We start from the raw sequence: 72089 nt of genomic DNA, 5'->3' as shown, positions 1-72089 counted from the left end.
TTACACTACTGGCAATTTAACATAGTTCAGACCCATGCTCTTTCCTCCTCACTATGTGGGGATGCACATATGGACACCACTCAGCAATAAGAACTAGGAAGTAATTACACTATTTCTATACCAAGGATTTAAATAAAGAAAAACTGGAATAGGTTTGCCACCCTCTCCAATCCACAGACCCTAATAACATCAATAACTTGAACCCACAAGCCATAACTATTCCAGCTTTCCACTTTACATTTCAGGGAATCAAGGAGTAGAAAGGAGAGGAGACTGAAGAGAGAGGAAAATAAAGGGAGTGGAAGACAAGAGGGCTCTGAGAAATCTGCAAGATTAACTTTATGAATGGTAAAACCAGAGTTTTATACTCTCATTCTTTCTCCTGCCAGTCCTGTTGACTATTAACCAGTCTTAATTGTAAGCCATTTACTTCTTAAGAAGAGATATTTAGGAAAATAAAATAACAGGGCCTGCTGTTTTCAGGTGTAGCATATTTTATAGCATAGTCCTTAAGAGATGGGCTCTGGAGTTTGAGCCCTAACCTTATTCCTTTGTAGGTATGTGACTTTTAACCTCTCTGTACCTGACTCCTCACCTATGAAATGAATGTGATAATACTACCTACCTCATTGTGTGGCTGTAGGTATCAAATAAATAATTCATGTGTAGCTTTAAGCCAAGACCTGGCATTGAGTAATGTTCAATAGATGTTAATAGTGATGATGATGGTGGTGGTGGTGATATGTGGGACAGTTCTGCCCAGGGGATTCCAGGGAGGTTTTGTAAATGAGTGACATTTGAGCTTGGCATTAAGCAATAAGAAGTTTGCCAGCTGAAGGAGAGGATAAAGAATATTTAGGCAGCTCAAGCAGCATGTGAGAAAAAATTATAGGTCAGTAAAAGAGCCTACCTATAAAGAACAAGCACTTCTGTGCAGCTAAATTCACTGCATTTTAATTGTTTTAGGAATTTCTTAAGGGGGGATAGTAACTTGAGAATCACCTTCATGGAGGAGGCTTTTGAAAACACAAAGTTATATCTTTATACAGAAGCTCCTTGACTTATGATGGGTTTCAGCCTACAATAAACCCATTGTAGGCTGAAAACATTGTAAATGGAAAATGCATTTAATACACCTAACCTATCAAACATCATTGCTTAGTCTAGCCTACCTGAAACGTGCTCAGAACATTAACATTAGCCTACAGTTGGGCAAAATCATCTAACACAAAGCCTATTTTATAATCAAGTGTTGAATATCTCATGTAATGTATTGAATACTGTACTGAAAGTGAAAAACAGAATGGTTGTATGGATGGGTACTTGAAGCATGGTTTCTACTGAATGCATATCACTTTTGCACAATGGTAACATCAAAAAATTGTTAAGTTGAACTGTCATAAGTTGGAGACCACCTGTACTGAGAGATCTCACATGTAAGAAAGACAAGAGAGAGAAGCAAAGACATTGCTCAAATGATTGGCCTCTAAATTTGATTATCCTCCACTTTCAATGTTAGAAGTATCAACAAAGTAGATTTGGTTCCTGTGGCAGGTCCCTGGAAAGCAGAAATTGAAACAGAATTAGGTGAGAAAAAGATATGTTGCACAGGTAATGCCTATGAAAAATGAAAGGGAGATGAAACAGCATTGGCTAGGGAGAGACTTGGACCACGAAACAGCTCTGACAAAGTCTCCACCAACCCAATGGGAAGCTCTGGAGCAAAGATTGCCCGTTAGAAGAGTCTCCCATTGGGCAGAAATGACCAAGTCCTAGTGCTCCTGCTGTGGTGAGTCTTTGGCTATAATGGCTGCCTCAGCCAGAAAGTTAAGTGGCCTCAGCTAGAAAGTTAAGGTGGATCTTGAAGGCATTGAACAACTGGAGATTCTAAGCTAACTGTGCTCTTTGCAGCTGAACAGTATGTTTTGTCTTGATGGAAGATCTGAGTGGTGCATCTGTGTGGACACCATCATTCCTCTGATGAAATGTCTACTGAGAAAGCATCATGGATGGGGGTGTGGAAGAAGAGATACACATAAGCTCACAGGAGACCTGATTTCTCCTTCTTCTCCTCCTCCTCTATCTATCTATCTATCTATCTATCTATCTATCTATCTATCTATCTTTTAATGGCTTGAAACAGCAATCATTTATTTAGTTTCTAATTCTGTGAGTCAACAATTTGGGTTGGACTTAGGTGATGGTTCTTCTCAGGGAGTCTCAGCTGGACCCATTCACACATCTATAGTTGGTGATTGGCATAGCTGAGAGATGTCTGATGTTTATAGCCTCACATGTGATAGCTTGGCCTTACTTCATGTGGTCTTTTATCCTCCAGCTGTCTGGCCTGTGTTTATCCAGAAGGCAGTGGCAAAATTTAAGCATGTTAGGATTCTTGAGACCTAGGTTATAGCAGGCACAAGGCCACCTCTACCGCATTTTGCTGGGGGAAAATATCACAAAGGAAGGGCAAAATAAATAGAGAGATGGCCTCTACATTTTAATGGGAAGAGCTTCAAAGTCTCATTTCAAAGAAGTGTGGATACAGAGCTGGAATAGCATGTGGACATTTTTGCAATTTGTCACACTCTATAAGAGAAGTATTAAAATTAGGTTTATGTGATGGCAAATAAGACATGGTCTTTGCATTCCAGAAGCTCCACAATATGATTAGAAAATGGTGCATGCTGTAGAAACTGGATGACAAAAACCCAATAAGAATGTAGATAAAAATAAATATTGTACTGTGACAGTCTCTTAACCTCTCTGGGTCTCAGTTTTCTCAGCTATGAAGGGGATCTATTTGAGAGCTAAAAAATATCTGATTCTAGATAGAAAGAATTTTTATCCAGAAATCCGATGAAACTAGAATGGTGTTAAGAGCATGAAATCTTGGTCAGATTGCTTGAGTTTGAAACCAGGCTTTAGCATTGACTAATTGTGTCATCTTGAGTTAATTATAAAACCTCTCTGGACCTCAGTTTCCTCATCTTTAAAATGGGACTAATAATAGTACCTTCCTAATAAAGTTTCAAATCCAAAGAGATATAAAGCATTTAAAATAGTGCCTGGCACATAGAAAATACTCAGCAAATGCTAATTCTACCTCCTACCCTACTGCATATACATGTTCCTGCATACAAATATTCTTGAATAGACCTGGAGATAAGAGTGAGAATTTAATGGGTGAATGTGCCCAGGTTAGGCTTGGCAGTAGCTATATCTAAGGAAAAACTTTAGTACTACTTTTCATGAATCCTAGTTTCTGGGAAAAGGTAAAAAGAATTTTTCATCCAGAATACAATTTGTGTTGCTTAGTAACAAAAACCTCTCCTCATTCTTTTTCTGCTCTGATTGTTTTTAATTGAAAGTTTTAAAAAAGTTATTGAGTTCTGCTTCCCTAACCATTTGAAGTCACTGAGTCTCAAACAAAATGCCTCAGAAGCCTATACACATCATCATCTACTATAACCTGCTCAGAGTTATTAACTTTCTACTTTAAACAAAAATTTTGTATGCTTGGCAACCAGGCTTTCTTTGCTGGAGACATAAGGAGGTCTCACCCTTAAGTTAGCCTCACAGCCTGGGGGGTCTGGCCAATCTTTTCTCAAAGGCAGAGTTCCTGCATTTTCAGGCCTTTGATTAAAGAAAGAAAATATACTTTGGTAATTGATTCTAATGGTATAAAACCCCAAAAGGAAGACTATTGGCAATCATAATTGTCTGAAGGCGAATTTTTACAAATGAAGGAAGAGTAGTAGATGTTCTCCGATGACTATAGTGAGGTTTCTCTAATCCCAACAGAGCAGGTTAGCTGTTCATTTTGAAAGGCGGAATCTCACTGTTGACAAAGGGATGCAGAAGTGGGGTTAGGACAGGGAGTGGGGTGTGCTAGAGGGGGATGAGAAACAATGTTTCAAGCCTTGCTGTAATCCTAGGAGAAGCCTCTTTGCCATGTGATCAAGAAATGGAGACATGTTCATTGTTGCTAAGAGTCATCCTGAAGCTTAGCAGTGTTTTCAGCAAAATGTCGCATAATTTGTTTCATGTTTCCACAAGGATGTTTCATGTTGTTTATTGAAAAAGGAAGCACAGTTGAGGTGCACTGTTATCGTTAGGAGCCTGTGAGTCTCTGCTTCTCTCTACTCCACATCTTAAATTACTTTGACATTAAAGAAATGTTACTGGAGACATGAGACAGGAAGTGAGCATCCTGTTTATTTCCCTAGAGGCAAAAAAACCCAAAAAACAAAAAACACAAGATACCATTGCCGAGGTAGAAATAGAAGCCACAGCTGCTGAACTCTTCATGTTGGGTTTTTTCCACAAGCCTTTCAGCTCTCTAATTCTTTATCCCTACTTTCTACTTACTCTTACTTTTTTTCCTTTTTCTTATATGTCCATTTTACCTCCCAGAAGAACTCTGAGGTGCAGCTGTCTCTCTAGTTTACCCCTCATTGCTTGAGAGGAAGTGTTGCCTAGTGGTTAAGCACCCAAGTATGAGAACACACTTATTAGCCTGTAACTGCAGGCAAGCTGATTACCCTCCCTGTGCCTCATTTCCTCATCTATAAAAGGGATAGAAACAGTCCTGTATCATAGGGGGGTTGTAAGGACTCCATGAAGCAACACACGTTAAGCATCTGGAATCAACATTGGCTCTATTATTATATCCACTGTCCTTACCCCTTTCCACGGATCCTGTACTACGCATCGTCTATTTGGCTATCTATTTTCCTTCTGTGGGATACAAGCAGAATTTAAAATACACTAACATGTCCATGGGGAGGAATGAGGAAGGATGGGGGGGGGCAGTAAAAAGAGCAAATTGGTCCATTTTCCCACTGCATCTAAGAGGCATTTTCCCCTAGGCTGACAACCCACTGGCCACTCTGAAGCCAGTTCCATCCCAAATCATGGGCACTCCATGGCGCTTCAGTCTTGGACCTCGGGATTGATTGATGTAGGACAAAGGAAATACATATCTGAATGGCCAGAATGGTGATACCACCATACCTTTGGGGAAGCTTCACTTTAAACCACACAGCCAAGACCTCCAAGACATGTTCAGTAGTTACAGGGTTGGCATTTAACCATGTTAATAATAAATCACATTTTTCACATTGTAAAACTTTATATAGTGGGAAATTTGAAACAGATAGAGAAATAGATGCATAACATGGACCCCCACATACTCTTCACCTATCTTCAACAATTATCAACTCAGGGCCAATTCTGTTTCATTTTTGTCCCCACCCACTTCTCCACTTTCCATATAATTTTGAAGCAAATCCTGGCTACCAGACCATTTCATCCGTAAACATTTCAGCAAGTTTCTCTGAAACAGAATCAGCAAACTCTGGCCTGTGGGCCAACCCCTGTTTTATAAATAAAGTTTATTGGAACAAAGTAACACCCATTCATTTACCTACTATCTATTGGCTGCTTTCCCAGCCAGGGACCCTATGGTCTGCAAAGCCTAAAATATTGACTATTTGGCCACTAAAGAAAAAGTGTGCTCACCTCTGCTTTAAAAGATAAGGAATTTTATAAACATCACTACAATACTGTTATCACACCAAAAAAATTTGTAATAATTTACTACAGTCACTTAAAATTGTTTAGGACTTTACATCTTTTCAAATGCCTTCATATTTGTTATCTCATTTGAATTTTCCAACAATCTCTGTGAGATAGAGAAGGAAAACTTTAGTGTCACTTAAATCCTTTTTTTATGAAAAAAATGGAAGCATACAGAGTTTAAAAGTGACTTCGTTAAAGGCAGACAGCTAATAAGCAATCTGAAAAAAATTGTGCCTCTGATATCTTGTAGTGGGGCAAGGGGAAGCTTGAATTCTACAGCATGTGAATGATAAATTCTCTGTATATTTCTCAGCTGTTGCATTTTGAGAGTATTTGACTTGAAGAACTTGGTATGGGATATATATTTCAGACATGACTTGGAGTTAATTTAAGGTGGGCCTCATTCAAGTAGTAAAAATAGCAGGGTTTTTATATTGAGTAAGAGTTCCCATGGAACCACTCTGAGTTTGAAGTGCTATAGTGGTGTTTGGACAAAAATCTACAGATAAGCCCGTTTTCTAGCATCTTCCTCAGAGAAGAACAAGGTGTGTTATTTTACAGGCCAAAGACAAAAGGTGAAATGTGAGGTTTGGATTCACTTTAGTTACATGAGCACCCAGAATCTGAGGGTGCATCCCGGCTATTTTGTCCCATAAAGCTGGCTGAGAAACCTGATGGCATTTTTATTGGCTTGCCCAAGAGATGATAATACACCTCTGAGAAAAGAATCCAAGAGAGCATATAAAAGTGGAAAATAGTCACAGAAAGTCCAATCATACTTCAGAAACTATAAGAACATGAGTTTCCATTCTTATATAACCTGAAACCCACTATCCAATCAAAGGCATTGCTGAAGCAGCTTCCAGATTATTTAAAAGGAGTGCTTGTTTGTATGTTTACAAAATAGCTTTCTTTAAAGAAATTGAAAATGTTGTCCTAGTTAGGCAATTAGCTCCTTAAGCGCAGGGACCATTGCTCACTAATTTTTGTATTTCCAGGACCTAGAACTGGGTCTGGCAGGGAGAAGAACTTAATATAAGTGGTGTTGAATGGCTATAAAATGTCAACATCATTACTTATTTAGGTGTGAGTAAAATCATATTTCTAGTAATTAAAAGGAATCTATCACCTCAAATATAACTTTGCAGTGGAGAATCCTAGCAGATACCACCTTAACCAAGTGACCAAGGTTAATATCCCCACTGATAAATCATGTGGATAATCATGTACCTTGTGGTAGGCTGAATAATGGCTCCCAAAGATATCCAGGTCCCAATCCCTGAACCTTATAAATATGTTCCCTTACATGGCAAAAGGGACTTTGCAGACACAATTAAATTAAGGATCTTGAGATGGAGAGGTTATCCTGGATTATCTGGGTGGGCCCAATGTTTCACAAGGGTCCTTACAAGTGAGAGGCAGAGAGAGATTTGACTACAGATGAAAAGAAGACAATGATGACGGAAGCAGAGATTGTAGTGACGTGGCCACAAGCCAAGGAAGGCTGGGAACCACCAGAAGCTGGAAGAAGCAAGGAACAATTCTCCCTAAAGCCTCCAGAAGGAACCTGCTCTGCCAACACCTTGAATTTAGCCCTGTAGGGCTCTTTTCCAATTTCTGGCCTCCAGAATTGTAAAAGAATACATTCCTGTTCTCTTAAGCCACGAAATTTGTAGTCATTGTTACAATAGCAGCTAATATATACTCCCTGAGAGGAAGTGATGAGAAAGGTGCCTTACTCCTATGGTTCTTCTTCCCCAAATGTATATCTCCAGTCAAATCATGGAAAGATATCAGGCAAACCTAAATGGAGGGACACTCTACAAAATACCTGACCAGTACTCTTCGAAAGTGTCAAGATCAGAAAAAACAGGAAAGTCTGAGAAATGGTCACAGATCGAAGGAGCCTAAGGAATCATGTTGATTACATGCAATGTGGCATCTTACATTGAACCCTGGAACAGAAAATGACAGTAGTGGAAAGACTGGGGAAGTCGGAATAAAGTCTGTAGTTTAGATAATAGTATTGTATCAATGCTAATGTTTTCATTTTGGAAGATGTTAACAACAGAGGAAGCTGGGTGAAGGGTACACAGGAACTCTTTGTACTATCTTTGCAACTTTTCTATAAGCCTACATTTTTAAAAAATACAATGTTTAAAAAGAAATCCATCCCAGCAACATGTTGTCTTGTCAAATATCTGTTATTGGAGGTAGAAATAATACAGGGAGTATTTCAGGAAGTCTGGGGCTGCACTGATAGGACCTTCCCAGGAAAGAAGAGGAAGCTGGGCAGAAATGGCTGATGGTAGAGGGATGGTGCCACTCTCGTTTGCCTTCGGTGCTACTGGGTGATACTAATTCATCAAGTAGTCCTGGGTGTAGGCATGGGGAAAATGTCCCTGTACTTTATGAATGGAGAATCTACAGCACAGAACAGTTCAGTGACAAATAATGTTCATCAAATTGATTTGACTTGTCCAAGCTCACTGAGCAGAGGTGGAAATGGAATATAAATTGTCTAATTTCCAGGTACATGGTGGCTGAGCAAGAAAGTTCAGCTCATTTATAATATGTTTTAAAATATATATATTTTATCCAGATAAGAAACTTTGGCATTACTGGATGACAAGTGAATTTCAGTCTGCACAACTTTTCTAGATTTAACCATACTTTCCTTCCCTCTTACCCTGTCTGACCACTCAAGGTTCAACTCGGGTTTCTGGCACTTTCCTTTTCTGGTCATTCTTTTCTGTTTTCTTTTGTCTTTTTTGTGGTTTTCTTTCTTCCTCTTTTCCATCCTTTTTACTGACCAGGTGTTATCTATTGTTGCATAACAAATGAGCATGAAACAGTGGATTAAAATAACAAGGATTTATTAACTCACTGTCTCTGGGTGTCAGGAATTCAGGAGCAGCTTCCCTGGGTGGTTCTGGTTCAGGGTCTCTCATGAGGCTGCAGTTGGGATGTCAACTGGGGCCACAGTCATCTGAAGGCTTGACTGGGGCTGGAGGATCCACGTCCAAAATGAGTCGCTCACATAGCTGTGGCCAGGAGGTATCAGTTCCTCACATATGGACCTGTCCATGGGGTGGCAGTTGACTTCCTGCAGAGCAGGTGATATGAGAGAGTGCAAGGAGAAACCCGCAATACCTGTCATCTTCTAGTCTTGGAACATACACACTGTCCCTGCCACCTCATTCTATTTGTCAGGAACGAGTCACTAAATATAGCTCACATGCAAGGGGGATGGGTAGGATTTGATCTTCATCTCTTGAAGGAAGAGATTTTAAAACCACCATACCAGGTGCTCTCTGAGTCTCAGATCTGATTGAGAATTTGATCTTCCTCTTTAGGCTTTCTCTGGGCACATTTACTTTTGCAGTTTCCTGTGGCTCAAAATGAAACTTGTCTCTTTCTTCCAGAAGACTCTCCCCATCTTTCTCTGAAGTTTCCAAGCCCCATGAAAAGTCACAGAATGTTGAAAAAACAAAAGGGAACTTGAAATGGTGCCAGCATTACAGGATCTGGATATAGTCATCTGCCTCTTTTGTTCCTGCTGCAGCACTAAAATTTGACATCTCTGATTCTTCTCAAGCAAGAGTTGCAGCAATCTTTGGAGCAGCTTCTCCACAGTGCTGTCACAAGTCCAATGTTGAACTGATGCTCAGTCCACACTGACTTACACCAAATGACCTCCTCAAAGCCTAGCTTCACTTGATTCTCTGTGACTCTTTCACTATACATTTAAACTATTTGGCATTCAGCGCCCTAGTTCTCAGCCAGTCCTCTTAATTATTTACCTCTCTGCCTCCAGATGTCAACTCTCATTTCTGTTGACTTTCTTACATTGCCTTGTTCATATAGCAAACTCAATATACCTAAAACCAAATTCAGTCTCTCCCTCCAGAGTGGCTTCTCTCTTGCCTTTGCTCTTTATTTTGAGTCATGAACTTGAAAAATAATAAACATAAAAATAAATCACCATCTTGGACATCTCCGTGGCCTGTATTCCCTACATTTCTTGCCCTGTATTGTGGCAAAATCAGCTTACCTAGCATGGAGTCTGGGACAAGTCTCAGCCATTATCAGGGATATTAAAAAGTACCAATTCAGTGCTTCTTAGTTCAGCTTTGAGTCAGTCCAGTTGCTGGCTTCATTCTGAACTTTTGATTCCAGTCTCCCATCTGTTCCCAGTTCATGTCCTGATGTCTTGACGTTTGCCTAATGCCTAGATCAGCGCGTCTCACATTTTAACGTGCACATGAATGCCCTGGGGATCTTGTTAAAATGCAGATTATCAGGAGGTCTGGGGTAGTACCTGAGATTCTGCATTTCTAACCTGCTCTCAGGCCATGTTCATGCTGCTGGCTAAAGGAAGGGTACATTTTGGGTAGCAAGGGCCCATAGCAATATTCTCCCAAATGTGCTTCCTTCCTTACTCTCTCCCTCAGCAGAAGGGAAAGAACAAGTACTGTCATGTTGTGATCTCCGGATTACACACTGTCTGCATCACCAGTCCCCCGCATAGCAGAGTGCTGAGATCCCCTGGGGACCTCATGAAAAATTACTGATTCTTAGGTTCTATCCCTGGAGATTTCAGTTCAGTAGGTCTGGGTAGGGCCTCAGAATCTGTAGTTTTATGAAGCATCCCAGGCAATATTGATGATTTCTTAAGAACCAGTGTCTTATAGGCTAAAGTCCAACCTGAAACCTTAAATGCCTTTCCCAGCAGATCCAATATCCTTTATTTCTCATTTTTCATTCCACTCCAAACTTTTGTTTCAGGTAGACTATCTCTCAGACAGACCCAGATAATCCCCTTCTCTTTACTCTGGTTCCACCTACAAATTCTACCCACTCTATAATTAAGTTATCTTCTTGTATATATGCATTGCCGTGCTACCAAGAATGCCAGCTACCAGAAGACACAGCCATGCACATAGCCGGTGGGAAGAGGCTTTGTCTCCACTCTCTTTGGTCCCATTGAATTCACTCATCCTCCCAAATTGTACCAAGTCACTGCTCCCCTCATATTAAAGTCCCACAGAAAATCCACTTTTCTGAAAGAATAGAAAATGTGATTATATTGACTGAGATAGAAGTAGAAGTGACGCCCCTGCCCCAACACATAAGAAAGGATGCTTGCTGAGTCACACTCCACTTCTATTCAGAAACTGGAGTCTCTAAGGACAAGGACTTTGTATTATATTTGTTCCATGTCATTTTCGTAAGTCAAAGGTGTCTCATGCTCACAACTAAATAAAAAGCTAAGCAAATGTCTGAGTATGTTTGGTGCTCTGCCGGAAGGTGACACATAATGGTAGGGATGGAAAGAGTCATTATAGCTAATTAGTTGAAATGACACCAAAATTCTCTAATTAGCTTTTTAAAGAATGCTTGATCCCAGAAAACATTAGGTGTCAAGCCTCAATATACCTTTGCTTCTAAAATACCATCAGAACATTCTATAGTGCTGTGGAACACATAATGCTAACACCAGCTGTGAGAAATCAATATCTATCAGCATCCTCTTAACTTACATGGAAAGGAACACCAGTCGCCCAATTGGATTTAAGAAAGTGAGGCTGACTCAGCACACGGGGGTGTCTAAAGAAATAAAAGGAAGCGACATCCAGAAGTCCTCTTCGTGAACCAAAAATATGCCCTCTAGACCAAACTTCCTAGCAAGAATATAAGATATATCTCAATCACACCCAAACCTGCCTCTTTCTAGCTGCATTTCACACTGTTCTTTCCCCGCCCTCTGTCTTCCAATCTGATAACCTTTCTGGAGTCATAGCTGTCCCCTGCTCAATGCCATGCTTTTTCCTTTATGCCTCTATTCTAGGCACATACTATTTTCTCCATTCAAAAGGCCCTGCCAAACACTCGACCTTGAAGATCAGATATCACTTTTTCTGGAGAAAAGGTAGTTGCTTCATTTTAGAGAGGGCGAGGGGATCTAAAGAGCTGTGAGAGTGCATATCTTCATGTTACTCTTCTCAGCCTCTTGCACAGTGCCTGGCTACTGGTAGATATTTGATAAATTTCTTCCAAGTGGATAGAGGAGTTGCTGATTCACTCAAATGAGTGGAACCCCTTGCCTATCCATCTGAGGTCAATCGCTCTTCTGAGCTTATTAGGCTTTCCAAAGTAAGTTTTTCCTTCTCAATCTCAATATTAATAATAATGTGTAATATTAATTGAGCACTTACTATGTGCTAAATACTATAAAGTCTTAACATGAATCATTTCATTTAACTTCACAAATTATCCCCACTTTAAAGATGAGGAACTTGAAGCTTAAGACACTAAGTAACTCACCAAGGTAATAAATGATGGAGCCAGGATTAAAGCACAGAGTCCATGTGCTGTGTTATTAAGCTACACTGCTAGCAACTATGCAATATCAGTAGGCTCATGGCTGTTTACTCTCTACTAGTGATACAGATCTTCACTGAGAAGCTCTTCCACCTCTAGCCATGCTGCATTAGTCTCCCTACTGCTGGCTGAGAGGAGCACTGAGCCTTTCATATTTACGGAAGGAGCATGGCAGCAGCCTCGTTGTAAGCTGCCACTGCAAATGTCCATGACAACACACTTGGAGGCTTTCTTGGTGGGCTCTGGAATGGTGATAAGTGCAAGTTTCTTTATTCCTTATGGGTCCTGAGAAAGGAGACCTTCAATAGCAATGCCTGTTAGTTAGTTACTGGCTTCCTGTCATGGACTGAAAGAGCTGGCTCCATTATAAATCTTGAACATACATCCTTATAATGTATTTATTAGTTGTTGGCTAAAGGTCTAAGCCTAATTCTAATAGTGCTTCCTCAATTAAGCCTTTCCTCACACTTCAACTATAACATTTCTTTCCACTGCCCAATTCCTCAGTATTGTATCTATAACTCTTTTATAGTTCTTTATTTCCCATTCAGGGCTTAAGAGGAAATTTGCTATAAAATGTGGCAAGCATTCAATAAAAAATTGCAAATAGCTGCATCAAAATGCCAATTCATGTAATTTTTGGATCAGATGAGAAAAGAACATCATAAAAGAAAAAAAGAAAAGACTCATTTTTCTGGAAGACTATTGATCTTTGAGAGTTCAAAATACAGCCAGCTCCCGATTTAATTTCTCCCTGGTAAAGGGAACAGGAATAGCTTGGCAAATCTACAGGAAAGAGCATGTGTGCTTTGTGCTTCTGGTTTTCCAGATGTCAGTTGCTGAAGGTTTAAGGTGTGAGTCCTGTGCATGTGTTTCTCAGGAGCAGTCCCTGTTTAAAGAGGCAGTGGGAAGACTGAGCAAGACAGCTCACATGCAGACATGCTGTGCATTTACATGCATTTAATTCAAAGACAGACCTCATTTTATGACAACCTTAACACGTCAGTCTGATGTATTAGAAAAGATGAGAAAATCGGATATGAGTCCCATCTGGATTCATGGGGATAGTATCAGAAAGATTTCCAGGGCCTTTGCAGAGTGCTGGCAACATTTATTAAATACCTACCCCAGGTGCTGCGTGCTTACACGAGAAGCCAAAGGTATCTGTTCAGCCACGTAGGTACTGTGGTCCGTCTGCTGCTTGATTCTCGTTTGGAGAAAGCAGGCGCCTGGACAGTGACTGAAGCATCCAGCAGGGGGCTGGCATTCTCTGTCTATAAGTAACTTAGTTCCTCTTTAGAGCCTCAGCTCAGGAGAGCTGCCGTTTGCTGGTGAAGCTGGTGACGTGCAAAGCATCCTGCCTATAGGATTTGAGGATTTCTCAGTGCAGTTTTTTTTCTACCCACTTTAAACCTTCAGGTTCAAAATATCAGGAAAGACAGGAAATGCTGTGTGAAAATAGCAGACCAAAAGTTCTTAGTTAACTGCAGCCAGGGAGACTCAGACTGTGATGGAAATAGAAAGAGCTGATACAGACTGGGTTTAATTCTAAGCTTTTTTGTGGCTGAGTTTTTGTTGTTGTTAATTTATTGAATTTAGAGTTCTATTGCACTGGTCATGTGAAGGACCAGCATTAAAATACGGACAGTTTTGAATACTATAGCATATATGTACTCAGAGTATTTTTATTAAAGAAGATAAAGAGCCCACCATAGATCTCGTCTTCATCTTCACCCAATTACAAAATCAAAAGTTAAGGAACAGCATCTAAAGACACTTTTAGGTGGGGAAAAGAAAACCTCTAGAGATGGCTCTAAATGATTGTTTCCTTCTGAACTTGGAAATGGACCATTTCGTGCACTGCAACATCTCCAATCACAGTGTGGATTTCCCCATGAACGACGACTCGTTCCACCCGGGAATCTTCTATGTCATCCCTGCAATTTATGGGGTTATCATTCTGATAGGCCTCGTTGGCAACATCACTTTGATCAAGATCTTCTGCACGGTCAAGTCCATGCGAAATGTTCCAAACCTGTTCATTTCCAGTCTGGCTTTGGGAGACCTGCTCCTCCTGGTAACGTGTGTTCCCGTGGATGCCAGCAGGTACCTGGCCGACAGATGGCTGTTTGGCAGGATTGGCTGCAAACTAATCCCCTTTATACAGCTTACCTCTGTGGGGGTGTCTGTCTTCACACTCACGGCACTCTCGGCGGACAGGTAAGTGCTGGCTAAAAGTTACATGCTCTCTGAGGGTGGTAGATGCCTCGGTAAATGACCTGCCATGTCAGGACAGGGACAGATGGAGCTGTTTGTACAAAGGGAAGTTTTACTCAAACTCAGATTCCCTTCTAGGCATGTTTTTGTTCTGGGGATTATTTCTTGAGTTTGACATATTGGTTTAAGGAAAAAAAGTGAGTGAATGGTGGGGATGGAAGGAAACAAATGAGAACAAAAATACCTGTAAGCATAAGACCGAGGTGTGTTTTCTGGAGACAATTGATTTAACATTGCCTTTTCCTAACTTCTCCCTCCCTGCAAAATTAATTGACTGGTGAGGAAGATAATCACACCCAAAAGAATTTAAACCTCAGGTAAATGTTTTTTTAGGGGCAATTCAAAACCGTCAGAGAACAGGAAAGTCCTACCGAATTTCTTCTTCAAAATATTCTTTCAGAAATAACCAAGAGGAGAAAATAAGCCCCATTTCTCTGAAATTTATTTTCCTCAGACAGTTTAACTTTTCTCACAGCTGATTTTGTATTTGATGCTCTGTGACTGAACAAGTTGTGTACTGGTTTTTCTAAGTCTTTCTTAAAGGAAACCAAGCATTATTTGGATTTTTTTTCCTGAAGAAAGCTCCATTCAAGGTTGACTTCTAATTTTAATATCTTTATTCATGTACTTCCGTATACCATGCCTTTGGAGGCATTTTTGTGGGGAGGGAGAGGGAGTTCAGTACAGTGTTTTATGTTGGGAAATATACATATTTGTGAACTGCATTTCTTGCGTGAGCACATTTCATAAAAGTTTACATTTACTCATTTTTAAAATTTCATGCTCATTCTTTGAACATTTATCAAGCATCTGTCATGTAAAAAACACTTGCTTGAATGAACAAGTCAGGAAATATCTGCAGGTTGTTCACAAAAATCATTGAACATATCTTATGTTCTTCTGTGCTCTGGAAACTGGACACAGTAATGAATAGACTTTCAAAGACAGCATAGACTATATGGCCAAATTAAGAAAAATTGGTGTAATGGACCAGAGACTATAAATTTTTATCTTAAAATTAACTTTATGTTATATGTTAAAGATATCTAAGGATTTAAGAGGGTGCCAGAAAAGACAGAGAAGCAGCTCTTGAAAGTTTATACTCCAAACAAAATGTCCCACATTTTAACATGTGTAGTGCTGGCTTCTCATTTTGTAGAGGAGCACACAGTCCTCAGGTGATCTGGCTTTGTCGAGTAATGGACAAATAAAGATAGTGTTATCAATATTTGTAGATGTGTGTTTATACTTAGCTGCCTGAAGTACACAGTTCAGCACATATGACATTTTCAAAGATTGACAAGTAATGTCCCAGAAACAAGGCTTACACATTGCACCAGCCGAACAGGGTTTCTCCATTCCCTCCATGAACCTTCAGCTTGCTCCTACCTTGCACATTTGCCCACTGGATACTAAATGGCCACAGACAGTTGCATGTGTTGATCTGGGGCTGGCAAACTTTGGAGCTGGCAGAAGGTCTATGGCTCATTACCAATGGCCCAGGGCACTTCAGGATGAGGTGATTTTCTTGATGGGAAGGAGAGATTTTGATTTCTGGGTTGGTGAGTGCAGTGGTACAGATGGTGTTTACTGTCTTGTTGGGGAGGAAAACAGAAAGGAAAGTGAGGGCATGGAATATAAAGATACAGCTGCAGGGAACTCTTCTCTGGAGTTTTAAAAGCAGATCAAGTTCACCAGCAGCAGAAAGGGAAAGCTCTTTCAAAAGCCGAATAGCACCCTTTGGCAGCTCCAGTGTGTTCTCAGTAAGTTTATAGTTACTGCTTGTCCTTCTCAAGTTCAGAATTTACTAGAAGATCCCATATAACTAAGCTTTTGTGTTCTACTAAGACTTAAAAAAGCTGATGGATCACCTGTCTCACAGGTAATGCATCTAACTAATTTCAACAGGAAGGATGGGCACTGAGCTAGTTAAACAATATAAGACTGCACTTTTCTATTTATCTCATTTTTAAAAGCTATGGGATTCTTAAAACAATTCTATGAGGTTGGCAGAGCAAATATATATTCTGTATTTTTTCCTCTCTATCAGGTGTAATCTATATACACAGTAACCTCAACAAGTAAGGGCTCAATGTATTTTTGCATGTCTATGTAACTGCATAAGCACTACCTAGATGGAAATATGGAACAGTTCCAGCAACCCCTAGAGTTTCTCTTATACCCCCTCCTTGTTCCTATCCCCCATACACAGGCAATCACTATTCTGATTTCATTCACCATAGATTATTTTTGTCAGTTCTTCAATCTCATATAAATGGCATCATATAGGAAGTACTCCTTTGTGTCTGTCTTCTTATGCTTGTCATTATTTTTGTGATATTCATCCATGCTGGTGCACAGAACAGTGGTTTGTTCTTTTTAATTGTATGTAATGTTCTGTTATATGAAATATACCTCAGTTTATTTATCCATTCTAATACTGATGCACATTAGGTTGTTCCCAGTTTGGGGTTGAGAATAGCCTGCTCTGGACAGGTTATTCACGTCTTTGGGGGAACATAAGTGTGTATTTCTCTTTATTTTTTAATTTTTTCTTTTATCCTCATGTCTAAGTATTTATTTCTCTTGAGTATATGTCTGGGAGTGAATTGCTGGGTCACAGGGGCATATATTTAGTAAATATAGTAAATATTGTCAGTTTGCCAAGGTGGCAGTCTGTATTAGAAAAGTTGGTAAAAGGGTGAACCAGAAAAGAAATGGATGATCATCAGAATCATAGGGAAGCTTTAAAAACATACAGATTGCTAGGCCCCATCCTGAATCTATTGCATCATGGTTTCTGAGTTATGAGTGAGACACATAACAATGATAATCCATCCCTATCCCCTACAGCCTGACCGGCAATACCAGTCCTCGTCCCAACCTCCCTTCGGTATAGTTCTCTCCTCCCCAGGTGAAGTTGAGTCTTTGTCAATATGAAAATAATAAGAATTTTCTAGAAAAGTTTATACTGGTGTCATCATTTGAAAGGGAGACTTCAAGGCAGTCCCAGAAACCAGAATTCTAGGGATTTGCTTGGCTGACCAATTGCAGGTTTGCATTCAAGCACCTTGAATATTGGTCCTTATTTTCCCTCTCCTCCATGCTTTCTGTCCTTACACGCACTGATGTACTCATACACGGTGGTTGCGCTGATGTGTGACTCTGCTTCCTTGCTCATGCCATGTTCTACCCACTCTCCTGAATGCTTTCTCCCTTCCTACATATAAGATTGTACTCCTCATCCCGTGTGGTGTATAGGCTTGGAATGGGCACCAACAAACTTGCATTTTAGATATTTTCCTGCCATTATTACCCATGTAAGGAAGTTGGACCAAGTCATTTAACTCTCTGATCTTGGTTTAATCATTTATAGAATGATGGAGCTGAGTTAGGTGATTTCTATGGTCCCTCCAAGTTCTAAAATCTTGTGATTTTTATCTGTCATCTTGCTTGTCATTTAGAATCTGGCTTAAGCCTCCTCCTGAAAGCCCTAGGTTGGTCCATTCTAGCCCAAATTTCCTGACCCTCTTGTAAACATGAGATTTATTATCTGAGGCATGAATTATCTTGTGACATCTTTCATCTTGCTATTTGGAAGTGTTTCACTTTTCATTTTTTTAGCCTCTCCTATATTCATTGCTTTTAATTTTTAGGTTGATTATTAAGAATGTTGAGGGCAGAATTTCTTATATATTTTTGTGTCTTCCACAGTGCCCCACAGGTTCCTTGTGCTAAATGGATGATCAAAAAATATTGACTAATTATGTTTAGTTAATGCATACTATTCTCATGATTATTATTACTATTCTGCCTTTTGGGGATTCATGTGAAAATGTACTCTTAAATTTGTATCACGTAAGTCACCTGCTTCTTATCTGTTCCTCTCTATTAAGCTCTCATTACCTGGGTAAATGAGAGAAAAGCTATTTTTTATGAGTCAGTAAATAGACTTCAGGGATAAATAGATGAGTGGATGGATAGGTAGATGGAAAGATAGGTGGGTGGATGGGTATATAGCTGGCTTGGTGGGTGGTGGATTGGGTGGATGGATGGGTAGATGGGTGGATGGGTGAACAGATGGGTGAGTAGATGGGTGAATGGTTGGATAGATGTATATATTTTTTACATACTGGTCATTCCTACTAGATGTCTACCTCTGTGGTAGGTGCCTCAGTTTATGTAAATGGAATTTAAGACCTAAATTGAACTCTCAATAGAAAAGGGTGAGGATAGTTGTGTTTTCTTTTCCAGTAAGTATAAAGTTTAGGGCTGAATTTAATGTTGCCAGCATGTGATGGCCAAGTTATATCACGCCCACTTCAGTGTTATCATTCAGTGTTATTTCTGCTAGAATGGAGCTGGCAGAATGGATCCCTAAGGACAGGTGGATATGGCAGTTCCACTGTAACGTGATTCTTCTTTGATTCTATGGAAAGGCTGGTTATAAGTTTCCTTGTGATTTGGAATGTGGAAAGAAATAGGAAAGTATTATATGTGTGCAAACTTTTTGAAGTACAGATTCTTGGAATTTGTTGCAAGGAATTTCTGAGATAATGTGGTTTTCAGCCTTTCCAGACATCTAGAGCTTCATGATCCAACATGGTAGCCACTAACCACATGTGGCTATTTACATTTAAATTTAACTTAAATAAAATTGAAAATTCAATTCCTTGGTCAGACCAGCCACATGTTAAGTGCTCAGTAGCCATATGTGGCTAGTGGCTACTCTATTGGACAGCAAAGATACAGAATATTCCCATCATTGCAGGGTTCTATTGGACAGGGCAGAAAAGAGTTTGTTCTGTGCCTGGGGTTCCAAATCTCTTTCCCAGGATATGTGCTTGCTTCTCTCTCTCATAGATGGTATCAGGAATTCCCCAGGAATTCCCAGCTGCACAGTCTCTTCCTGTCTGAAGTATCTTCTACTGGAAGACACTTATAAATGAAGGGGGAAGAATTCAGGCAGCCCAATACAATCTCCAGTCACAGATTTGGGGAATTTAGGCATCCCATTAATGAGGTTTTGAGATATTCTGAAGAATATATGAGGGGTCAACTTTCCAGGTCTGCATTATGAACTTCTGTCTGATCCTTCCTTCCTTTTTTTTTTTTGAAACAGAGTCTCACTCTGTTGCCCTGGGTAGAGTGCAGTGGTTTCATCATAGCTCATTGCAACTTCCAACTCTTGGGTTCAAGCGATCCTCCTGCCTCAGCCTCCCCAGTAGCTGGGACTATAGGTGTGTGCCACAACACTCAGCTAATTTTTCTATTTTTAGTAGAGACGGGGTCTTGCTCTTGCTCAGGCTGGTCTTGAACTCCTGAGCTCAAGCAATCCCAGAGGCAGCAAGCCTCCCAGAATGCTAGGATTACAGGTGTGAGCCAACACACCCAGCCTCTTCCATTCTTTTTGGTGGGCTCTCTTCTGTCTGCCAGTCTATCTGTATATCCTCCTATCTCAAGACTTGCCAGAACAAACCCTTCTCATTGTGTCCCACATGTGCCACCAGACTTCTCCCCTCTCTAACCTTATTTCCCTTTCTCTAATAGCTGGGCCCTACTCTCTCCATCTACCCAGATCCTATCAATCCTCCAAGGCACAGTTCAAGTCCTTTCTCTTCTATTAAGCATTCCATGATCTTTTGCTCTCATTGATTTTTCCCTTTCCCAAGATGTTTTTGCCTATATTGTTCATTACACACTGAATCTATCCTGCCTTGCCCTACTAGGTCCTTTTTACAGATGTGTTTTCTACCTCCTTAATCATATGGGAAACTCCACAGGGTCTGTGACTTCTACAACACTCAGGTCCACCTTACATCTAGTAAGAGCACAATAACTATGGCTTGGTTGATGTTTGAGCAGTGACAAAAATGATAAAGTCTAGCAGCTTGAAGTAGAAGTCATCTTAAAGTTCAAATCCTTGTTTGACACAGAGACCAAAAGAGGTGATGGGATTTAAGTTTGTCACAACAAATTCAGAGCAGAGTCAGACTAGAAAGAACCCAGCTCTCATCATTCCAAGTCTTAGTTTCTTCAGGGGAACTGGAAACATTTCTTTAGAAACCACCAAAACATAGAGTCTGGAGGATGATGAGAAACTGGTTAATGGGTACAATGTATATTATTCAGGTGGTGGATACCCCAAAAGCCCTGACTTGATCACTATGCAATCTATACATGTAACAAAATTGCACATGTACTCCATAAACTTGTACAAGTAAAAAGCAAAGAAAAAAAAACAGGGGAGGGGGTAGATATTGCAGTTTTTCAACATTTGCTTTTTAATGCTGTTTCATTTAAATAATGTACATACATTGCTTTGATAAAAATAAAAAATGAATTTTAAAGGATAATCCATAATGTGTATAAGTGCAACATTATATTTCTTTACAAAGTGGAGTTAATACAAAGTTTTTCAATTTACAAAAAGAAAAAAAAAACCAAAGTCTGATTCTACTTCCCTGCTCTGGACAGCAGGAACTACTGACTCCAAACCCTGCCTTTCTGAAGGAAGATATCCTGAGTGACTCCAGGGTGGTCCCCTTCTAAGGGGGGTCACCACAGTGATTCCAAAAGCTCCTCTACTGTTCTAGAGGCCCAGCTTCATTGATTCCGAGGAGATTGGCCGCTTTTTCACAAGGGAAAACATAATTAATTTTTTGTAAAGTATTTTCCAGAAATGCTTTACAAGAAAGTCTATCTGTTGGAACAGTTTACATGAGCTGCCAGTTCATGACTTCTCTATAGCTTGATTTTTCTGAAGCACATGCTGCATCTCTAGAAGGAAACTCAGCTCGTGTCTCTCCACAGCAATGGGACTACCACAGCTGCCAGCAGACTCTGGGGGTGGGGAGAGGGCAAGTGCTGTGGAAGCGAGTTTTCCCAGCAAGGCTCTTTCAACTGGAGAGCTGTGGAAGAGGGAAAGGGCAGGAAAGAACTTTGACCTTGTGTCTCACACGTTCTCTCTTAAAAGTGTTAGGCTTTTATATGATTAATTATCACTTGTGGCAACTTAATATGCATAGAGCCAAAAAAAAAAAAAAAGCACAAACTCGATCATGAAACATAGAGCAGAGCTTGAAAAGTTTCCCTGGTGAGGTTTTTTGAACTGTTCCTGTCAATAAAATCCTTTGAAAATAGGTTAAATTTGCATTTTTGCACTTGTGTATCTTCCTAGTGTGTGGGGTTTGCATAAATTCTATCTTAATTAAAATGCATGTTTTTTCAGAGTAAAAAAAAAAGTTTTTCTCCATTCCTTTTTTTTTAACCTCTTAGTAATAGAACAGGGTATTTTGAAGAGGTTCAGTTTACATATTGAACATCATTTCCTGTGTCTTTCTTGGCCACTCAATATAAAGAAATGGCCAACACCATCCCATCATCTAGGTTCTCTTTTCAAATTTATTGAGGCATAATTTAGGTACAGTAAATTTTTAGATGTACATTTATATCAGTTTTGGCAAATTTCTACAGTCTACAGTCACATCACCACAACCATGGCAATCAACACAGAGAACATTTCCATCAGCCCCCAAAATTCTCTCATGCCCCTTTGTAGTATATCTCTTTCCTCCACTCCCAGCTCCTGGCAACCACTGATCTTTTCCAAAATGTCATACAAATGATAAAATATAGCATGTAGCTGTTTGAGTCTGGCTTCTTTCAACTTATGCTGTACATATCAGCAATTCCTTTTTATTGCTGAGTAGTATTCCATTGCATTGGATGTACCATTTGAGTTTATCCATTCCCTAGTTAGTGGGCATTAGGGTTGTTTTTGGTTTTGAGTGAGTATGAATAAAGCTGCCATAAATATTCATGTACAGTTTTCATATAGACATATGTCTTCATTTCTCTTGAATAAATATCCTATATTATTTTTCTTGAGAATTATTTTATTCATTTGTTTCTTTACTGTCTGTCTGCTACCACTAGAATCTAAGCTCCAAAAAAGTGGGAAGCTATCTTGTTCATTGGTATATTCCCTGACACTAGAACAGTCCCTAACCTGTAGTAGGTGCTTGATAAATGTTTGTTGAATTGATGAATGAATAGATGCATGAAGGAAAGAATAAAGGAAGGAAAGAATTCTAGTATGTCCCACTAGGTGAACCTGGAATACTGGATTATGATCTGTGGGTCATGTTGCTCATTTCCTTCCACGGTTAACAGAGTAACTGTGGTAGATAGAACAATGGTTCCAACTCTAGATGGCAAGAGTTTATCCAGGTTTTATGGGGACCATCCAAGGGGTGCCTTTAAAGAAAAACCACATAAAATTATGAATATAAAATTCAGTAGAGAAGTGAATGTTTTAAAACGTTTAAAAATCATACATTAGACTTAGAAATCACCATACATTACAAATTTAAATAAGCTGATAAAATCCACAAACATCATAAAATCCAGAAAAAGAAACATAATTTATTACATAACTACTTGAGATACCTCTATCATACATGTTTTCTTAAATATTTTAGCTTCATCCCCATTTGTCTCCTTTTAAAATGATCATGATTTGGTAATATCCATTTCTATAGAGAAAATACAAGGATAAGTCAGTCTTCTAGCATGGTTGATTAAAATTGCCTTTTTATTAATGAGGGATTAGAAAAGTTTCTTTCAGCTTCATAACTTACTATTGGTAATGTCAGATATATGTTTAGAATTATTATAAAATTTGAGAAAACCACTATCAAGTTTCTTTCATATCTGGCCTATAAAAAATCCATGGCCTTTCGAGTTTTCTTGTGCCTTGAGTAATCTTAAATACTCCCTCAATTGATGGCATCTATTAACCTATTCACCATCAATATCTTCACATTATGAGTTTTGTGTAATCTTCATCAATGTCAGTATTTTGTGGGTATGTATAACATGAGTGACTTTACACAAATATATTTGCTATTTGTAATTTGGCTACAGGTTTCTGCCCTATAAACACAACCACTGATAAACTTAATTCTACTCATATATTTGGATTTAAATCTACTGTCTTATTATGTGATTTTTATTGGTTTTACCTGTTATGTAATCTTTTTTCCCCTCCCTTCTTGCCCTCTTTTAAATTAATTAAATATTTTCATTATTCTGTTTTCCCCCTCTATGAATTTGTTAATTATACAAGCTCTTTTTAATATTTTTGTTTGTTTGTTTTGTTTTTGAGACAGAGTCTCGCTGTGTTGCCCGGGCTAGAGTGAGTGCCGTGGCGTCAGCCTAGCTCACAGCAACCTCAAACTCCTGGGCTTAAGCAATCCTACTGCCTCAGCCTCCCCAGTAGCTGGGACTACAGGCATACGCCACCATGCCCGGCTAATTTTTTCTATATATATTTTAGTTGGCCAGATAATTTCTTTCTATTTTTAGTAGAGACGAGGTCTCGCTCTTGCTCAGGCTGGTCTCGAACTCCTGACCTCGAGCAATCCACCCACCTCGGCCTCCCAGAGTGCTAGGATTACAGGTGTGAGCCACCGCGCCCGGCCTCTTTTTAATATTTTTTAAGGGCTACCCTAGAGTTCACATGTGTCCTTGACTTATTAGAACCTACTACAAATTAGAACTTTCCCATTTCCTGGACAATGCAAGGATAATAGGATAGTTTAATTTCATTTTAAATTCCCTCTTATCTTTTTTTTGGTTATTTTGATTCTATATTTTTTATTAATAAATAATTCTCTCTATATTTTAAAACCCACAAGCCATTATTTTTATTGCCCATACCTACTTTACATTCACTCACATATTTACCTTTGAATTTAGATTTACCCACTTATTTACCTTTTTTGTTGTTCTCCATTCCTTCCTGCATCTCTATGGCTTCACCTGAGATCACTTTACTTCTGCTCAAAGAACTCCCTTCAATATTTCATTTGGTATAAGTTTAACGGGGATATATTTTCTCAGTTTTTGTTTGTCTGAAAATGTCTTTATTTCATGTACTTTTGGGAGGACATTTTTACTGGGCATAGAATTCTAGGCTGAAAATTCTTGTCTTTCAGCACTTTGAAGTTGCCATTCATTGTACTCTGACTTCTGCTGTTAAGTCAGATGTCAGTTTTATTGTTGCTCCTTTAACAGTATTGATTTTTTTTCTCTTGGACTGATTTGAAGATTTTTCTCTTTATCTTTGATTTTCAGCAGTATTACTATGATGCACTTAGGTGTGGTTTTCTTGGTATTTTCCCTGCTTGGGGTTCATAGGGTTTCTTAAATCTGTAGCCTGAAGATTTTAGTCAGTTTTGGAAAATTCTCAACCATGACAGCTTCAAATATTGCTTCTGCCCCATCCTCTCTTTCCTCTTCTTTATGCTGACTACATATAAATAGAATAACTACACGTTAACTTTAAGCTTTTTAAGTGTTTTTCCCATTTGGTTGTTTTTGCTTTTATCAAGGCAGGCAATTTCATATTGGGATCAGACATCTATTACTGAGAAGTATTTTAAACACAATTTCATTTCACCATTTCTCCATGTTCCATACATTTCCCAGTCTCTTTTCTGTATTTTCCAGCCTTTTTTCTCACTGTTCTTCAGTCTGGCCATTTTCGGTTCACTAATCCTCTCTTCAGTTGTGTCTAGTCTGCTTTGAAGCTTCCATTTAATTCTTAATTTCAGTTACTGTATATTGCAATTCTAGAATTTCCATTTGGTTCCATCTTGTAATCTAATTTCTCAGTTTAGTCCCAATATATTTTTTTTTGATACAGAGTCTCACTCTGTTGCCCGGGCTAAAGTGAGTGTCGTGGCGTCAGCCTAGCTCACAGAAACCTCAAACTCCTGGGCTTAAGTGATCCTGCTGCCTCAGCCTCCTGAGTAGCTGGGACTACAGCCATGCACCACCATGCCCGGCTACCAATATATTTTAAAATACCTTTCTGGTAATTCCACCATGTGGAACCTCTACAAATCTGTTTCTGTTATATATTTTTATTTCTCTTGTTTTTTTCTGGCCATTTTGTTTTGTCTCTTGGTATGCCAGGCAATTTTTGTTTGAATGTCTGATTTTGTATAAGAAGGATTGTAGATAATTTGAGGCTCTGGATAGCATCATTTCCCAGAAAAGATTAACTTTTGCTTCTTACAGGCAGTTAGGAAGTGGCATTATATCTGACCCAATCAAGGATTGAGCAGATTGGAGGCTGGACTTTGGTCTTTGGGAAAGTGGGTCTATTTCTAGTTCTCTTTTACACTAGGGTTACCCTTTTGGGCATCTAAAAGCCTGGGGTGTTAAGCTGGACTTGTCTCTGTAGTGGTCCCTGGACTCCACTTACTATCCTCCTTCATCTTCAAACTGCTAGAAGCTCTGCTCAGCTCTCAGTTTCTCTGCTGCTACTTGAAATTTGATAAATGCATTTAAGGGGAAAATGAGCTGAATCACAGCTTCATCTCTTTGCACACCCTTTCTCTCCAGGATTTTGGCTCCTCAAATCCTTATTACCTTGTTATTTCTCTGATGTTTTCAAAGAGATTTTTCTGACTCTTCATTTCAGGATTGTTGGTCAGTTAACAAGCTAGTTTGCCATCAAAAGGGGAACATCCTATGCTACTTCTCTTAAAGACTTGATCTGCTGCCCTAAAAACTACACACATCTCAGTTTCTTAAAAGAAGAGTTCAGAACTAACTATTCTGGCCTGTGGGATCAGCATTTGGAGTCTCAAATTATCTCTGCAATTTTGAGTCAGAGAAGTGAGTTCTGGCTAACCTCAAAGTGAGTAAGTGAGGAATCTCAGCTGATGCCTGTAGCAATGGACACTGCCAAGCATTTAGGTACATCAAAGCCTCTGGGATCTTTAAACTAAGCCAGGACTCTTAGCCCCAATAAGCAGGAGCTAGAGATGACATTTCGTTATGCAGTGATTGATAACAGCTAAAATTTCATGGGAAGGAAAGAGCCAGAATGTTCCTAAGGTACATTTCTTTAAACTCCACTTCTTTATTACTTTTTCTTCTCTCTCTCTCTCTTTCATTTTTTGTATTGTACTCAGATCAATTGGCCAGTGGTGATAGCTAAAGGTTACATGGGAAAGAAATAGGAGAAAAATACAAAATGTGGTACATAAAGAAATTTATTTTCCAATACGAGAAGAACTTACTGTGACAGTAATGTGTCTACGTGACGCACTTCTTTCTTTATGCTGTCTACATATAAATAGAATAATTACAGGTCAACTTGAAGCTTTTTAAAGTTTCTTTTTTTTCTTTGGTGGTGGTTGTTTTTTAATTGAGTTAGGTAATTTCCTACCAGCAGCTGGCCTCTTTTATGAGAAATACCTTAAATACAATTTTAAAACAATAGAAAATTATGTAAAAACAAAATCACAGTAGTTACCCTATGAGGACATATGAAAAATGTTTGTTTCCTTTTAACCAAATGGTGATCAGAACAGATTTTTAAGAATTCTGTTATCTTTCTTCTCCCCTTCCACTTTAAATAACTGGAAACATCACAGAAGAGCAGAAATATCAGAACTTGGCATCATTTCTTTCTTATATTGTCAATAGAAGTAAAATTGAAGGCTAGAATGATGATGATTTAAGGAATACATGTGCTGTTGGATGAAGACTAGAGCAGTCAATGTTTAGTTTTAAGTATTCTTTACTTGTGCTTTAAGAAGACCCGAGAATCTAAAGTGCTACAGTCAAATATAAAAATCTCCTCTGACTTGGGGATCAAGAAACCAAGGTCTAGTCTTGGTTCTCAGGTAACTGGCTGTGGGACCTCTCTGGGATCCAGTTTCCTCTTCTTTAAGTTAAGTAAATGACACTGATGACCTCTAAGTTTTATATTCCATAGTTACATAGAAAAGAGATTTGTAATTAGACGTGTATGCATTTGTCTGTACTAGGATAACAGCACTGTCTATGCTAACCTAGCATCATCTATTCTAAGAATTCTTCACAAAGGCACATGTACCTATCCTTGTATAGTTCATTAAGGGCTTTTCCTGGGTGTATTCTGCTTCCCCAACCATATTTTAAATCCCCAGTGTCCAGAGACTTTTATATCCATAGTGCCAAGCAGAGCCTGAGATGCCAAATTAGTACTTACATGTGTTCCTAAATTGACTTAGCATCCTGAGCAATGAGTGCTTAGTACTGGAAGACCAACGACAGGGGTCGGTGACCTATTGTCTTCATTATCACAAATTAGTAAGTCTAGCAGGCAGTGCTGTGCCAGATGGAAGGTGGGCTTACCTATGCTTAAAGAAGGAACCAGCAGCTTTGGTACGGACAGGCAGAGAACAGCAGAAACATTAGCCACGTTTACATATTCAGTGCACATAGGCCAGGAGTTGGCAAATTTTTTCTGTAAAGGGCCAGATAGTAAACATTTTATGTTTTGTGAGCCATACAGTCTCTGCTGCAACCACTCAATTCTGCCTTTGTAGGGTGAAATCTGCCACAGACAATGCATAAACAAATGGGTGCGGCTCTGGTCCAATAAAGCTTTATTTATGGACATTGAAATTTGAATTTCATGAAATTTTCACCTCACAAAATATTCTTCTTCTTTTCATTTATTTCTCAACCATTTAAAATGTAAAAACTATTCTTTTTTATTTTTTATTTTTTTATTTCAGGATATTATGGAGGTACACACGTTTTGGTTACATAATTTGCTTTCATACAGTTTTAGTCAAAGTTATAAGTGTGCCCTTCACCTGGATAATGTGCATTGTACCCATTAGGTGTGAATTTACACATCCCCTCCCCCCCCACCTACTTGATTTCCATATGTGCACATAGATGTTGATTGATTAGTTCCAATTTAGTATTGAGTTCATGTGGTGCTTGTTTTTCCATTCTTGTGATACTTCACTTAGAAGAATGGTCTCCACTTCCATCCAGGTTGTTACAAACGATACTAGATCAATACAGAAACAGGCAAAGGACCAGATTTGGTCAGTGGGTCTTAGTTTACTGTCCATGATATAGAGGGTGCATGTTTTCTAGGGTGGTTATTTAGCAGTGAGAGTTTCTTATTTCAATGGAGTGAGACCTCAGGTAATCCAAGACTCCTTTCCAGTTAGCCAGGACAGACTTCCTAGGGGATATTATGAATAAGAATCATATGTCCACGTGATGCTTTAGGGTTATGAGGCACTGTCATATCATGAACATTGGCTTTTTGGATTATCAGGAATCCCTATCATTATCCCTGTTTTTAGAATAGTGAAATGAGAGTTCTACATCACATGATTACAAAACAGTAAAATTGAGAGTCAAGCCAAACTCTTTAAGCTTAGTGTTTTTTTCCAGCATGCCCCGAGTCCTCTGTGATGCTAACAGTTGTTTAAATAAAGAAAATGAGTAAGTTTTAAATCAAGGTTTAGCTGGATTCCAACTTCCCTAGGTAGTGGACATGAGGGCAAGACCCGTTCTATTGTTTACTGGGGAAGATGTAAACAGGCGCTGTGCTTCTCACCATTTCCTTTAAATGCTTCACCCTCATGTATGGTGCTGCTGCCTCTAAGGTCACAGGCTCATGTGAGCCAATTGCTTTAAAATTGTTAAAAAAGGGAATTGGGCTCTGGGAGAATCACTTCTTCAGTTACCCCCAGCGATCCTTCTAGACTTGAAATTGTTAGAGAAATAGAAAGCGTTTTGGCTATAGGAGGTCTCTTGGGAAAAGGCTGGTAAATGGTGTCCAGAGTGATTTGGGGTAAGAGGGCTTGAGAGGAATGTTTGGTCAGGAGCATGGCAGGAGAGGGATGGGTCATCTGGGGCATCTAGAACCCATTTCCTTCTTTGAAAGTAAGCCATTACAGGCCAAATTGGATGGATAGTTGTAGATTTTTAGTTTTAGTCATTTATTTATTCAATCAATAAAGTAGGCAGGAAATTTACAAACCATAGACCCTACTCTTAAGAGATTGATAGTCCTGTGACCCAGGCTCTATTGACCCTCTTAATTTCCAGGCTGGAATAAGTGAAAATGTCACTGAGTGTTCAGGGCTTATATTTCTTTAAACTCTTCTGTACATAGTGTGGGACCATGCAAAAGTAGGTGCTTAAGGTATGCTTTGTATTGCCAGATGTGTTACTTTGGGGAGAGTGGGGTGTGCTTTGCTTCATTTAAGCATGACGTGTTTGTTGCACTGGAGCTGACTGTAGGAAGAACCTGTGAAATCAGGCACATTGCCCTCTAGTGACTACCAGGGTTCCCTGAAAGGTCATGGTGCCCAGAGGGGCTTGCTGCCATCTGCAGAGCACTGCCTGCTGGCTAGAGAGGTCATGGGCATCTGTGTGAGACTGGGAGATGCTTATGCTATAGATCATAAAAAGAGATATAGAATTGTATGCTCTCAATTCAGTACAAAAAAGACAAAGGAAAAATTTGAAGGAAATATATCAAAATATCACACGCAAGACTTACAGATGATTTTTTTTCTTGTTTTTAGAATTCTTTACTGTCTAATTTTTTACAGTGAGCTCTTTGTCCTTTTATAATAACTTTTTTTAACTGAAAAAGTCCTTCAAATTAGCTAACTGCCTCTCATCCATCTTCCTTGTTGATATTTTTGCTGACTCAAAGCAACTATTTCAGTTGGTTCTTAAGATACCCCTAAAGTTATATGATGACAAGCTTACAAGCTATTTCTTCTTTCTTCCCTTCCTTCCTTGCTCTTTTTTCTTTATTTTTAAAATTTTATTGTGGTAAAATATACATAACAAAATTTACCATTTTAACCATTTTTAAGTGTACAGTTCAGTGGCATTAAGTATATTCACAGCGTTGTGCAACCATCACCACCATCCATCTACAGAACTTTTTTCACCTTCCCAAACTGAAGCTCTATACCCATTAAACACCAACTCCCTTCTTTCTTTTTTATTTCATTTTTCTTTGTTTGCTTTCTTTTGTTTTGTTTTTAATTTTGGGGGGTCACATTTAATTGAGCACTATTCATAGTGGGGATAAATTCAAAAGCATTGAATTTGAAGAGACATTTGAGTTTGAGCCCTGGTCCTTCCAATTGCCAGCTATGTGACTTTGAGCAAATTACTCTATAAGCCTCAGTTTCCTAATATTTAAAATGGGGGTAGAGTATCCACTTTTAATATATTAGAGGACTGTTGTAATTTTTGTAATGATGAAATGTTGACTGCTTTATGAAGTGTTAGAATTCCTAGTCAAAAGAGTGAGTGTACCATTAGCATGACTGCTACTTATGTTAATAATGGAGCAGAGAGGTTATTGTGGAAATCTTGACCAGTTGAGATTCTAGAGGACTGTCTTTCCTTTTCAGGAAATGTAACAATAACTTTTTATTTAAATAGTGCTTTCTATGTTTCAAAGTGATTTTGAAACACCTCATTTAGCTCCTCATCATAGTAAGTAAGGTTAGTATCATTAGTTCTGTTTCACAGATAAAGAAAATAGAGGCATTAAAATCTCATGGTTTAAAGCCTAAACTCAGGAGCCAGATGACCCCTGTTCAAATCCCAGCTCAGCCACTTGCTAGGTGTGTGACCTTGCACAAGTTATCTAACCTCTCTGTGCCTTACTTAGTTTCTTCATCTGTGGGGAAAAAAAGGATGGCAATAGTAACACCTACCTTCTAGTACTATTAGGTAGGAGTGAGGGAAAGTTTCCTCTAATTCTTGAAGAGTGTTGAGAACTGTGCCAGGCACATAGTTAAGTGGTAGGTAAGTTTTTGTTAACAAAAAATAAAAAGAAACTGAGACAACATGCTTTCACAAAAATAGCTAATTATGGAAGTGGGAGTAGAGCACAGGGCTCCCAGTCTTCAGCCAGGCCCTCTCTCCCTGTCTTGGGCCCCTTCTCCACATGGCAATGCCTCCCCAACACTGCTGGGGTCAACCTCCTGCGCCAGGGGACCCAAGAAGCTACAAAGTTGAGTCACCATTTCACCATTTATAAAACCTCTCACAAATGTTTATTTAAATATAAATAAACATTTATATAAACGTGCTGTTAAATTTCTATAATTAGACACAATGACTCATATGCCATGACGGTACTTTTGAGCTTTAATCGTTCTTATTCTGGAAAAAAAATGCATTTTATTGAGATAATTTGGAAATTCTATTTTTATCGTCAATTTGAAATATCTTTAAAAACTGGAAATTGTCTCTGATATTTCATTTTATATATATATATGTATATATATATATATTTGATAAACTGACTGGATCAGAAGAATGTACATTGGTGGCATCCATATCCCCTGGTGCACCCTGGAGGTCACTTATAGACCTGGGCTTCCTGTGTTTCTCTGTCCAAGGGTGATCTCTGGCCAAGGGAAGGTTTGAGGTAGGATACAATGCCCCAGAATTAACACCGCAGAACAATTCTCAGCCAAAGAGGGAGGATTGGTGGTAAACACCACAACCTTCTCATCCTTTGGTGGCACAGCTCTGGAATGGACTCATTGTGGTCTCCCAGGGGTCCCCAGCAATAATGTGCTCCAGTTGCGTACAGTGGTGTCCTTTATTGGCTTCCATTTCTTCCCTGTCTCACTTCCCCACTCCCTCCCTGTGCTTCTTGGAATCACCTCTCAAATGAATTACTTGCATCTAAATCTTTGCCTCAGAGTTTGTTTGGGTGTGAATGACAATTTATGAAGACAATTTACGACCCAGAGTCTATTATACCTTCCATTTGTCTTTATGATTTCCCCCACTTCTCTGTGTATCTTCTATGCTATGCAGTAGAGTAATTGCAGGTCATGTCTAACTAGTTTGCAAATGGGATTTATAAATATTCTTCAAACTTTTTGGCTCATAAATTGCTGAAAAAGTCTAACGAGTTTTAAATATATGTTCTTCCCTCCATAACATTTTTTGGGAATGGCCTACAAACAACTTGTGCCAGGATGTTTGCGCACCTACTGAAATTTAACTGGGTTACTACTTTCCTTTGTCATTTTAAACATATCCACTGGCAACTGTAGTATTTCATCTTGTGTATTCCCTTTTTGACAGGCTCCCTTATGGGATTAGCATTGAGCTTGGAAATTGGATCACCCTGCTGAAACTCATTTTTGGCCCAAGGATCAATAGTTGCCCAGTTCCTTATGTGAAAGTTCCATAAGATGTCCAGCAACTGACTGCATCTCTCTTTCCGTTTTATCCCTAAGTTTCTACATCCCTCATGTCCCACGATCAAGACCTTTACTTCTGAAACCTTTCCAACGTCAGTAGCTCTAGTCTCATTTCAGCCTGTGGTTTCTAGTCCTTCACTGATGCCATTTTTTACCTTGGCTCCCAAGTCTCACTCAGATGGCCCTTTTTGGCCCCCTGAGACTTCTAAATATATAAAAGATCCCAGAGCCTACTTTAGGCCTCAGGCCATCAGGGAACTGCAGGGTGTGTATATGGGGGTGAAAAATGTAGCAGATTCAGTATAGCAGACTCAGGGAAGAACAGGAATTTTATGTCTAGGAACACTGCTTTCACCATAGCTAGAGTGGATAGAAAACAAAACAAAATCTGATGATTTTATTGGTTTTCTTCCTTAATTCCAAATACCAGAAAGCCCAGGTTGCCTGGTCAACCACAAGACCATCATGATAGAAAGCTGTATGGCCTGGTGATAGGCTTATGGGACAGCCTGCATGGGCTCAATTTCTGTCTCTGATGCAATAATATTAGTACCTGCCACATAGGATTGTTGCAAGGATAAAAAGTGATAATTCAAACAAAGCTCATAGCATAGTTACATGATCCATAGTAAGTATCCAATAAGTTTTAGCTATTACGGTGGTGGTGGCTGTTATTGTCAACAGGATCAATCTAGTTTAAACCCAGATACAGAATGGTCATATTCCCCTGTAATCTATGTAAGAAAGAAATTCCCACATGATATCTGCAAAGTGAGACTTTGGAAAAATGTAAATATGTAGAAGTGTGGCTGCTTGCAGCCCTTGTCCCACAAATGTGTTCTCCACTTGGCAGAGGAATAAAAAAAAATTCCTTTGTTGGGAAACAGAACCTTCCTTCCATGATCAAACATAGCACTTTACATACATGAAGGTGATCACACTGACTTCAATCCACACTACAGAGCAATGACTGATATCTGCTCCCCTCCACAAATCAGGGTTTGCTCTCAGGGGACAGTGGGTGCCTATAGAGAGAGGACATGATGGAGAGGAAATTGCCACTCCAAAAGAGATAACTTCAAAATTTTATGGAGGGGCGGTCTTTCCTGGATCCGTGATCTCTTTCTTGATCTCTCTGAAGAAAATGAGAAAAATAAAAAGAAAATTGTGATTACACTTTGTGACATGGATCATGATCTAATTCCTTTGCCTGAGTTTAAAGCTTGCTTCCTTCTGAGGCAGGAAGATCTCTGCTGCATACCACTAGAAAGCTCCCTGAAGGCTTAACCAAATTTTCTGCGAAGTGTCCTCTGGGACAATGAACTCCAAAGTAGAATTCACATGCTCCTGGAGAGGTGCGACCTACTCTAACAAGTAAGGGAGAAAAGTACCAAAACCTCTATTTATGTTGATTTTTATTTAAATATAAGGATGAATTAAACATTAGTAATATGTAGTAGTATCCAAATTGAGGCTCACTCCCTCACTGACTCCACATCAGAGGATTCCTTATCATGTGTAGCTCAGGCAGCAGGAGTGGGCATCTTATCATGTAGAAGGCTCAACAAGAGCACCTTTACTCTTCTCTGCACTTGCAGCTTATGGCAAGGCATTGCAGATTTATGTGTGTATGTGTATGGTTGAGTTTTAATTCAACTAACCTCCTCAAATGGGCAAGTAGCTTACAGATATCCCTGCTGAGACAAAACAGACCAAAAACTCCACAGATTACAGATGATATTAAAATTGCAAGCCCCAAAGAATAATATGAATATAATGAAGGAAGTACTTCCCTGGTTCTTGGTATAGGCTCTAATCAGATATGATACATTCAACATATTATAATTATAATGTGTTTTTATAAAGTTTTTCTGATGGCAAAGAACTTACTGTTAATAAAGTAGAATAAAATATATAACATACTATTTTAGAATTTTTATTTCACTGTTAGCTCATGTTTTAAAATTCTATATTTTAGTGTATGTTTTCTCCCCAACTTGTTTATAAACTCCCATATAATACTCACCCACATTCAACAATTATCATTTGCTGGATTTTTTTCTCTCTCTCTTTCCATGTGTGTGTGTGTGTGTGTGTGTGTGTGTATGTATGTTTGTTATGTTTTGTTTTGTTGAACTTCGGAAAGTAAGGCACAAACATCCTCACCTTTCACCCTAAGTATTTCAGTATATAGTTAGTAAGAACAAGGATGTTCTCCCACATAATCCAATGCCATAATCACATCAAATGAAATTAACAATAATTCCTTAATATTATTGTCCCTAACTAGTATGGTAGTATATATATGTAATTTACACATTAACATACATACAATGTAGGTGTATATTTAATTTCTTTTTATTGAGCGGTATGCCCTCAGTAAAGCAGGAACACCGATGTAATTCAATGTGTACTATAGAGATGCAATGAGGGATGTCCTTGCCCTGGATTTGAGGCTCATAGGAAGCTCCTAATTATGTACCTCAAGGAACTAGAAAAACAAGAACAAACCAAACCCAAAACTAGCAGAAGAAAAGAAATAACAAAAATCAAAGCAGAACTAAATGAATTGATACCAAAAAAATACATAGGATCAACAAAATGAAATGTTCGTTCTTTGAAAAGAAAAATCAATATACTGCCAGCTAAAGTATCCAAGAAAAGAACAGAGAAGATTCAAATAAACACAATCAAAAATGAAAAAGGAGATGTTATAACTGATACCACAGAAATACAAAAGATCATCAAAGACTACTATGAGCAAGTATATGCTCACAAACTGGAAAACCTAGAGAAAATGGACAAATTCCTGGAAACATACAACCTCCCCAGATTAAACCAGGAAGAAATAGAAATCCTGAACAAACCAATAATGAATAATGGGATTGAATCAGTAGTAAAATATCTCCCAAGAAGAAAAGGCCCAGGACTAGATGGATTCACAGCTGAATTCTACCAGATGTGCAAAGAACTGGTACCAATCTTACTGAAACTGTTCCAAAAAACCAAAGAGGAGGCACTTATCTCTAATTCATTCTATAAGCCAGGATCATCCTAATACTAAAGCCAGGAAAGGACACAACAATAGAAGAAAACTACAAACCAATATCCCTTATGAACACAGATGCAAAAATCCTCAACAAAATACTAGCAAATTGAATCCAGCAGCACATCAAAAAGATAATAAACCACAATCAAGTGGGTTTTATTCCAGGAATGCAAGGATGGTTCAACATATGCAAATCAAGAAACACGATTCCTCACATAAACAGAATTAAAAACAAAAACTATATGATCATCTCAATAGATGCAGAAAAAGCTTTTGATAAAATTCAGGATCTTTCATGATAAAAACTCTCAATAAACTAGGGATAGAAGGAACATACCTCAAAATAATTTGACAAACCCACAGCCAACATCATAATGAATGAGGAAAAATTGAAAGTATTCCTCCTAAGAACTTGAACAAGACAAGGATGCCCACTTTTACCACTCCTATTCAGCATAGTACTAGAAGTCCTAGCCAGAGTGATCAGGTAAAAGAAAGAAATAAAAGGTATCCAAACTGGAAAAGAGGAAGTCAAATTATCTCTGTTTGCTGATAATATAATCTTATACTTAGAAAACACTAAAGACTCTGCCAAAAGACTCCTAGATTTGATAAATGAATTCAGTAAAGTTTCAGGATACTAAATCAACATACAAAAATTATTAGCATTTCTATACACCAATAAAGATCAAACTATGAACAAAATCAAGAAGTCAATCCCATTTACAATAGCTACAAAAAATAAAATAAAATAAAATACTTAGGAATACCTTTAACCAAAGAGGTGAAAGAGCTCTACAAGGAAAACTATAAAACACTGATGAAAGAAATTGTAGATGACACAAACAAATGGGAAAACATCCCATGCTCATGGATTGAGAGGCAAGAATTCTGCCACTGAACCACCAACGCGCTGCTTCATGCTCATGGATTGGAAGAATTAATATTGTTAAAATGACCATACTTCCCAAAGTGATCCACAGATTCAGTGCAATTCCTATCAAAATATCAATGTCATTTTTCACATAATTAGCAAAAATTATCCTAAAATTCATGTGGAATCAAAGAAGAGCCCAAATAGCCAAAGCAATCCTACACAAAAAGAACGCTGGAGGCATCATATTATCTGACTTCAAATTATTCTACCAGGCTATAGTAACCACAACAACATGGTACTGGTGTAAAAATAGATACACAGACCAATAAAGCAGAATAGAGAACCTAGAAATAAAGCCACATACCTACCACCAACTGATCTTCTACAAAGCAGACCAAAAAAAAAAAAAAAAGTACACACTGGGGAAAGGACACCCTCTTCAAAAAATGGTATTGGATAAAATGGATAGCCATATGCAAAAGAATGAAACTGTACCCCTATCTCTCACCATATACAAAAATTAACTCAAGATGGATTATAGACTTACATGTAAAACCTGAAACTATAAACATTCTAGAAGAAAACCTAGGAAAAACTCTTCTGGATATTGACCTAGGCAAAGAATTCATGACTAAGACTTTAAAAGTAAATGCACCAAAAGCAAAAATAGACAAATGAGACTTAATTAAACTAAAAATCTTCTGTACAGCAAAAGAAATAATCAACAGAGTGAACAGACAACATACAGAATGGGAGGAAATGTTTGTAAACTATGCACCTGACAAAGGACTAATATCCAGAATCTACAAGGAACGCAAAGAATTCAACAACAACAACAAAAAATCCAAATAACCCCATTAAAAATTAGGCAAAGGACATGAACAGACATTTTTCAAAAGAAAACATACAAATGGCCAAGTATATGAAAAATGCTGAACATCACTAATCATCAGAGAAATGCAAAATGAAACCACAATGAAATACCATCTTATACCAGTCAGAATAGCTATCATTAAAAGGCCAAAAAATGACAGATGTTGGTGAGGATGTGGAGAAAAGGGAATGCTTATGCACTGTTGATGGAAATATAAATTAGTACAACCTCTATGGAAAACAGTAAGGAGATTTCTCAAAGAACTAAATATAAAACTAACATTTGATACAGCAATCCCACTACTGGGTATCTACCCAAAGGAAAAGAAATCACTATATCAAAAAGATATATCTGCATTTGTAAGTTTATTGCAGCACTATTCACAATAGCAAAGATATGGAATCAACCTAAGTGTCCATCAATGGATGATTGGATAAAGAAAAATACACACGCATGCGTGCACACACACATACATACACACACTCCTTTCTTTATAGTGTCCCCAAAAGCTTGAGATTAGGAGTTACAAGTCCCCTGTGGAGGGTGGAATAGTGAAGTGGGATGTGAGTTCTGGGTATTCACTCAGTCTAGTGCCTCAGTTCTTAAGGTCATGGAAAATGTAATACCTAGTACCTATAGGGTTCTTTCCAGCAATTTTGTTGGCAGATCCTCACTAGCTCCTTGTCAAGAAAGAATTGTCTCTTGTTCAGGGATAAGAATACTAAAATGCAGAGTCCATGATTTATCCAACACCATAGACTAATTGATAGACTCACCATTAGGAACCAGATCTTTCTGATCCCAGATCTATGTTGGAGCCCAGAGGAAACTAGAGTATATTAAGAGGGGGTGAAAAGGAGCATTGGAATTATTTAGCCAAAAGAAAACAGAAAAGTAGGACTACAATCAGTTACATACTTAAAGACAATAGTTGGATGGGCACCAAGGACCAGTAAGTTCTCCATTTGCAGAGTAGTAGCTCGAAGAGAGAAAAGATCCATTGCTCTGGGTTATAGTCATTTTACAAGCCAGCTAATAATTGTCGTACATTTCTTTAGAGAAATTCTTGGTGCTATTCTCAGGAGAAAATAAAATTGATGTTTAATAGTTTTGTCAAATCTTATTAGGTAGGATTCTAATTTAAATGAAGCAATGTGTCAGTTACCCCAGAGACCGTTCAGTTCATTTAGTTTTTTTTTACCTCAGTGTTCCCCACATAGTATACATTTGGATTATAATAGAGTTTTAAAAATATTGTAGTTCAACAATTACTACAGACTTCAGTAGGTAATTATGGACGAATAAGGACTGAAATGCTGGATCCTTAAAAATAAATAAACTGCCCATATTTAAATAAAAGACATACCTTTCCATGGGTAAAGGTTTCCAACCCTGAGTGTGGGAGCCAGCTACTTCTACTTGCCAAGAATCTATTTAACACATTAATCTTACTACAGAGAAAGTTTTTTGACCTTTCCAATGTTTGCATAAGAAAAATGAAGCACAGCTGTTTTCTGAAGTGAGAAACAATTGTCTTGAGCCCGTTATTATCAGAGGAGTGAATTTGTCAGTCTATAGAAAAATGATTCTTACTGACTAGTGTATAAAAGTGAATCTTCTCTCTCTCATTTGTGGGAAGTTGGAAATAAGAGACATATCTGCAAGTCACATATTAATCATCAATTAATTGGCAAGTATTTGCTGAGTCCCTACTTTGAAATAAGTGATTTGCAGAGCAAGGGACCTGGAGCATATTTAGTGATACAAAAGAAGAGAAGAGAAGATGTAAGCTTCTGACCTCAGGAAATTCAAGGAAAAGTCAGGTAGAAAAGACTTTCCTACCCATAGAAAGCTAGCAAACAATCCAAAATAGTGCGTAGTAAGCAGAAAATGAGAGGAGTTGATAATCCTATCATAAAAGTCAGACAGGTAGGGAGAAAGGATGGAAATCATTAAGGCCTGGATTGGTCAGCGAAAGCTTCAAGATGATATTTACACTGAAATTTGGAAGGACTGAATTTAGATGAATGTAGACTCTGAGATTGGGCATGAAGAAAGGATGGAACCAGGAAAGAAATGCAGAGTTTAGGAATGGGGTGTAGACTACTCTGTCTCTTGAGTACTATTAAAGTTGACAGCTCATTCTTTCAGAGGGCATTATCTATTCAAGTGGGGGATCTATGCAAAATGATCCTGGAAATAAATCTGGTGATGACTTTAAATGGCCATCATATCTTAATTGTTCTAGATAAGGCTCTTTTGTTGGGAAAGAACAGAAGCCACTCTAACTCAAGTGAAAAGAGGATGGGAGTATTGCAAGATTATAATGGGAGATTTCTTGTACATTCAAAAGTAGTTCTTGGCCACATCATCTCAACTTCTCCTCTTATGTCTGTTTCATTAATTCTTTTTCTCTCAACCCCATCTACTCTGCTTATTCATCTTGTACATGGTTAAAACATAGCTGCCCTGATCTTTTCCTTGACATCAAAATTTTTATTTCCAGCATCTATCATTGACTGCGTACATTCTCTCATTTTTCAGGTTAAATACTTAAGAGAAAAGGAGATTGTTTAGTATCTAGCCAGCCAGGTCATGGGCTAGTGTAGATCAGGTATCCACTCCAGTTCAACCAGCCATCACTCCTAAACAGGAACCATTCATTAGTGTCTCCCTGAACTGAGAGCTCTGGGCAGAACAGCCTAAGCTAGAAGAGGAAATAGACTGATACATTTTATGTTATACAGAACCATCAGACTTGCAGGGAATATTTGGTATGCTCTATGTACATTTGAGAAGTGTTTGGTCTGTTTTCTGCTTCTAGGAAGGATTTATCCAAAGCTTTCTTCCGAAAGAACCATGGTGTTCTGAAAAGCACTGGTTCTAAATTGAATGTTGACTGCACAACATCTTAAACTATCTGAACTTCAATTTCCCACCTGTAGAAAGGGGATAATAACACCTACTTTTTGGGGTTGTCTGGAACATAAATGAGAATGTGTAGATACCCTTCTCTGCTTGGCACAAGGCAAGAGCTTAGTAAATGGGATTTTTTTCATTTCCTTGATATGTTATGAATATTCCATAACAGAAAATTGTTTGCAATGCATTTTATTTATATTTAGTTGCATAAGTGATATATGAAAATGTCAATATTTTAAAGCAAATCTAGATATTATATGATTTCACTGGTAAATATTTTAGCATGTATCTTTAATAAACAAGGTCTTTTAGGAAACACATAACCACAATACCATTATCATACTCAGTACACTGAAAAAAATTCCTTAATATCACCAGTGCTACATTTATGTTTGATTTTCTTCAATAGTCTCAAAAATAAATATCTTCTTACAGTTGTTTGGTTTGAATCAAAATCCAAAAGGAGTCCACACATTGCATTTGGTTGACATGTCTTACACATTTCAGTAAATCTGTAATGAGACTCCTTGCCTTTTTGTTGTTGTTGTTTTTAGAGACAGAGTATCACTCTATTATTATCCAACTAGAATGCAGTGGCATGGCACAATCATAGCTCACTGCAGCCTCGAACTCCTGAGCTCAAGTGATCCTCCTGCCTCTCAGCCTCCTCGAGTAGCTGGGACTATAGGCAGACATGACCACACCAGCTAATTTTCAAAATTTTTTGCAGAGGTGGGGTCTTATTATGTTGTCCAGACTTGTCTTGAACTCCTGGCCTCAAGTGATCCTCCCAAAGTGCTGGGATTACAGGTGTGATCCACCACACCCAGCCCCTCCCTGCTTTTCTATGCCATGTGTTTGTTGAAAAAAATGGGGTCATCATTCTTGTAGAATTTTCCAATTCAGAATTTGATTGTATCCTTATAGTATGATTTAGCAGGTTCTTGTATCCCCATTTTTCCTGAAAACTGGTACATAAATTTAGAGGCTTAATTAGATTTAGATTCACATTATTTTTCTGGCAAAACTATAAAAGAAATGTTTTTATACAACATTTTGTTTCAAAAGTTATGAATTTGAAATAGCAGCTCAATAGTTCCCATAGCATTTTGTACCTAGGAACACAAGATTTCCAAGAGAGAAGGAGGTGAGTCATTCACTCTGGTTTCTGACTGAGCGCATCACCATTTCTTAGAGAGTTAATGGTAATTATCACTGCTAGCTGTCAGAAAATGGAGATAGAAGTCATAGTTATCATTTCATCTCTAAAAAATTTATTAGAGATATCTTTAGTCATTTATATCTTTGGCTAAAGATATTCACATACTTTTAATTAAAGACATGAATTTCTTGCCTACATTATAAACTAGTAATAAAAATGTTTGAACTGGCCAGGCGCGGTGGCTCACGCCTGTAATCCTAGCACTCTGGGAGGCTGAGGCGGGTGGATCGCTCGAGGTCAGGAGTTCGAGGCCAGCCTGAGCAAGAGCGAGACCCCGTCTCTACTAAAAATAGAAAGAAATGATTTGGACAGCTGAAAATGTATATAGAAAAAATTAGCCGGGCATGGTGGCACATGCCTGTAGTCCCAGCTACTTGGGAGGCTGAGACAGAAAGATTGCTTGAGCCCAGGAGTTTGAGGTTGCTGTGAGCTAGGCTGACGCCACGGCACTCTAGCCAGGGCAACAGAGCGAGACTCTGTCTCAAAAAAAAAAAAAAAATGTTTGAACTGGCTACTGAATAAAGAAGATACCACAGGAAAATACAACTTTCTTTCAAATTTTTGTATGTTTTTGTAATTGTTTAAAATGAAAGCAAACCCAGATCCACTGGAGCAGGACTGTAGTGTTGTTCTAGAGTCTTGGGGTGTGAGGGTGTCCAATAAATAATAGCCCTCCCTTCCCTACCTGAGCTGGGAACAGAGAGCTAGATAAAGAAATCAGACAGACGATGATAAAAATGATTGCTTCTGTGTCTGATAAAGCTGTTTGGGGGATATGACTTAGGTCTACAGCAATAATGAACTTGCAGACATTCTCTCATCTCCTGTATTAGACATGCCATTCCTCCAGACAGGGACGATTAGACAACCATAAGCTTTCCAGAGCCCAATGCAGAAGCCAGGTTCTTTTCCCCAAACTCAGCACTTAATAACTTGCCCCCCTTTCCCTGGTAGGAGGAGGAAAGTGAATGAGGAGTCAGGGTGCAGCCTAGAGCAGTAACTCACTGGAGGTCTAATCAACATGGAAACAAGTAGAAATAAGCATTCCCTGTCACTGAAGTCACGATATAAAAGAGTATCATAGGTAGAAGCCAGTTAAAACACAGAATTTTCAGCAATGAACACTATCACATTTAGTTGGTCCCAACTCATATCAACTTCCACACTATAGCAGCTCATATTCAAGTGAACAAACCTTTGTGGAATGTGTGCAAATCACAGTACTGGCAGATGCCAAGATGGAAAAAGACATAGTCTTTGCTCACCAGAGGCTCACCCTCTAGCGGTTCTCAGACAAGTGCACACAGATGATCTTGCCCTTGTCTTGTGGCCTACTGTGCTAGGCATTGTATGGAGAGTGTGGCAGACATGGAGATGTGCTGCTCAGACCTCCCTTGAAAAAGAGACTCTCCTAGTTGCAGGTAGTGTGGTTAGCTGAAGCCTCCAGCCATCAGCTCCTTTAGGGTCCACTTCAGCTTTCAAGCTGCGGTCATGCTCTCTTGGCTAGTTCCTGCCCAGTGACTGAGCCAGGTAGCGACTGAGATCACACTCTTCTTGGGGTGGCCCCAGCCAATGACTAAGTAAGGTGATTATACAAAGGCCTGGCCATTTCGAACCAAAACAAAATTCCTCCATTGAGCAGTCTTTGCTCATGAGCTTCCCATTGGGCTGGTGTAGCTGTCCCAGTTTGCTAGGACTGAGGGTTTTCCCAGGATGTAAGACTTGCAGTTCTAAAACTGGAAAAGTTCCAGGCACAGCAGGATGGTTAGCTATCCTTGCTGGTGTAGACCTTGTCAGGTCAACATTAAGATCTGACAGCTCCCTCTGCCCAATCCAGCTTCCTCCCCTTTTTCGTTTCACAGGTATTACTCTCTGCACTGAAACTTTTATACGCCTTACTTTGTCTCAGGCTCTGCCTCCCAGAGCACTCAACCCAAGACAGGGGCACAAATAACTCACAAACCAGGAAGGACCTAAATACTTCAAGAAAAGATAAGGCTGAAAGAGAACAGGAGGGCAAGGGAAAAGATCAATTTGACAATTGCAGGGACCCTCCCAGGTATAACTTTCTCAGTGGACCATTCATTTGGTATCCTTTGAAAGGGAGAAGAGGCATATTTAAAACACTCAATGACTTAAAGTTCCCTGAACTGTATTTAAATACTCAAAATGAAGGGCTTGCCAAAAAAAATGCCCACCCCCTTGTCCCTGTGTCCTTTAAACAACAACATGCTTTGTTATTAATTTCTATGATTTAAGAAGAAAAATGAAAGGAGCTTCAGCTTTTCTGAGAGGTATTTTTAAAATCAAGAGAGAGTGTGAATTGTACAACATGGTGACTATAGTTAATAAAAGCATATTGTATTCTTGAAAATCAATAGGAGAGTTGATTATAAGTGTTCTTACCACAAAAAATGTTAAGTATGTGAGCTAATGCATATGCTAATTAGCTTGATCTAGCCATTCCACAGTGTATACATATTTCAAAACATCATGTTGTACACAATATACCCCATTTTTATTTGTCAATTTAAAAAATAATGACTTTTTAAAAAAAATCGGCTCTAAATTAAGAGTAAATGAAAAGAACATGCATGGGCAGAATGATACTTCCAGAGAAGGGGGAAGGCATTCTTCACGGCTGAGTTAGGGTGAGGGAAGCAGGGTGGCTTAGGGTGCAAAGTTAAAGAGTCACTCACTGTCAGGGTGGTTTGAGCGCAAAGTCGTCAAGGCCACGAGCCTGAGAGTGAGTACCTCCTTAAATATTGCACCCCAGGTGCCTTACTTGCCTCACCCTAGTCCTGGCCCTGGCATTCAGAATAATATTAGGAAACTGATGGGGCTCCCTCTTTCCTGTCCCAGGTACAAAGCCATTGTCCGGCCAATGGATATCCAGGCCTCTCATGCTCTGATGAAGATCTGCCTCAAAGCCGCCTTGATCTGGGTCATCTCCATGCTGCTGGCCATCCCAGAGGCCGTGTTTTCTGACCTCCATCCCTTCCACGAGGAAAGCACCAACCGGACCTTCATTAGCTGTGCTCCATACCCACACTCTAATGAGCTGCACCCCAAAATCCACTCCATGGCTTCTTTTCTGGTCTTCTACATCATCCCACTGTCGATCATATCCGTCTACTACTACTTCATTGCCAAAAATCTGATCCAAAGTGCTTACAATCTTCCTGTGGAAGGGAATATACACGTCAAGAAGCAGGTGAGTGCTCAGGACTGATTCATTTCCTCCTTGGGGATTTGGTCCCTTGCATTTCTTTGGGACTCCACTGACAAGTACAGTATTTATGTGGCCATGTCATTTGACTCTGCAATTAGAGGAAGTGAGTGATCTGTGGCCAGATGCTAAATGGAAACTCCTAGCCACGGAAGCCCAGGAATTCAGGCATTCTTTATAATCTTGCTCTCTTGTTAAAGACCTAAGTTAGGGAGGTGTTGAGAACCAGAGAGATTCGAAATGTGTTTCTTTTTGAGAAATATCTGAAAAGGATTTTTTTAAAAATAATTAAGTGTTGAGGCTCATGGGATGTAACTTCTTTAAACTCCAGTCACATTGTTTGGCTAGGGTTACCACGGAGAGACAAATCAAAGAAGGCAGGAAAATGAGGTCAATTGAAGAAAAAGAAGTATTTTGATTAGTATAGGCTTACACTGATTTGGGCTCAAATCCAGGCTTCGTGACTTACTCGCTTACTCTTTCTGAGTCCCAATTTCCTTATCTATGATATAGAGTAATAATCCTTATATTGTAAGGCTACTCACGAAGGATTATAAGAGAGAGAGCATACGTAGGATCTGCAGTGCCCAGCATGCAGGATGCCCCCTATATGGTCAGACTCCCTCCCCCATCCTCTATAGCTTCCCATAATTTCATCCTTGAGGTGTGAATGGTGGAAACCAAGGGCTCTGGCTTGCTCTTCCTCATCAGATCTTCTTACCCTCTAGCCCAGATGTAGATTATGTGGCATTTATGACGGAAAAGCAGAAAGATTCCCCATCCTGTTGAAATGTATAGCTGACTCACTTGGAGGCCTCACCCTTTATGGGGAAAAGTGGCAGTTCTCAGTTGAAACCATCTCCCTACTTGAAAGACCTCTCAGTAGCAAACATCCATTACACCCCAAACTCTTTAATGAAAAATCTGTTTCCCCTTGAGGTAGCAGAGGGAGTTGGGAGCAAAAGGAGATGCTCAGACCTTTTTGTTTAAGAACATTCCTGTACAGTATAGTCCAGAAATAAGTTGAGATTAAAAATAATAATCATAATCATAATCATAAAGGGTTATCTTGGTTTGATCAATGAGGAAGAATAAAGCTGGCTGCTTTTTTTTTGAGCATCAGAAGGAATAAGAATAAGAAAGTATTAACTGTGGAACAAAGAAAGACATGAAGTCGTATGGCTAATAGACTGCACCAATGTTCTCCTGAGGAAAAAGAGGGCACCTACTAGAATGTCACTGTGCAATCCATTCAAACATGTAATCAACTGTGTTTAAAGATCTGCTCTCAGTGGTGTGTTCTAACTCCATCCTACCTCTTGTGTTTTTGCTTCCTGGCTTGTCCATCTCTGTGTTTCTCACTCTTTTTTTTCTTTGTCTGTTTCTATTGCTTTTTTTCTCATTTTATCTGATTCTCTCTTGGCCTCTTCCATTGAACTCTTTTTCTGTGGCTTTGTGAGCCTATCTGTTTCCCTAATTGTTTTCCCCTGTCTGTCTGTCTGAATCTTTGTGTCTCTGCATTCCTCTGACACTGTTCCTTGGTCCCTCTGTCTCTCTCCATGTGACTCTTTCCTTAGATCGAATCCCGGAAGCGACTTGCCAAGACAGTGCTGGTGTTTGTGGGCCTCTTTGCCTTCTGCTGGCTCCCCAACCACGTCATCTACCTGTACCGTTCCTACCACTACTCCGAGGTAGACACCTCCATGCTCCACTTTGTCACCAGCATCTGTGCCCGCCTCCTGGCCTTCACCAACTCCTGTGTGAATCCCTTTGCCCTCTACCTGCTGAGCAAGAGTTTCAGGAAACAGTTCAATACCCAGCTCCTCTGTTGCCGGCCTGGCCTCATCACCCGGTCTCACAGCACTGGCAGAAGTACCACCTGCATGACCTCCTTCAAAAGTACCAACCCCTCAGTGGCCACCTTTAGCCTCATCAATGGGAATATCTGTCATGAGGGGTATGTCTAGACTGACCCTTGACTTTGCCCCCCTAGAGACTCTTGGTTTTGCTTTATGGCTGGTCAGGAACCCTAACATCTGTTGTCATCTCTGTGCCCTCCAAAGACCCTTCAGAATTCGTGAGAGTGGTGTAGGTGGGTGGGGAGAGACCCAAATGGATCACTACTGTTTCAAAGTCAGCCACCAGGCTAATGTTTTCCATTTCAACTTGTGAATGCTTTTTCTTATCTATAGCTTTTAGAAAAGGGAACAAGTAGGAAATTATTATTTTAAGCATCAAGCCCTGATACACAGTTGTAGCCAATTAAGTCATAAAAACTATATGAACAACCAGATTTATATAACAGAGGAATCATACATTGAATGTGGACTTTGTGAAAGGCTTCGCCTTGTCATTTCTTTAAGCAGATACTAGTGCTTTAAAAATATGACCTTAAAAATACCCTCTTTTCAGGAATATCTGTAATACAAGAACCAAGGAACAGCTTTTATTTGCATTCCTAAAATGAAAAGTCAACCCTATGAAAGAGCTCCATGCATAAGGGACAGTCTCCAAACTGATAACACTGGAAGCCAGTTTAATGTAAAACAATTCCCTAAACATTGATTTAAAAAAAAAAAAAGATGTTATTGAGGACGTAGGAGAAACACTCAATACATAACTTTAAGGCAAAACTACAACCAAACACATCGACACATATATAAAGATCCATGTGTGGCTGTGAAGGAATATCTTATGCTCTGAATTCTCGCTCAATGGAAGTCTTATTTACTCAATTTAAACCACCCAGGTTGCTGTTCCACCATAGAAGAGAAATCCACTGGGAGGAAAAAAGGATCATGCTGTCAATTTATCAGATATTTATAAATGCATAAAGTATGTTATTTATTCTTGGTATGCAGGTTTTGAGCCAAGTATATTTACTTAGATTTAACTGTCTTTGCTACATTGAAGCAGTAGTTTCAATATAAAAAAGAAGGGATAATATCTGAGAGGAAATAGAAATATGTTTATATTTAATGTATGTTTCTCCTAAAGTTTGTGGAAGGAAATGAACAAAATTTCAGTAGTACATATTTCTGTCTCAGTATGTATAAGAAAGTTGCAGGGGTCTTAACTTTAAGAACTGATTGAAAAACAGCTACAGATTTATTTCTACTTGAGAACAGTATTTATGAAAGAGTCCATATGCAGAAAAAGACTGGACTGAAATCTTTTTCTTTTTCCAAGAGAGCATAATTGGCTCTAAAAAGATTTGACTACCTTCCTTTAGAAACCCTGAATCCAGTTTTTTGTTGACTCAAAGACAGGCCAGTTGCAAACATGTTAAACCACTTTCAGATAAATCCAAATTCTGTAAATGTGCCCTAATGTGCATTGCTTACATCCTAAGGCAATTTTAGCTCAAATTTTCTCTAGACAGGTGAGACAGAAACAGTTGGCTCTTTTTATCCTCATGACACATATGAAAAGATTTTTGTCTCTTGGTATGAGGAAGTGTTCACTGTGCAGAGCCTTAGGAGTTAGAACCAAGACAATTGTAAAGATCTGTGTTTACACTTGTTTTAGCTGGAGGGAAACCTCTTCTGCTTGCTTCATGCTCTTATGTACTGGATGCACCTGCTTTCCCGGTAGTCCATAATTACATTGCACAGTTTATTTTATTTTCTATTTTATTTTTTTAAGATGGAGTCTCGCTCTGTCGCCCCGGCTAGAGTGCAGTGGCATCATCATAGCTCACTGCAACCTCAAACTCCTGGGCTCAAGTGATCCTCCTGCCTCAGCCTCCCGAGTAGCTGGGACTATAGGCATGCACTACCACACCTGGCCGATTCTTTATATTTTTGGTAGAGACGGGGGTATCCTCTTGCTCAGGCTGGTCTCGAACTCCTGACCTCAAGTGATCTTCCCACCTGGGCCTCCAAGAGTGCTAGGATTACAGGTGTGAGCCACTGCGCCCAGCCAACATTGCACAGTTTAACACATTGACTGCCACATTAGAAAAAAATTTTTTTTCCTTGGGGGCCACTGTGTTTTATTACAAAAATAGAATAAAAAACTTTCAAAACAAAATGATCCTTTCTAATTTATTGAAAAATTTGTTATTTTTTATTGTTTCCTGTGCATGAGCTATATGCAACTTGAAAAATAGTTCACATGGCTTCACAAGGCCCTGGGGCTCAAAATTAGCGTGAGTGAAACACAACTCATATGGCAGTTAATGTGTTAAAAAACAAGACAGATGGTGTAGCAGAAAGAACCAAAATTTCTAGCTTGACAACCCAACTCTGCCTCTAGCTCTGTGACTTTGGTTATCAATTTCCTTTCTCTAGATTCATTTTTTCATCTCTAGACTGAGAAGATGGTGCTAAGGTCCCGTCTAACACTAGAATTCCTCTTCATCGTTTCCCATTCTCTCTACAGCATTCCTGTAGCCCACTTGCTTACCCCTACCCCACTTCTGCTACCCTTGCAACAACAACCGCTTGGAAATCCTCAACCACTATTCTATACTTATGTTCCAATTAGCGGTATGAAAGGGTACAGTCTATTCTATTGCTTCCAGAGGTTTCTTGGAATAATTTGCACGAATGATGTTCAATGAATTTGCTATGTTTTGGAGTTAGAGCTGAAAGATACATAAGAAAACATATTGCTCAATCTCCTCATTATACTCTTCCTATTCATCCTTCTTCAACCTCCATGCACCTGTTATCTTGAATTACTATTCCACAATTTTGCCCTTGGCTTTCTTCAAAACCCTTGAATATAAATGACTCCATGCCAAGTTAGTTGCTAACATGTATAGCATTCTGGGTACCTGCATGACTCGTTCAAGCACCCCTGATCCACCTGCTTCCAAAGACATTTTAGGAGCAGGACTCATCTTTATGTCTTCTTCAGTTAACATCACAGCATAGATTGTATGTGGTCTCCTTCCTACCTTCTGGACAAAGAGTGAGGAGACAGAGGTCTAGGTGTAGCTGTGTGTCCTTAAGTAAATCTTATTACTTCTTTGAAACTCTTGAATGAAAGGTTGGGAGAAAGCCTTTGCTGGCCCGTGACCAAGGACAGGTTAAACTATTTGGTCAATCAACTAATGGGTTGACTCAGACCTTCTTACTGGAAAGGACTTAGGTGGGCCCTTCTCTAGGAAAGTCAAATTGTTATTCCACCTCAAGAACCTAAAATCACATGAGAGAGACCCAAGCCCCCATGTGGTATCTCCTCTTTGCCAGGGCAGAGTGTGGCAGGGACTACAGCAGAGACATTTCACACCTGGCTTCCAAAGAGAATCATGTTTAGTGCTTATGTCTTTGACGAGAAAAAAAAACAATTTTTGCCCTGGAAAACCATCTGTGTTTATTCAATTGACAGACACCACCTTTCAATCTATCTTAAATTGAGCCTCCCTGAGGCAGGCAGCTCAACAGTGATAGATAAAGCAATAAACAAAGCAGTCTTCCCACCAAAGGCTGCTGCTGGCAAAGAAGGTGCAGCTCCTGCTGGGAGTGATATTCTTAAGTGAGATGATCCTCCCTGCTTAGTGCAGACAAGGCCCCTCCCTGTTGTTCATTTGATGATTCCCCATAAATGTGGATGGCTAAACCCTGTTCTTCTGGCTGCTCTCACTTTTCCACTGAACCTGCCTTCTGCCTCATTAACAAGCCTTAGGTTTCCCTCCTTGCCTCACAAACAATTCAGCTTCTTCTTGGAGGAAGGAGAATGCTTAGGTAAATAAACTGTTTCGAGACTTCTGCAAATGAACCAAGCTCATCTTGTAATGAAAATGCACATTGAACAGAAGCAAATGAACTTGACTGTAGCACACGAGCATACTTGGGATATAAGGTCTTCATTTATGCCAAAAGTAGCAGTTGGTTATTGGTTTGTCTCTTCACACATCAAATGGTTTCTGGTAATAGAGATTAGCTTTGTTTGGGAAGTACACATTGAATGGCATCCTTTTCTGTGCACTAAAAGATAGCTAAGTCACCTTTTCCCAGAAACCAGTTAGAAACCATTGCCGTAGGAAGCTGACTTTATGCCACTGTTGCCCTTCACATCCACTCCAGGAGGGAGCTGTTGTTAGAGAGTAACTTAGAATTAGCCCTGGGTTTCTGGGAGAGATGGAGCACATTTTGCACATATGTCTAATTTTTGGCCACATATTCATGAAATAGATTGACACCTGAAAACAAAGGAATTCTTCACTTTCATGGGACCAGGCTTTGTATGTGAAACCAAGCAGTAACGAGCTTTACTTTATTCTGTAACAGGATAGTCACTCCCCCCAGCCCCCTCCCAGACACTCCCCCACAAACACAAACACAGAACAAACTTAATATCCCCCAATCTCTTGACTTTGACTGTCAAAGACACGCTTTGTTAGATGGAGGGCAGGGAGGACAGCATTAACTCCAGCTAGAAGAGCCTTTGAGTTAGAATATTACCATGGAATCATGTCCATGATTAATTTTAAAAATACTTTGCATTTACCTAGTATTCATGGTCTATAAAGCACTTTTATACTCATTACCTCATCTAATCCAGGCCTTTCCTGCTGGCCAAAGAGCTGCTTTACATCCTTTACTATGGAAATTTATAAATATTAGATTCGCTTACCAGTGACCATCTGCCTTTAAATTAAAAAGCCCATGGAACTATGAGGCCGGAACATGAAACTGTTGATATTGTATCATTTTTGACCTACAAAAAGGCGATTTCATATGGTTCAACTCAATCTGATTTCATTTTGTTTTGACATGAACTAACCATGCTTCATTCTCATGGCCTATTCTGTGATATTGACGAACAGTGCTGATCATCACTTCTCCAGTTTACAGGCTATTCTGTCACTCCCAAAGTGACTCTGTTTAACTTGGCACAAGAGAGTGAACAGGATCATTATTGGCTGCCCCAGGAGAGGCATATTAGTGGGAAAAACATTCCATGTCACAATGAAGTAGAAGGCTAAGACAAAGAAGGGTGGAATCTTAAACACAGGCCACAAAACACATCATATTTGTCCCAAACCTGAAAGGAGTCCTGTGGCTCTGGAAGTGCTGGAAAGGAAGGAACTCAACTTTGCCAAGTACTGATGATGTGCCAAGTGCAGAGCTGGGCATATGAAGCCATGGTTCAGGGAGATTACTTAATGATTCTAAGGTCACATGGGGCAGTTAAATGGCAGACTCGATTCAATTTTAAATGTGGACCTGATCTCTCTTAAGTCCATCTCCATTCCACTGCTTAGCATTGCTTCCCAGATCCAACCTGCGTGACAAATTAAGTTCACAGTACCTAATAGAATACTCCATTCTCTACTTTAGATTTTGTCCAAAGGCCTGAACTAGCAATAGACTCAAAGAATATATGCAAAGACCATGGAAGCACATAGGTTAAGGATTCACTCAGGGCAGAGGCTGAAATGCAGCCCAAAGTGGGTGAGCAGGAAAGTACCTTAGTTCAGTTGCTTGCACCCTGCCCCCACTGAGACACAATTCAGCTACAACTGGAAATGCTGGGAAGAACTTCCCACCTGGTTCTGTGACTAATTGAGCAGAGAAAAAACTTGGTGAAGGATCATGTTAGAGAGAGCACCCAAGTGAGAATAGTCAATCCAGGCATCCTTCTTTGAATCAGGATTAGTTGGAGAAAAAGTGTCAGGAAGAGGTGGAACCACCCACCCCCCACTCCTCCCCACAAATAGAGTAAGATATGGCAGTGGATGGTTTCCTGGAGCCTGGATCCCCAGGCTACATCAATAACCTCTAATAGAAAAATATCTCCTGAACTAAAGGACCAGGTAAGGAACTCAGGTATAGACTTAGGTATCTGAGTGCCTAGCCCTAGGTACCCTGTTATAAACCCAGACACTACTGTCTTTCTGCCCTGAGCTTATGTTTCTAGAAGATAATATTGTTTTCCTTTTTTCCCCAAATTTAAATTTACTCCCAGAGTCATATAATAACATGAAAGGACTCACGTAATTTTATGGTAAACTTAAAAATACTAGTATAACTCAGAACTTCAATGTTTAAGGTACATTATATAGTTTAGGCCATTGTGAAACCAAATTTTTCATCATTTTGCTTCAATTTTAGCTATTGACATTAATAATACATGTACAACGTTAAGAAAATAAAACTGATTTTCTTTAAAAATTTTTTGTCTGTAATCTGGTCTTTCCTGTTTCAAACATGACTTTTCTTGCATTCAAGTCAGTAGGGTTTAGGGTAACAAAATTTGTTGAAACAGTAATTCAATGATTTGTAAAAATACGTGGCAGAAACTTCTTTAATGTCATTTTTTGTTTTGTTTTAAATATTGACTAATATTTTGTAAGAAGTTATAATTGTACTTGTTATTATTAACTGTAAATATTTATTGCATTGAAAAAATGTACTCTGTGTTAAATAACTCAGAACAAGTTCCAGGTGTGGTACTTAGTGTAAATAATGTCATGGTTTGGCTTTGCTTAGATCCCTTGGACAAATGAATTATTTATAAGAAATTCACAATATTAATATGAACGATTCAGATCCTTTTAAATGTGCAGACTTAACTGTGTGACCATGTAAAACTCTATCTATAAAGTGTGCTCTTTGATTGAATTGTTATTTTTTAAGAAATGCTTCTATCACATTATACATGGTCTGTATGACATTAAGTCAAATCCAGTGCAGTAGGCTGAATATTCAAGTTGTAGAAGATAAGAAATGGGTTTTATTCCTTAATATAATAAAGTATAATTTATGAAATGGACAGATGCATGTATCCAATGCTCAATAAAAAACTAGTTGTTGCATGAATGCAGTCTGTGGCTGTATGCCCCACACTTCCTTGGTTCCTTGGACCATCTACATCAGAATCAGCCAGGCTGCTTGTTGCAAAATGCAGATTTTCCAATCCTCTGTTGACTTGGAACATCTGAGGTGTGGCCTAAAAATCTGCATTTTAAAATAAGCACCCCAGGTGATTCTTCAGAACTAGAGCTTTTTTTTTATTAAATTTTAAAAATATATATCTATCCTTTGAATAAGTAAGCCATTCTCATGGTTCAAAATCAAAAGCATAGAATGGTAGCCAGTGAGAAGTTACTCAGCTACTGCTGTCCCCTGTCCTCTTAGTGCATTTGTGTTGCTATAAAGAAAGACCTAAGGCTGGGCAATTTATAAAGAAAAGAAAAGAGGTTTATATGGCTCATGATTTTGTAGGCTGTATAAGAAGCATGGCAACAGCATCTGCTTCTAGTGAGGGCCTCAGGCTGCTTCCACTCATGGCAGAACATGAAGGGGAGCTGGTGTGTGCAGAGATCACATGGCTAGAGAGGAAGCAAGAGAGAGAGGGGGGAGATGCCAGGTTCTTTTTAACAACCAGCTCTTGAGGGAACTAACAGAGCAGAGAACTCACTCACTCTCCCCCTAGGGAGGGCATTAATCTAAATTCATGAAGAATCTGCCCCCATGACCCAAACACCTCCTTGGGCCTGTACCTCCAACATTGGGGACCAAATTTCAACATGGTATTTGAAGGGGACAAACATCCAAACTATAGCACCTGTCTTTATAGTTCTCCGCACCCACTACCTCCTCCAATGGGTGACCATTGTGATGTTATTAGTTTCTTACTAGACTATTTATTAGTCTAGTAGTGTATACTACTAGACATTTTTTACACATATGCAAGTAAGTACAAATCGGTGTCTTCCTGCATTCTAGCACCATGTTACAGAAAGGGTAGCATGTACATTGTTTGCTCCTTGTTTACTTCACTGGATACCATATCTTGGAGATCTTTCCATATCAGTATACAGTAGTCCCCCCTTATGTGAAGTTTTGTTTCTGCTGTGTCAGTTACCCAAGGACAACTATGATCCAAAAAATAAGAAAGTAAAGCACAATAAGATATTTTGAGAAAGAGAGATCACATTCACATAACTTTTATTCCAGTATATTGTTATAATTGTTCTATTTTATTCATTTTTATCATTAATCTCTTATTGTGCCTAATTTATAAATTGAACTTTATCACAGGTGTGTAGGTATAGGAAAAACATATCTATTGGGTTCGGTACAATCCATGGTTTCAGGCATCCACTGGGGTTTTTGGAATGTATCCTCCACAGGTAAGGGAGGGACCATTGTATGAAGTGCTTCTTCATTCTTTTTTATACCTACATGGCATCCCCTAATTTATTCACCCAGTCCCCCACTGATGAAAATTTAGTTTGTTTCCAATATTTTGCTATTGCCAACCATGTTGCAATGAATAATATATACAATCTCATGCATGACCAAGTGTTGCTGTAGGAAAAAGTCCTAAATGTGGAATTGCAGAAAAAAAGAGTATATGCTTTTATAAATTTGACAGTTATTTTAAATTTCCATCTTTAGGACTTGAATACTAAAATTTGAGAGCTCCTGCCTTCTGGCACAATCCTAGGCATCAGAGAGCAGGAAAACTCTTAAAAATTATGAATCAAAGTGAGAAAATCTAGCTGAAAGTTCCAGATGTTTAGCCTACTGCCTACCTGAAGTCTACTTTTCTTTCATTCCATCTAACAGACTGCTTATTGCAAAGAAAGAGTAATTGATTCTAAGGTTGGATTTCCAAAGATAGTGAAGATGGTTGGCAATTAGTTCATGAACTGTTTTATCCATTCCTGCAGGGTCAATTGTTGGGAGGCAAATTCTTTCTCCCTTTGTCACCAACTCCACTTATATGAAGTCTACACAATGACTTAGCCAGTGAGCAAGTCTTTGGGAATATTTGAAGTGTTCAACAGCAAACACAAGGAACAAAAGAAATATCACAATCACAAAGGTATGAATAAAAGGAGGCTGACAACAAAGAAATGACACAGCTACAGTGGGTACCAATAGAGGCTGACCAAGCTCCCTGCACCCCAGGTAATACCAGGGACACTCTGATAACCACACCAGGGGAGCCCCTGAGTGCAGGGCTGTGTGCAGCCATCACCATGAAGCCATGTTGGGAGAAACCCTTCCATTCTCCAGATATCTTGCCACTTCCCCTGTCATACACTCTACCCTCTCTATGTGTGGCATGTACAGTCCATTATTAAATTGTAAATGCTTTCTAAAAGTGTCAACACTTTAAATACCTAAACATGATCATTCATAATTGTGACTGAAGCAGACCCTGTATCTCTAGTTTTCCTAGATTACATGGGAAGATAGGCAGACTGAAATCTTTGAGCTATTCAACCCATAAAAGGCCAAATTGACATTTAAGGTTGGTCCATGTTAATTGCTCAGAGCTCCACGCAAAGCCCAGGTGATTTTTCCTGTTAGAAAATATGGATCCCCTCTTTGTAAGCATGCAGCCTACTGTGTCAGAAAAGAAAGCTTTATAATGCACAGACTGTGATATGGTGAATTTAATATTCTCTTAGAAGTATATATTATTAGAGATGGAAGACACCCCAGAGAATGTCCAGATATACCCCCTCATTTCACAAATGAGGAAGTTAAAGGAAAGTGTCATGATTTGTAGCTCCACACAGTCATCAGAGTTTGGGAAAATGAAAACTAAGTGGCTTAGAGAGGATGTGGATAAAGTGAGCAGAGATTCATGAGTCCCTTCTGCCAGAGGGAAGGGAAATCCATGCAGGACTATGTTGTAGCACACCAGGCAGAAACCCTTCCTGTTCCTGGGCTCAACATTGATAAGCAATGGCTTCTATTATAAGAGAGATAGGATAACATCTTGTCAAGAAAATGACACCAAAGTAGAAACTTAGGTCACTTGAATATAGACTGAATCATTCTGAATATTTTAAAAAATGAATTTCTAAAAGCACACCATTCTTCTCAGAGCTGAAGTCATTTCCTGAAGGGAGGCTGCTGTCTCAGAGAGCTGGATTCCCTGAACTAATGGGTGAGGCCCTATTCATCAGAAGGAGGAGACCAAATGTCTCTCAAGATCTTTCACCTCTTTTTGTGTCCCCCTTGCCTTCTAACGGCTGTCCAAAGTTCCCCAACCATCTAAAGTCAAAACCTGACTATCGTCTCTGGCTCCCTCCACTCAGATCACTCCCACCCAGGTAGTGCCCAAGGTCTGTAAAAGTCCCTCCAGAATGTCTCCGCTTTAAGAGTCTACCTCCCAAGGGCTACATTCAGCAAATAGCACTGGTCCAAGTGCCCAAGTGCCTTGCTGTAGCCTCAACTTCTCCTCTAGGACCCCGCATTTCTCCTGATTCAGAAACTGAAGGGTCATGCCCCCAGAGCAGGAGCCTCCAGGACTGGATAGTGGAGACCATTCTGATGGACTTCTGCCCATGCCATGCCCAAGTTGTTATCATTTTAACCCTCTCCTCCCTCCTGAATCTGTCTAGTCACATGTCACCATCCTAGAACAGATATGCTCCTTGTTTTGTTTAAGCTCTTGCAAATAACCCCTAACAGGCTTTTATTTTTATTTCTCACATTTTTTCTAGATTATGCTCTCTTATATACACCTCTGAGCATGTTGCTGTCATTTCCACATTCTATTATTGGTCCCATTTCCCGAGACAAAATCCAATTTCTCTGGCCTGGATGTTGACTCCCTACTTCCCAAGCTCATATCCCCCTGAACTATCCCTTTGCCCTGCACGCAGGGATTCCTGCCATTCACCCCTTGTTCCTAATTGTTCCCTGACACTTCCTTGGCCCAGCATTTCTCAACCTGGGCTGCCCTGAGAATCACCTGTGAACCTTTTAAAATTCCTGGTGCCCAGGTGCTTCCGCTGAACAGCTGAGTCAGAATCTCTAGGAGGCAGAACCCAGGCATCCCTATTTCAAAGCTCCCCACATGATTGTAATGAGCAGACAGAGCTAAGGGCCACTTCACCTGAAATGTCCTATTCTCTCAGCTGGCCTGAATCCAACCCATTCCTCAAAGCCCAGCTCCAATGTTCTTTGTCCATGAAGCCCTCCCGTTCTCCCATGCTCACATAGCACTTTCTACATGTGTCCTGTCTTTTATCCTATCATGCTTTGAATTATATTTACACGTGTAAATGCTGATCTCTTCCACTAGATCAGGGATTGGCAAACTTTTTCTATAAAGGGCCAGGGAGTAAATATTTCAGGCATTGCAGCACATACGGTCTCTGTCACGCAACTTGACTCTGCTGTTGTAACATGAACACTGCCATAGACAATATGTAAGTGAATTATTGTGGCTGTGTTATAATAAATCTGTATTTGTAAAAAAAAAAAAGTGGTAGGCTAGATTTGGCCTGAAAGCCATCGTTTGCTGTCCCCTGCACGACACTAATAAAGCTTTTTAGGGCCAGGGACCTTTTCTTATTTTTTTTTTTTTTTGTTTTTTTTGAGACAGAGTCTCGCTCTGTTGCCCGGGCTAGAGTGAGTGCCGTGGCATCAGCCTGGCTCACAGCAACCTCACACTCCTGGGCTTAAGCGATCCTACTGCCTCAGCCTCCCGAGTAGCTGGGACTACAGGCATGAGCCACCATGCCCGGCTAATTTTTTGTATATATATTTTTAGTTGGCCAGATAATTTCTTTCTATTTTTAGTAGAGACGGGGTCTCACTCTTGCTCAGGCTGGTCTCGAACTCCTGACCTCGAGCAATCCACCCGCCTCGGCCTCCCAGAGCTAGGATTACAGGCGTGAGCCACCGCGCCCGGCCTGACCTTTTCTTATTTAAAAACCAACCTTCGTTCCTTGGTTCATTCCTTCCTTCCTTCATTTATCCATTCCTTCCAACTTTCTTTCTCTCTTTCTTTCTTTCTCTCTCTCTCTCTCTCTCTCTCTCTTTCCTTCCTTCCTTCCTTCCTTCCTTCCTTCCTTCCTTCCTTCCTTTCTTTCTTTTTGTTCTTCCTTTCTTTTGTTCTTTCCTTATGTCTTTTACAGTCCCTGAACGAATGGGAGAACACCATGATATTCCATTTCTGCAGTTCTTATGTGGTCAGTTTCTCACAACCACAGCCTAGAGCATGGGTAGTTCATAAATTCTGCCTTTTAGGCAAATATTAATATTTACCTTGCTTATAATGCCCAATAGAACTGTTGAACAAAAAACCATCATTTGTAGTGCACAAAATACCAAAATAAATGAGAGATGTGAATATGGAAAAGAAAGAGACAATACTCGGTAACCCCATGATCACCTACATATGCCATGTCAGATCACCTGAAAAGATCAGGGGCACAAAACCATATGGCTCCGCTCTTCCCTGTAGAAAGTCAATCAATAGAACTAGAACCGAAGTTCCGTCAGAGGCCAAGTCTGGCTGGTGAAGAGAAGGAACAGACCAGCTGGCTGTGTCTTTGACAGCCCACCGCCCGCCCTGGGACTCTGCCTTGAGCTGTAACTCCCCCCTCGCCCATCACTCCTGAGGCAAGGAACCACTGTCTGCGAGGGTTGCAGTAGGGAACCTGCTCAAGAGATCGCAGGCATGTGGCATTTCCCAGGAAGCCTTGAAGGAAAGAGACAGGAAGCAAGCTGTGGAGCCCCATGCAGAAGGGCTTAGGGGACCAATATCCCAGAATGTAGGGGGTCCCACGAGACCAGCCGGTGGCTGCTGTCACACGTAGACGGCCAGAGGCAGGGCTGTGGGGCTGAGCAACCCCACAATTATCCGTCAGGGTTCTCATGAGCACGAGAGACTCGATGCAAGGAGGGCAACTTCAGGCGAGCCGGGCAAGGACTGTGAGCCTCTGATATGTATCGAGGTGATGACCTTGGAGGAAGAATGAGGGAAGGACGCAGCCAGAACAGTGGGGTCCCCTAGAGTCCTGCCCTGGCTGACAGCCCTTGGCGATCTGGACCAGTCATGGCTGCATTTGGCTCAGCCTAAACCCAACTCTGTGGTGCCAAGAAAGTGAGGGCCTTGATTTGAGGGCAACAGCCTCAGGTCCGCTGAGGTAGAGTCCCACACTAGTCAGGTATCAAGGTGAAGAATTTCAGGGAGGAATGAGAGAACCAACCACAGCAGAACGGAGGAAGCACCACAGAGCCCCAAGCTCCCCGCCCTATGACCTGGGAGGCCCAGGCAGAGTCGTCAGGTTGAGGCGCCCCTCATTTCTGCCTGGAGGGTCTCAAGGAGGGGAGCGCCTTGGTCTAGCGGGGTGGCCCCAGTTGTGTAGAAACCGGAGACCCAGGAACCAACAGGAGTCAAGGTGAGGACTCCCAGTGAGATGAGGGAACCGCCAGCAGCAGAAAGGGTCACACACTGCCAGCACTCTGATCTTACTCCTATGAGGCCAAGCAGAGCTCTCAGCTCAGGATCCCCTTATTTCTGCCTGGAAGGTCTACACAGGGGAGGGAGAGAGAGTCGGTTTAAAGGGAGACGCCGCAGTTCCGGGGACAGACGGTCCCGCGGGGGGGGGGTGGCCCCCCTGGAGCTCAGGTAAGCACCCTGAGTGCCAGTAAGAGGATCTCTTCCCAAAAGACTGCGGACCAGAGCCCCGCCCCTGCACTCTGCGGTCAGCCATAGGCGGCCTCTACGCCCTCCAATCCCCCCCCCCGTACCCACAATCCCCGCCCCGTGCCCCCCCACCCTGGCCGGAAGTGGCGTACCCTGATTTCCGCCTTGGAAGTTTCTGGTAGGCGAGGAGCTTGGTGGAGGAGCTGGGTCGGAGGAGCGTGCGAGCTCAGGCTGCTAGAATTCCAGGACTCATCCAGTATCAAGGTAAGAACCCTGAATGGGGACTGAAGGGACGACATGGAGATAACCAGGGGGATGGCCCGCACCCCGCGCTCCCTTCCCTACCGCACCCCCTAGCCCCACAACCCCCAACCCCCTACCCCCCCCAAGCCCCGAACACCCCCTAACTCCAACCCCGGGGAAGCGGCGGGGTTGTGATGCAGACTTCTGCCGGGAGGGTTCCGGGTTCTGGGAACCGGAGGGCTTGCTCTCAAAGTGTGGCTGCAGTTCTTCAGAGGGAGAGGGTGGGAGACCTAGGCCCTAAGAGAAGTGAGGAACCCTTGTCAGAGCTGGTTCCCCTTGGCCCCAGGAACAGAGAGGCAGAGTCATCGAGGCTGCAAAAGGCAAATGAGTTTATTGACTAGCTCGAGCTAGGGCCCAAGTCCCAGAGCACCAACGCAGTGGCCTCTCCACGAACTAGGAACCCGCCCTAGGGTAAGAACTAAGGCTTTATACTCTTCAGCTCGTTACATGCACTGGGCACACCATCCCCCCTCCCTCCCTTAGTTCATTTGCTCCTTCAAAAGTGGCTGATTGTCTTGGCTCCTGATTGGTTGGTTTCCAAGTCACGGGAATGGCTGCTGATTGGTTGGTTTCCAAGTCGCGGGACTTTTAGTTGTTATTAGCGGCATTCCGGGGAAGGGGAGGACCCGCGTCAGGGAAACCGAAACTTAGGCCTATTCTAGGAGGTCAGTCTGTCACGGAATCACTGCTGCTCTCCTTCCTGTTCTACACCCCGAGTGTTAACAAGGCGGCCTCTCCCCAGAAGAGGGGGCCACTGAGAGCCGGGCCCCTGCTGTTGGGACTGGGCGGCCCTGGGCAGGCGTGGTTAGTGGTGGCGCTCCTGCCTGCCTACACGTGCCGTGCCCTGACTCCCTCTAGCAGCCTGGACAAGTGAGGGCACTGGTCTGGGCCGGAGTGACTCAGGTCAGTGGCGTGAGGAGTTGGAAGTCGTACCCTGAGTCGAACTGAGAACTCTGGTGGAGAACAGTGGGGTCCCATAGAGACCCACGTCTTCTGTCATGCCTTTTGGACGCTAGACACCCTTGACGGGATCTGACTTACCGTGAACTTCCAATTCTTTGTTTTGTTTTGCTTTCTGAGACAGAGTCTCACTTGTTGGCTTGAGTCGAGTGCGGTGGCATCAGCTTAGGTCACAGCCACCGCAAACTCCTGGGATGAAGCGATCCTCCTGCCTCAGCCTCCCCAGTAGCTGGAACTACAGGCACAGGCCACCATTCCCCGCTCATTTTTCTATTTCTAGTAGAGACGGGGTCTCGCTCTTGCTCAGGCTGGTCTCGAACTCCTGACCTTGAGCGATCCTCCCGGCCTCGGCCTCCCAGAGTGCTAGGATCACAGGCGTGAGGCACCATGCCTGGCCACCTTGCAGCTCTTCAGGTCCCATTTCAGCAAGGACCTTGTTGTGAAGGACGTAGTCTCAGGTCAGTTGAGGATGCAGTCCCAGCACTGGTCAGGTATCAAGGTGAAGATCCTGAGTTAGGAAAGGGGGCCCACTCAGCCCCCAGTGGAGAGGGCTGCACCAAGCCTCGCCCCAGGGAGGCCCAGGTCAGAGCTGACAGGCTCAGGTGCCCCCTGACGTCAGCCTGCACTGTTTCAATAGATAAGGGCTTTGGTTTAAGGACTGTTTGCTCCAGGTCAGCAGAGAGAGGAGTCCCAGGCTCTGTTGGGACTCAAATAAAAATCCTGCATGAGGAAAACAACCACTGCAGAACAGAGGAGGCTGCGTAAAGTCTCACCTCTGCTGTTAGCCCTGGGAAGCCCTGGGCAGAGCCGAGGTGGCCTCTCATTTCCTGACGGGACAGTGTTGTCTCAGAGAATGGGATCCCTTGCAGTAATGGGTGAAGCCCCATTCGTCAGAGGGAAGAGGCTTAGTTCCTAATAGGGATCAAGCTGAGAACACTGAATGTGATGTGTGTGGTCCACATAGATCCCACCCGGGAGACCGGGGCACCTTGACATCACGAGTGGCACTCATTTCCTCCCAGGGCTTCCCAGGCAGATGAGGAACCAGCCTGAAGTCAGCCAGTGCAGGTTTATAAACAATTGCCAGGAGTCACAGTTAGGATTCTGAGGACTGAGGGGATCCTCCTTCACCCCATAACTCAACCGTGGTGCCAACACAGAATGTCTCAACCCTGCACCAATCCAGGGAGGCCATGAACAGGGATGGCTGGAGGTCACTCAAGCTTTCTTTTGCTTTAGGGGGGGCTCTCAGGAAGGTGAGGTCCCTGACCTGATGGGAGGGGCCCCAGTTGGGCACAGGGTGATTTACAGGTTGGGCCAGGAGTCACAGTGAGGACCCTGAGAAGAGTGTGGGTACCACCCACCCCATATTAGCAGGGACACCTCAGAGTCCCTTCCAGTTTCAGCCCCAGGAGGCCCCAGACATAGGTGTCAGGCGGAGGCCCCCTCAATCCCTCTGCAGAGGAAACAGAGAAGTGAGGATCCTGGTGGGAGAAGGGTGGTGCCAGGCAGGGCCGGCTGGCTGCAGCCTAAGGCACACTCCAGCTTCCTCCACAGAGTCCTCAGAGCACAGGCTGACCAGGAGAAGGGGAGTCGCGCCGGGGCCTGGAGTAGTGTCCTCAAGCATACTGCACAGGGCCTTCCTAAAGCCAAGGTGGTATCTCCTTGCTGAGGGGCTCTCACTCTCTTGTCCTTTTCTTCCAGGTGCCCATATCCTGTGCCCTCTCGCCTGCTGTCATCATGCCTCGTGGTCACGAGAGTAAGCTCCGTGCCCGTGAGAAACGCCGCCAGGCTCGAGGCGAATGCCAAGGTCTCGGGGCTGCTGAAGCGGTTGCAGCAGGGGGAGAAGAGGCCCCATCCTGCTCCTCTGTTGTTATTGAGGGCGCTTCCCAGAGCGCCCCTGCTGCAGGCATTCCTCCGAAGGCTGGGAGAGCCCGAGCCACCCGCTCTTCTGCCTCAGCTGTTTCAGGCACCCGTGCTGAGAGAGGTGCCAGGGGCCAAGAGGGGGAATGTCCAAGCTCCTCCGGCGGCCCAAGCTCAAGGGAAGTTCCCCAGGCCACGAGTATGGGCAAGTTGGTGCAGTTTCTGCTGCAAAAGTATAGAATGAAAGAGCCCATTATGAAGGCAGAGATGCTGAAGATTGTCACCAAAAAGTATAGGAAGCACTTCCCCGAGATCCTCCAGAAAGCCACTTTGCGCATGGAGCTGGTGTTCGGCCTTTACCTGAAGGAAGTCGGCACCAGAGGTCGCTCCTATGAGCTAGTCAGCAAGCTCGACCTTTCCAGCGATAGTGGCCTGAGCGAAGACGGCTTCCCCAAGAACGGGATCCTGATGCCTCTTCTGAGCGTGATCTTTATGAAGGGTGACCTTGCCCCTGAGGAGGAGATGTGGGAGTTCCTGAATGTGTTGGGGCTGTATGATGGGCGGGAGCACTTCATCTTTGGGGAGCCTAGGAAGCTCATCACCAAAGATTTGGTGCAGGAGAAGTATCTGGAGTACCGAGTGGTGCCCAACAGCGATCCTCCCTGCTATGAGTTCCTGTGGGGTTCTAAGGCCCATGCTGAAACCAGCATGAGGAAGGTCCTAGAGTTTATGGCCGATATCATTGAAACTCGTCCCAGTACCTTCCGGTCCTGGTATGAGGAGGGTTGGGAAGTTGAGGAAGAGCGATCCCAAACCGGAGTTGCAGCCAGGGCTGGCGCCACTGCCCAGGCCAGCGCCCCCTGCAGGGGCCAAATCTGGGAGTTCACCCCAGCCTTAGAGAAGTCTGAAATAGCCTTCATTTTGAAGCTAAAAAGGGCTGTCAGGTTACTAGCTACTACGGTGTGAGATGGGGCCAGAGAGAGCACAATATATGTCTTTTTTTTGTTCCTGTTATTCATATGTAACCTGTGGATTTTATCTTTTCTTCCTACTTTTCCAGTGTGTTCCCTTTAAAGAGGTTGAGATCCACAATCTAAGTTTATGAATGCCGTGGATCACACAATTAATTGCTGTTTATCAAATTTGCATAATAATATTGTATTTCATGAAACAAATTGAAAATCCTTGCTTTTATTGTAATCTAGTACAGAAAAATAGTATTGGAATAGGGATTTCCTTTAAAATGTGAAAGAACCCCACAGTGAAATAGCTGGAGTCATGAGATGGTGCTAAAAAAAATAAACAGTGACCAATTGTTGTTTTACTTATTCTTTTTAGTCTTGTCTTTTGTTAAAATTAAAAGATAGCGAATACCAGGATTTGCTTAGCTTATTCAGGAATGTAGAACTGTCCACTGGCTCTTTTGTTCCCCAAACATGAATGGAGCATCTGCTCTTTGAAAGGCTTCATGCTTGTTCTGGGAATGTGTAGACAAAGACGATCCAGCTCCTGCCAATAACATTTTAGAATCCAAGAGCAGCTATCATACCCAAAACATGGGGAGATACACTGTAAGATGTAAAGGACAATAAAAGAAAGGGGTGAGGAGGGAGGAGATTGCAGATAGAAGAAGCCCAGTGTAAATGCGCTGGGACAAGGGAGGCAGGAACTTGGGTTGCTGCTAGTCCGTCCCTCAGTGGCAGGGACTTTTAAATTAGCCTGCATCTGGGGCTAGATGAGGATGCTGAAATGGTGAGGGGGGCGCCCAGGCCCTCAGTTGGTGGCTGTCAGAGTGGAGAGACTCCACCTACCAGGGCAAACTGCTCCTAACAGTTCCTTAGGGATGTGGTAGACCAGGAAGAAATCCCTCCCTGGGGCAGGATTGCAAGGACCCCTGTGCCCTACCCACCCCCCCTCAGGTGAACACAGTGCACTAAATCAGTGGTCTGTGCACTTTGTGTCAGGGAGTTTCTGAGAATAAGAAGCTCCCTGACACGAATAAGAATACTCGAGGGGGTATTCTTGAGGATGGGTGCTCAGCAGCCACTGGGCTGGCCCTCTTTGCCCTGGCCTGGCGGAGCTAGAGCACTCCATTACAAGGGAGCCCAGATGAACCCAAATTGAGTATTCTACATAATAGGGCAAACTCTAAACAAGCTCTAGGTTTTTGGTGGTGGTAAAATGAATGAAGATAGGGACGGGGTAAGTGCAAGGGCAGCTGGCGGGGAGGAAAAGTGTTGGTCCTTTGCACGCCTTCTAGGAGCTTCATGGTGCATGCAACTGGGGCAGCCTACTTCACACCCGCATGAAATGAATGATCATCTAGTGGGGAATTATTACTTAGTTTGATTTGCTAAGCACTGTTTTTCGTAATCTGGTTGTCTTTGTCCTAGGACATTCCATATTCTCTAACATCTCCTGGATTAAGAAAACAACTCCCAGTGTGGTGCATGGTATTGTGTGGGGTCCAGATAATCATAATAAATAACTGCCATGTCAAAAATCTCTCTTCTTGCCCCTCACTGTACTGAGTTCGCAGCCTACATTGCATATACACTTCAGTCCTAGAAGACAGGGCTTATCAAATCTGTTTCACCAGATGAAGACCCTGAGGCAACCAGAATTTGCCCACGTACCTGAGTTTATACTGCTGGCTTGTGGTAGGGCTGGTGTTAGCCCTGGGATCTGAGTCTGTCTAAAGCCCACACTAGCCCACTTCGGCTGGCCTGAGGCAGATCTGCTGTGTTATAATTCACATTTCTTTTCACTACTCCAAGAGGTATCTCAGGCAATAAAAAGCGGACTCTGTGCAGAAACTACTCGTTTGCAATACACAGCCAGAGCAGTAAGAATACCAAAATAAATGGGGGGTATGAAAAAAGAGACTTTTTTTTTTTTGAGACAGAGTCATCCTCTGTTGGTTCGGCTAGAGTGCAGTGGCATCATCATAGCTCACTGCAACCTCCAACTCTTGGGCTCAAGCCATCCTCCTGCCTCAGCCTCCTCTCAGGACTCCCAGCTACTCCGGGACTACAGAGGTGTGCCATCACACCCTGCTAAATTTTTCTCATTTTGGTAGGGACGGGGGTCTCAGTGTTGCTCAGACTGGTCTCGAACTCCCGAACTCAATGGATCCTCCCTCCTGGGCCTCCCAGAGTTCTAGGATTACAGGTGTGAGCTACTGTGCCCCAGCCAAAAGAGACTATTTGGTGACAATATGATAATCTACATATGCATACAATGTCAGATCACCCTCAAAAGATCAGGGGCTCACAAAATGGTCCTACTGCGTCCCTTGCCTGTAGAAAGTCAATCTGCTAGAAGCAAAGTGACATCATGGCTCACGCCTGTAATCCTAGCACTCTGGGAGGCCGAGGTGGGAGGATCGCTCGAGGTCAGGAGTTCGAGACCAGCCTGAGCAAGAGTGAGACCCTGTCTCTACTAAAAAGAGAAAGAAATTATATGGACAATTAAAATATATATATAGAAAAAATTAGCCGGGAATGGTGGTGCATGCCTGTAGTCCCAGCTACTCGGGAGGCTGAATCAGAAGGATTGCTTGAGCCCAGGAGTTTGAGGTTGCTGTGAGCTAGGCTGACGCCACGGCACTCTAGCCTGGGCAACAGGGTAAACTCTGTCTCAAAAAACAAACAAACAAAAAAAAAAACCAAAGTGACATCAGAAACTATGTCTGGCTGAGAAGCAAAGGAATAGATCAGTTGACTTTATAGCTGACAGCCTACCCCCTGCCCTGTGCCCCTGCCCAGGTCACATACAGTCCCACCCTTGTAGATAGCCCGGCAAGGCCCCATGCAGCTTTGGCCAGGTGTGGCTCACCGCAAGTTTCCCTCAGAGGTTTCAGGAAGGTAAAGACCTTGGTCTGAGGGCCATGTACTCAGGAAAGTGGAGGATAGAGTTCCAGGACTGGTCAGCTATCTAGGTGAGGACCCTGAATATCGACTGAAGGGACTGGTCTGCCTGTAATCAAAGAGACTGCCCAGTGCTCTGTGCCTGCTCTCAGCCCTGGGAGAGTGGACAGAGCTGTGTGTTGACTTCTATCTGGCAGGTCTCAGAGAGGTGAGGGCCTTGGTCTACGGGCTTCTACAGAGGGAGGAGACCTGGGCCCTCACTGGAGTCCAGTGAAGAAGCCAAGTGCTGACTAGGGGACCTCTCTCCAAGAGGGGGTGGGGCTCTGCCAAAGGTGGGTGCAGAGGCCCACTCCTTGTCAGTTTTGGGAGCCCCAAGCAGGGGTAGCCAGATACAGTGAGCCCCATATTCCCTTTCTAAGGAGACAAGGAGATGATGGCCTTATTCAGAGGCTTTTAGACTCAGGCCAGTAGAAGGACCTCTAACGAGCTCAGGATAGAGCATATGTCCACTGAGCTATTAGCACTGGATGCCTCCTGGCAGGGGTGGTGGACTGAGAAGCCCCTTCCCTTCATTTTAGGGGATCCCAGGGAAGTGGGGGCCAAGTTTGAGGTGTCAATTTCAGCACAGCAAAGGGAAATGGCCCAGGACCTGTCAATAGTTATGATGGTGCTGAATGTCAACTAAGAAGTCCCCCACCCCAGAAGAGAGGGTCCCCATTACCAGCTCTTGCTGTCACCCAGGGCAACCCTAGGCAGGGCTGGTAGGCTACAGTGTGAGACACACTCTAACTTCCTCCACAGGGTCAGGGGACAGGCTGACCAGGAGAACAGAGTTATGTGGGGTCTTAGAGCAGTGTCCTCAAGGACACCTGCGCAGAGGCCTTCTTAAAGCCAAAGTGGTATTTCCCTACTATAGGGGCTCACACCCTCTTGTCTTCTCCAGATGCCTGCATCCTGTGCCCTCTTGCCACACTCCCGCCTGCTGTCCCTGAGCACAGTCATTATGGCTCAAGGTGAGAAGAGTAAGCTACATGACTTTGAGAAACACTGACAGGCCTGAGATTAGTCCCAGGGTCTTGAAGGGGCTCAGGCCACTGGAGCAGTGGAAGAAGAGTCCTCATCCTCCTCCTCTCCCGATGTTGAGGGTGCTTCCCAGAGCAAGAGCAGTGCCAGGTCACATAGCACTCTCCAAGGGCTGCAGACAGCTCCATCCATCACCACAACTTCCTGTAGGTGTTTCACACACAGAATCTTATGAAGGTCACAAGAGCAAAGAGAAGAAAGGGTAAATTTCTCTCAGGCTGGTATGAATATGTTAACATCAGTATTCACTAGAGTGAAGTCCCTTTAAGAGGCCAGGTAAAGCAGATACTCTATGAAATGTCTTTTCCAATGAGAGAGAACTTGTCACATCACTCTTTAAATCAACCCAACAGGCAGAAAAAAGGCAAAGATAAGTGGACTTGATCAACATACCCACAAATACTCAAGAACTAGCACAATGAAGACTGAGAACTAAGATTGGGAGGAGAATAAGGGAGGAGGGAGAGTTTCCTCAAATAGAGGCCCTGAGATGTGTAGTGACGTCTCACTGGGGTTTCAGTTTGCATGTCCCTGTTTACTAATGAGGTTGATGGCCTTTCCATTAGTTCATTGCCCATTTGGATATCCTCCTCCGTGTGATGGCTGTTTAAAATCTATATTCATTTTTCTGTTATGTTGTTTACTTTTTTCCTTATTCATTTTCCATAAATTCTTTATATTTTCTGGATATAATCCTCACTGAGTTAATATGTTTTATAAATATCCTACTATCTGGCTTGTCTGTTCATAATTTTTATGGTGAGTTTTAAAAAAATCTTTAATTTTAAAGATTAAACATTAGTTCTTTAATTCAACTGGAATGAATCTTTGGGTAAGTTGTAAAAAATGTAGAACATTTCTCCTTTATCCATTATTCAATGCCAATTACTGAAAAATCTATCCTCTCCCCAGTGATCTCATGAGCCTCCAGTTTTGTACTGAGAATCCACATACATGCACGTGTTTCTGGGCTCTCTCTGATTCCACTGGTTTGTCTAGCCTTGAGCCAACATTGCATTGTCATAATCACTATAGTTTTATAGTAAGCCCTGCTATCTGGGAGGGTAAGTCCTCCATCTTGCTCTTCGGCGAAAGTTTCTTTCCTTTCTTGGCCCTTTATATTCTTTCACATAAATTTTAGAATCAGCTTGTCAATTTCCAAAATTGTTAGAGTTTTGATGGCTGCGAATTAAACTGTAAATCAATTTGAGAAGACTTTATACCTTGATAATACTGAGTCTTTCAGTCCATGAATGTGGCATATCTCCCTAATGATGTGTCTCTTTTAATAATTTTCACTAAAGTTTTATAATGTATACCACACCATTTGTTAGATTTAATTCGAGGTACATATATATATTTTTTTTCTTTTTAACCATTGCATACCTCTTTTTTTTATTTTATTTTAGCTCTTCATGGGGGTACAAAAGCTCAGGTTATATACATTGTCCGTGTCCCGCCCATCCCCCTGAGTCAGAGCCTCAAGCATGTCCATTCTCCAGACAGTGCACCTGGCATTCACCATGTAGTCATACCTCCATTCCCCTCCCCCCCTACCTCCCTGAGTCAGCACCTTCAAGCATGACCATTCCCCAGACGGTGCGCAATGCACTCATCATGTAGGCATACATCCATCCCCCCCCCCGCCCCCCATCTCAGTCTGATATCCAGTTGGTATCATTCCCCGATGTGCATTTAGGTGATGATCAGGGAAACCAATTTTCTGGTGAGTACATGTGATGCTTGGTTTTCCATTCTTTGGATACTTCACTTAATATAATGGGTTCCAACTCTCTCCAGGAGAACCAAAGAGATGTCGTATCATCGTTATTTCTTATAGCTGAGTAATACTCCATGGTATACATATACCACAGTTTACTAATCCATTCGTGGATTGATGGGCACTTGGATTGTTTCCACATCTTTGCAATTGTGAATTGTGCTGCTATAAACATTCGGGTACAGGTGTCTTTGTTATAGAATGACTTTTGTTCTTCTGGGTATATGCCCAATAATGGGATTGCTGGATCAAATGGTAGGTCTACTTGAATCTGTTTAAGGTATCTCCATAATGCTTTCCACAGGGGTTGCACTAGTTTGCATTCCCACCAGCAGTGTATGAGTGTTCCTGTGTCTCCACATCCACACCAACATGTGTTGTTTTGGGATTTTTTGATAAAGGCCATTCTCACGGAAGTTAAGTGGTATCTCATTGTGGTTTTGATTTGCATTTCCCTGATGATTAGGGATGTTGAGCATTTTTTCATATGTTTGTTAGCCATTCTTATATCTTCTTTTGAAAAATTTCTATTCATGTCGTTTGCCCACTTTTTTGATAGGATTGTTTGATTTTTTCTTGCTGATTTTCCTGAGTTCTAAATAGATTCTTGTTATCAGTCCTTTATCTGATGTGTAGTGTGCGAAAATTTTTTCCCATTCTGTAGGCTGTCTGTTTATTTTCGTGACTGTTTCTTTGGCTGTGCAGAAGCTTTTTAATTTAATCAGGTCCCATTTGTTTATTTTTGTTGTTGCTGTGATTGCCTTAGGGGTTTTCTTCATAAATTCTTTGCCTAGACCAATGTCTGTAAGAGTCTTTCCTACATTTTCTTCTAGAATACTAATCGTTTCCCATTTAAGGTTTAAATCTGTTATCCACCATGATTTGATTTTTGTGAGAGGTGAAATCTGTGGGTCCTGTTTCAGTCTTCTACATGTGGCTATCCAGTTTTCCCAGCACCATTTATTGAATAGGGACTCTTGTCCCCAGAGTATGTTTTTGTCTATTTTGTCAAAGATTAGATGGCTATATGAGGATGGTTTTATATTTGGATTTTCTATTCTGTTCCACTGGTCTGTGTCCCTGCCCTTGTGCCAATACCAGGCAGTTTTAAGAACCACAGCCTTGTAGTATAGTTTGAAGTCTGGCAAATTAATACCTCCCATTTTGTTTTTATTGCTTAAAATTGCTTTTGCTATACGGGGTCTTCTCTGGAGGTACATATATTTTTGAATTTTTTTTTTTTTTGGAGACAGATTCTCACTCTGTGATCTCGGCTAGAGTGCCGTGGCATCAGCCTAGCTCATAGCAACGTCAGACTCCTGGGCTCAAGCAATCCTTCTGCCTCAGCCTCCCAAGTAGCTGGGACCACAGGCCCACACCACTAGGCCTGGATAATTTTTTTCTAGTTTTAGTAGAGACAGGGTCTCACTCTTGCTCAGGCTGGTCTCAAACTCCTGAGCTCAAGTAGTCCTCCCACCTTGGCCTCCCAGACTGCTAGGATTACAGGCATGAGCCACTACGCCCGGTCGAGGTACATATATTTTTGATGCTACTATACATAAGAATCCCATCCCTTCCCCATTTTTTAAAAATGATTGATTAAAAGAAATGTAACATATATGTATACAACACATATATAGCAATATGTATAAAACATACATAGCAACATATATAATGCATATATAAAAACATGTATAACTTCTTTTTGTCAGTTAAAAATGGAAGGACACAGGAAGAGAGTTTAATAAGGTTACTTGATTAGAGAGAGTGAGTATATTTACATAAAATCAAGTAACCTTATTAAACTCTTCTACTGAGTTTCATTGTACATGGCTTAGGTTTTCTATAAAGGTAATTACATCCTCTGTGAATAATGATATTTTGTTTCTTCTTTTCCAATTCTTTTTCCTTATGTTTCTTTTCCTTGCCTTACTGAATGACCAGGACATCAGCACAATGTTGAACAGAAGTAATTAGTGAGCTCCTCACCTTGTATCTGAACTCAAAAGGAAGGAGGGTAGGCATTTAGGTTGTCCCCAATGATTATGATGTTCACTGTAGCTTTTGTATTGGGTTGAAAGGTATAAAATTGGTGACATTCGACCATTTTTAAGTTACAAAAATAACAATTTCATGTTTTAACCTAATAGGTGCTCTAATCATGTTAAGGTAGTTCCTTCCCATTCTAATTTTTTTTAAAGGTTCAGGGTAATTTTCTAAATTATGAATTTTTAAAAAATGCCTTTTGTGCATCTAGTAAGTCAACATATGACATTTTAATGTTTTCTTGTTAATGTAGTGGATTGCAATGATTGATTTCTAACTACTGAGACAATCTTGTGGTTCTGGATCAAACCCAACATTTCTTTCTTATTCA

General features: G+C 41.1%; 2 protein-coding genes across 2 annotated transcripts; both read left to right on the top strand.

The window, feature by feature from the left end:
• Positions 1–13378: 13378 nt before the first annotated feature.
• On the top strand, positions 13379–47324 carry GRPR (gastrin releasing peptide receptor). The gene is made up of 3 exons (XM_045538315.1): positions 13379–14187; positions 44125–44476; positions 46069–47324. The coding sequence occupies exons 1-3, from the start codon at positions 13775–13777 to the stop codon at positions 46456–46458; spliced, it is 1155 nt and encodes a 384-aa protein (XP_045394271.1). The 5' UTR covers positions 13379–13774; the 3' UTR covers positions 46459–47324.
• Positions 47325–62857: 15533 nt separating this feature from the next.
• Positions 62858–63946, top strand: LOC123628272 (melanoma-associated antigen B17-like). The gene has a single exon (XM_045537890.1). The coding sequence runs from the start codon at positions 62858–62860 to the stop codon at positions 63944–63946; it is 1089 nt and encodes a 362-aa protein (XP_045393846.1).
• Positions 63947–72089: the final 8143 nt, after the last annotated feature.

The sequence above is a fragment of the Lemur catta genome, chromosome X (assembly GCF_020740605.2).
Source record: "Lemur catta isolate mLemCat1 chromosome X, mLemCat1.pri, whole genome shotgun sequence".
Classification (NCBI taxonomy): Eukaryota; Metazoa; Chordata; class Mammalia; order Primates; family Lemuridae; genus Lemur; species Lemur catta.
This window is presented reverse-complemented; position numbering and strand designations above follow the sequence as displayed.

What these genes read in the sequence shown, in the direction of transcription:
- GRPR (XM_045538315.1), top strand. Translation starts at nt 13,775, where the DNA reads ATGGCTCTAAATGATTGTTTCCTTCTGAACTTGGAAATGGACCATTTC. An exon ending in ACGGCACTCTCGGCGGACAG is followed by an intron (nt 14,188 to 44,124) that starts GTAAGTGCTGGC and finishes TTCCTGTCCCAG; the next exon opens with GTACAAAGCCATTGTCCGGC. An exon ending in ATATACACGTCAAGAAGCAG is followed by an intron (nt 44,477 to 46,068) that starts GTGAGTGCTCAG and finishes CTCTTTCCTTAG; the next exon opens with ATCGAATCCCGGAAGCGACT.
- LOC123628272 (XM_045537890.1), top strand. Translation starts at nt 62,858, where the DNA reads ATGCCTCGTGGTCACGAGAGTAAGCTCCGTGCCCGTGAGAAACGCCGC.